This window comes from Cygnus atratus, chromosome 1 (genome assembly GCF_013377495.2).
Source record: "Cygnus atratus isolate AKBS03 ecotype Queensland, Australia chromosome 1, CAtr_DNAZoo_HiC_assembly, whole genome shotgun sequence".
Taxonomy (NCBI): Eukaryota; Metazoa; Chordata; class Aves; order Anseriformes; family Anatidae; genus Cygnus; species Cygnus atratus.
Window position 1 is genome coordinate 30,470,615 of NC_066362.1, and position 72,089 is coordinate 30,542,703.

The 72,089-nt window shown below is 39.9% G+C and overlaps 2 protein-coding genes across 3 annotated transcripts; one reads left to right on the forward strand and one right to left on the reverse strand.

Annotated features, from left to right (window-relative positions):
* Positions 1-23,945: 23,945 nt before the first annotated feature.
* DNAJB9 (DnaJ heat shock protein family (Hsp40) member B9) lies at positions 23,946-32,493 on the reverse strand. Its single transcript, XM_035544009.1, has 3 exons — positions 32,392-32,493; positions 29,012-29,239; positions 23,946-27,617 (listed from the first exon to the last, which is right to left on the reverse strand). The coding sequence occupies exons 2-3, from the start codon at positions 29,226-29,228 to the stop codon at positions 27,187-27,189; spliced, it is 648 nt and encodes a 215-aa protein (XP_035399902.1). The 5' UTR covers positions 29,229-29,239; positions 32,392-32,493; the 3' UTR covers positions 23,946-27,186.
* Positions 32,494-32,520: 27 nt separating this feature from the next.
* Positions 32,521-38,832, forward strand: THAP5 (THAP domain containing 5). Of its 2 annotated transcripts, none has more exons than XM_035544230.2 (3): positions 32,521-32,744; positions 35,778-35,967; positions 37,328-38,832. In XM_035544230.2, exons 1-3 carry the CDS (start codon positions 32,662-32,664, stop codon positions 38,294-38,296), a joined length of 1,242 nt encoding a protein of 413 aa, XP_035400123.1. In that variant the 5' UTR covers positions 32,521-32,661; the 3' UTR covers positions 38,297-38,832. The 2 variants fall into 2 exon arrangements, with proteins under 2 accessions (XP_035400123.1, XP_035400124.1); XM_035544231.2 differs by lacking the exon at positions 32,521-32,744 and adding an exon at positions 33,723-33,857.
* Positions 38,833-72,089: the final 33,257 nt, after the last annotated feature.

Sequence of the window (72,089 nt, forward strand, 5' to 3'; positions counted from 1 at the left end):
TCAACACTTATGTGTCTTCCAGAAGTTTCATTGGCCCTGAACTGGAATGAAATTACAATTTGATAATAACTAATGATTGCTCTCTAATGCAAAATAGATGTGGGGATATTGTTTGGTGCATGCCCTGGCAAGATTAGTAATACCCAAAGATCTAACTCATGTTTGCATAAAAAGGTTGTGCTGTCCAGTGTCTTCTTAGTACACAGGCTCATTGCTTAACAGTGTTTATTACAGACCTTTTTTCCTGCTATACAGCTAGAAGCCCCCTTGACACCATTTAAAAATCACCACCTCTCTTCTTCATACTAACAGACATGAAGACAGTTCCTTTTTTTCTTTGAAGGTTCCTTTGCACATCTGTAGAGTTACCATGACACCAGTTCTACTCAGTTTCCCAAATCTTCCCTCATGGGCCACGTTTTCTGTTCCTATTGCTCTCTGCTGGACTTGTATTTGTCCACATCACGACACACCTTTTGTATTTTTCAGACCATGTATCCAATTTGCCAGTTATTCTGAATTGCAAATACCATCCACCATAGTTCTTCCAGGTGCTTCCAGTTTACCATCTGTATATGAAGTAAATACACTTTTTAATAATGTCATTAATGGAAGTAGTGACTGATACTTGAAACCCATTTAGGAAATAATTTGAAATATTTTCTTAGTTTGACCGTGAACCATTTCTCCAGTCCTTTTTTCTCACATAATTGTAGTTTCATCAAGACAGATTTTGCCTAGGGCTTTTTTAAGAGAACAGGATATGAAGTAGAGCCAACCACCTTAGTAAAGTCAGTTGATTTTTTTCTCCATCTGAAAAGCCTACTATTCTCTGTGGAAAGAAATTTAGTTGATGTGATGTGATTTTTTTCCCCAAATTTATTCTGGCTGTTATTTGTTGTTTAGCTATGTCCCTAGCTTTTTGACTGTTTCTTCTGTGACCATTCCAGACATTCAAGTTGAGCTGTCTGGTCTGTAATTTTCTTTTTCTTCTTTACTGCATTTAAAGATAGGTAAATATGTTTGCCCTTTCTAGAATGTCACCCTTTCTGAATAATTTTCCAGAATAACAGCTAATGACTTTGACATTGTTCGTGTTTGTTCTCCAGGTACTCTTGAAGAAGTTTCAAGTCCATTCAGTGTGAAGGCTCTAACCCACCCAAACATTCAAACACATTCTTTTTAATAATATCTTGGTCTTCCCCTTACTATTAGTGTACTCATAAAAGGTTTTCTTATTACATTTTACATCCTTGCTCCCTATGTCTCAGTTCTTGCACTCCTGGTGCTATGCACAAAATGTCTTCTTATCCTCAATACCAGGCTGTCAGCTCAAGATTTTGTTCAGTTCCAGCATGTATACATGATTTAGTGAAGTTGTTTCCTTATCCATCCTTTGCACAAACACAGTACACATTTCTTTCTTTTCCAAAGCTGCTAGCTCCTAGCTCTCTAGAAATCTTTTTGCTTGACCTACCTTCTGTAGGAAGGTTATGACCCAACTTTTTAAAGCCTGTTCATTTTCTTTATTCTTTTGTCTTCTGTCCTTCCTTTAAAAAAAAAAAAAAAAAAAAAAAAAAAAAGAAGCTTTTCATCTTTACATTCTCATTTATTTTTTCCCTCATTCATAAGCAAGAATAACTGGTTTAATGGTTTTAATTACTTTCTTTTAAGTTCCCGTGTTAAGAAATTGCTCCCAGCATAGTGCAAGAGCTTTCCTTATGGTTTGGTAACGTCTACAGCTCAGTTGATAGCCTCTGACACTCCTACAACCTTCCATCTCATTACACTTTTCCTTGGAGGCAGCCAGGAATGCCATTCTAACTGTTGCTTGGAGGCCCTCCTAGGGCCCAGGACAGCCCGTCTGATGATATCTGTCACCTGATACCATGGTGAGAACATGTGCAGAGTAAGAAGTTCCTATACGTGGAAAGAAAGACCAAAGATACTCCAGGTTTTCTGCCAGGAGTAAATGCTGTCATCTGCCAACTTCAAATAATTTATAGCGAATTTGGCCTGGAAGCCTCTCCTGCCTAGCAGAGTAGAAACAACCTGCATATCCAGTGCACTCCTTCATCCAGAGAAGTACAACTCTTACTCTATCTGCTTTACCTCTTTAAAATGATCACCACAGCTGACCCTTGTACAGACTCTTGTCTGGTTCTTTCCTCTTTTTATTGTTAGCAGAGACTTCCATTAGAGTGTGTTTATGTCTCTGTCTCCTCTTTCTCTATATATTTGCAGTCACAGTCACATTTTCCTTCTTTTATCAATCCAACTTTCCTGGGCCAGCTATACCCCCGTATATCAATATTACAGACATGTGAGTTGTCCCCTAGAGCCTCTGCTATGCCAATTAAGTAATAATTTTAATTATGTGCTGAGATTTCTATGTCTGCTCTTCCTAGAGACACAATATTTAACACATGCATCTATAATAAAGCCTTCTGTTCAGTTTTTCAATATTTTAACTTCTCTATTTTTCATCACGTTTTTGCATTGCCCTTGCCTGGATACCAACTTCTACACTATGCACTCATTGGTCTTTCCTAGCCCTCTAAGTGTCCTTGAATGAGAAAACCACATTGTAATTTCTTATGAATTACTATTTACATTGAAGGTGACAGTTACCATACATTTTAAAGGTATGTCAACCCAATACACTATTTAGTATTTACTAAAAAAAAAAAAAAAAAAAAAAAACAGACTCAGAAATATCAGAGAATTTTGTTTCTGCAAAATGAGTGGCTGCATGCCTAGTTTAATATAACAGTCACACAAAGTGTTAAATACCATTTCCTGAACAGGAAGCCATACTTTTGAGATACTGTGAAGATGCTCAGTTTGTTGTATTTTTTACTGACTTCCACAGTGCTATATCAATTTACACCAGTTCACTTGCTCTTTCTAGGTTGCCATTGCCTTCTTTGCATCCAATTTCCAGGCAGACAGACATAAGTGTTTTAAGGCATATGTTCTTTAGTCTATAATGTCTTCTATGTCCACTAGTGCCTGAATACAATATGATGTTGCACGATAGATAGCACACTGGTATATTTCCATTTTGCTTAATTTTGTTTAATTTTTGAATACCCAAGCAAAATTCCTGACAAAGGCATCTTCTGAACACATTTTGTCTTGAGATTTTAGCATAAGATTTTCACTTGAAAAAGCCAGAATTATATCAAGAAAAATCTTGTAAGTAGTAGTTCCAAATGAAACACAGAAAAGACAGTAAATGAACAGAAGACCTAAAGCTAAATTCTGCTATCATTTCATTTCAGTGAAGTTGGATCAGTACACCGAAAAAAAAAAAAAAAAAAAAAGTTACCTCAGGACATGTACCAAGAGAAGGGTTGTGTTAAATTGAAAAAGCTAAACAAAAAGATGAAGGGCAAGTTTGATGTTTCTGACATCATACCTGAAGTGTTATTGAAGCCATTGGGGTTATAAGGATACTACTATGAGAAGTGCAAGTTAGTAGTAGTGTACTAGTACAGACTGCACTGCCAATATTTATTACATTAAAATAAACATTCAAGTTATTTTTACTTGTGTGTCTTCTACACTTATTCCAACCATATAAGAGGTCTTCTGTGATGCAAACTAACATCTTTACCCTGCTCTTCTAATTATTTGTCTTAAGACATCGTGCAAATTATGATAACTGAGATTTTCATACAGCAAAATAATCTTCTTAATTGATTCTCCACAGGGATTATTTTTTCAGCCTTCTTTTTCAGGTCTTGAAACTGTAACCTTTTTTCCACTTTACTTCCACTGGAAAAAATGGTATTTTTCATCAAAAGACACTGAAATCTGTGTTGATCACAGAAAAATCCTTTTAAAGAACACTTGTTATTTATTCAATTTTCAGATTCAGCATACACGTAAGGTATTCATATTGTGTTACTTAATACCGATCAGTCCCTTTTGGAAGTCTCTCTAATCTGTACAGTTATTAAGCATAATGGGATTTACCCCAATAAAGTTTAACACTAGAAAGGAAAGTACGTGGTAAATCCTATTATACCTAAAGAGATGGGTTGCCTTTCCATGCTTTCCTTGTTTATTTTTTTAATCTTCCTTTGCCAGAAACAACAATTTTGCAGTGTTTGTTTGTTGGTTGGTTTTGTTTTGTTTTTGTTTGTTTTTTTGGGGGGTGTTTGTTTGGTTTGGTTTGGTTTTTTGTTTGTTTGTTTGGGTCTTTTGTTTTTCTTGAATGTCATTTTTGCCGCTTGAAAGCAGGGTGAAGGTTGAACATTTCCCTTTGAGGTAGGCAAACAGGACTCATGAAGTTCAATAAATGTAAACGCTAAGCCCTGCATTTGGGAAGGAAAAAACCCATGTATCAATAAGGGTGATAGGGTGAGGGAAGCACGCAGTGGGAAAGGCACCTGGGGGTCCTGGTGGGCACCAAGCTCCCCAGGGTTGAATATCAACCAGTAACGTGCCTTTGCAACAAAGAGGGCCAACTGCATCCAGGGTTGCATTAGCAGAAGCATTGCCAGCAGGCGAAGGAAGGTCATCCTTCCCTTCTGCACGGCACTGGTGAGACGCAGCTGGAGCGTTGGGTCCACCTCTGGGCTCCCCCTCCATATCCGCAAAAGAGGCATGGACATATGGGTGTGAGTTCAAAAACAGGCCATGAAGATGGTAAAAAGAGAAAAGCATCTGACGCGGAGGGAGATGCTGAGACAGGTGGGCTGTTAAGCCCAGAGAAGGCTTGGGGAGATCATATCTGTGTGTATAAATATCTGAGGGGAGAAGTAAAGAACATGGAGTCCAGACACCTCGCAGTGGTGCTGTCCAGTGACAGGACAAAGGGTCATGGGCATAAACTGAAGCAGAGTCAACACTACTCTGGTACTGATCACGTCACCTTGCCCAACTCTCAAATTTCAGAAAAGACATAGCTTAACTTTAACATAAAAGCCTAATGTTATTTCCATGGCAGTAGGCACTCTACAGAGGTTTAAAAAGGGAGAAGTTGCTCTGCTCTTAGCATATAAGAGAAAGAAGTGAATAGAGCAAAGGAGGTAAGAGAAAGCAAAAATAAAATAAATGTAATTAGTACAAAGAACAGAAATAAACTGTGCTGAACTGTGACTTCCTCTTCAGACAACTCTTCCACCCTGCATTATTAAATCCTGCACAGATATGTTAAAACCAAATAATCCTGTCAGCATCCTCATGTGGGAAACAATTCCGGTAGGCTCTAAGATATCAGCTTAATAGCATCCACATTCTCCACCAAGGACTATAACCTCCTGTTGCAAAGGGAATGAACTCTCTCTAATTGTTTTTTTTCCATGCCTAATTATTACATTCTATGTGTCTGTGACCCATTAAAGTATAACAGCCCTTGAGAGAAAGCTGCTGTATATGCATGAGAGAATGTGTAGTTATACATATGTATATATATTTGCATATAGCTTAGACACTTGCATGTATAAACACACATTATTTTTTACGGTAAATATTATACAATGGGATCCCAATACCACCTGTAGGAAGACTAGTGTTTTGCAAATTTGATGTATTTGCTTTTCAAATTAGAACAAGAGCGACCATGAGAATTTATTGATACCATTTATATTGCAAGCCTCAAGGAAGTACATATGTTTTCCAGAATTAGCCCTAAGACCTACAGATTGGAATCTTAATTCCTGCTTTGTAAGGAAAAATCACTGAATTTAAGGCTGTGCTACTTTCATTATATAGGAATTAATTTCACAGGATAATGCATGGAAAATACAATGTAAAAGAGAGCAGGGTGAGGTGAAAAGCAGCAGCCTTCCCTAAGGCACTATTCTGTTCTACTTCTGTTGTTAGTATGGCACATTAGAAAGCTTTTCCTGCATTTGTATTCCCCGTCTGTAGATCTCCACTGATTATCTATGTGGCTCTGGTTAATTGCAACATTAGCAGAGTGGAGCACTTAACTTTGTGTATGGCAGTTGAGGATTACTTAAAAATAGTTTTCAAGCAATGACTCATTTCTGAGTGGGCTTCACGATGAGGGGGCTCTGTCAGGAAACGATAGGGTGTCACCATCTCTGAAAAGATCATCTTAGCATCTTAGCATCTTTGAATACGTACCAATATGCTGGGGCAGAGGCAGAAAGACTTTGTGTGCATGGTGGTTTAACTCCTCTTCCTGCGTCAGAAATACGAGTTGCTAATGCAGCAGGAACTTCTCTTTTGCAATAATACTGCCGTGATTTTGAGTGACAAGTGGAAATGGTAATACTGCTACGAGTCCTTCTCATTATTTAACTGCACTAATCAGAAAACAACATTCAATAGCTGTTGTGTTCCTGAAGTACCCTTCACTGTTTTCCCTAGGAGAAGCTGCCATTATCTCCTGTTAGCAGAAATCCTACGCAAAGAGGAGGGTCTTTCAGGCAGACAAGGTCGTGCTCAGTCTGATTTTTCACAAATGTTCACAAGTGTTCAGACTGGGGTTCTTGCATTTGGCCATGCCATCAATGGGCCAAGAGTTTCCTTCAGTCTTCACTCCCCAGAGGCCAGGCATCTTCATGTCAAATAGCTGCACATCCCTCACCTGGGGGGCACTGAGCTACCAAGACCTAAATCTTGCTAGTATTGAAGGAATGCAACCCAAATAAGGACATGTTTTTAGGGAAAAAAAAAAAAAAAGAAAGAAAGAAAAAAAAAAGGAAAAAAAAAAGAAAAAAAAAAAGCAGAGGTAGAATTATGTTCCAGGCCAAATGGATGAGAGAAGGGTACTTCCTTATAATAATGAAAAGTAGCAGAAAGCAAGTAAATAGGGCATCTGTAGAAATACAGCATTGCACAAGATAATGAGACAATGTACTTACATTTTTACTTTGCATAGCTTTAGATATAATAGAAGAAATACCCTATGTGATCAACATTTTACATACGAGTAGAAGCATATTTAACAAATGAAATAATTTAATAGATTCATAAAAATCATGGAAATTTGCTATGAACAAGGCAAAAACACTTTACCATCATCTTCATGCATTTTTAAATATATGTCTTTTTCTATGTACAGTTCAAGATTTATCTCTATTTTAATCTTAAATCTTTTATTTTAAGGGAGGCAAATGACCACCCCAGGAAAAAAAAAAAAAAAAAAAAAAAGCTGCTGCTGCTTTGGATTACAGCTCCTCAACACTGCAACTATTTTTCTTACAAAATAATTAAATAAAAATTAGAATGTATTTGTGTTCATAATTTGACATTAACTTTTTTTAAGATGAAATTGTCATGCAAAATTCCAATAAAATTGTAATGATATTTTCTTGCCAAGCTTCGAAGTCAGAGAAAATGTGGGTTTAGGGTAAACACTGCTAGTTTTATACTCCTCAGATCTAGGTCCAATTCAAGGGACATTGTGCTCATATCTCACTTTGAAGGTTCATGGCCAACCCAAAGTTTTTTACTTCAGCTTTGGGTTGGTTCTAAAACTCAACCAGGAGAGTAAGTTTGACAAGTGTGTGCATCAAAACTACATTTCTGATTCCAATTGAAACAAAAATAAGTATTCACACCTTGTGTAGTAAAAGAAGATATTTAGGGATATTCAGATAGTACCTTACTCTTTGGACATCCAGATTTACTATTGCTGTCTCATGTAGGTTCTCAAGAACCTTGTACTGCATCTATGATGTCACACAGGCCACTAAGCACAGTAAGGATTATGTTTTCATCATACATCATGCAGAACAGTGTTGAAGTGATAACATTGCCTGATAAATGACCTGAAGATCCAGTGCAAGGCAAAGGAGGAGGCTTTTAAATAAAATAAAATCCCTGGATGCCATCAGTAGGACCTACCCTACCATTTAAGAATGCTTTAAGCAAATAATTATTAAATATTACAGTGTCTCCATCTCTCTCTTTCCATTACTGAGAGTAAAATTGAGTTTAAGTAGCTAGCCCCTCAACAGAGCATACAAACCGAAAAAGCAATTGAAAGTAAGTGTCTAGATTCATGTTAGTATGACTGTTCTGGCAGATGTCCATATGCTATGGTATTGTCTGTGAATTCATTATATTCTATCTGTCCATACATGCAGATGCATCCTAGGTGCTAAGAAAATCTGTGGTTTAGCTTTCTAGCACTAAAATCAGAGGTATTCCTGTTTGCCATAATAAGCATCTTTATCAGGCTGGCATGCTGCCTGGTTAAGACTGTTTGCAAGGTATGGAACCAGCATGGATCTGGCAGACCTCTTTACGGCTGTGTCCAGAGCGATTAATCATGTGGAGTGATTGCTTGGTGAAGACTGGGAAGCTTTTCCAGGTTGATGGAGTTGGGCCAGGCTGGCGAAAGCAGAGGCTGAGGAGGAAATAGATGTGACTGATTTGAAAATCCACGTTAGGATTTGCAGATTATGATTATGTTTGTGACAAATTCCTCCTTCTCCTCAGGGATTCACTGGCATTTCCACATGAGGAGACAGGGCACTGAATAGCAAGCTACCACTGCTTTATAGACCCAGCCCCAGATCTTCCTTATGAGGATGTAAACTTTCATAAACCTATCTGCGTTGCCTGTGCCATGATTACAGCACAGGGAGACCAACAAAGAAATCATACCTGTACATGCCCTCCTCTACACGGTTTGGTTAGTCCAGGGTATTACTTGGCTCTGGCTAACCAGTTGCAAAGCTGGTTGCCAGAGTGAAGGTTTCTGATGCTTCTCTGGCAATGAGGGCCCACCAACAGCAGAGAAGTGTGAAGATATTCAGTCCTGCCTTTGGCAGTTGGAGAGCAATGTTGGAGTGCATGCCCAGAGAGATGCAGGACATTGCCTGCAGTCACCTGGAAGCCCAAGAAGCAAAACCAGCATGATTGATCACTCTGTGGCACCTTACAAGGTGCCTGTGGAGCTGCAAATTGCTACCCACACCACAAAGAGTGGAAGTGGGCACTGATGGATCAGTTGGTCAGTTCACACATACCCAGGAAATAACCATAGAGGTAATATGGGAGCACTGAAGAGGGATTAGGAAAATGAGGCGTATCAAACACATTCAAGTCCCTGCCAATTGCGGCTAATCACCCACAAGCTCCTACACTTGCAGGTCATGTCTCACCATCACCAAGGGCTGAACCTGCGCACCTCACCATTTACAGACCTGGCCTTGGCATTACCTCCACCAACCCTGCACATATTTTTTCCAGTGCACCTACAGCACATCTGTGCTTATCAGCACTATAAATTCATATTGCTGAAGTTTCTAGCCCACCTCTTCTTCCATTTCTCATGTCTAAATCTAGCCTCTTAATCCCATCCAGTAAATCTTCCTGCTTCCATACCAAGGACCTAGAGCAGATTTGGGTTTTTGACATAATTCTTTCCTCAGAGGGCTTCTCTTCTGAAAAAAAAAAAAAAAAAAAAAAAAAAAAAGTCTATCACTCCTGACCAAAGCTGCAGTCCGTAATTTCACACTGACTGATCATGTAGTAGTAGCGTATCCCCTCCCTGACCAGCTCCCACATCAGGGCCTTACTCTCAAACAGTAAAAAAGATGGTGGGCTGGAAAAATTAACCTGGTTCCCTTTACCTTAAACCTCTGCAAGTCAGAGCATTCCCACAGCACAGCAAGGGGAAGTTTGTTTTCCAGACTTTCTGTATTCACCTCTTTCTACAAACAGCAGCATATGAGATGAATAACGGATGAAGTGGGTACGTATTCAATAGCAGAGCAGTCAAACAAGTAAATAACAAGGCACATGCTTACAGACATCTGTCTGTCACTGCAAACAAATCCTACCCGCGGAAGGTCAGCTCCCCCTCATGCCTAAGCACTGTCTATGCCTTTCTTTGTTGTAGTTTAGGACTCTGCTCATCCAGCTGACCAATTTTCTTACTCCAGCACCAGATTTCTCCCTTTGTTCCCTACAGATCCTGGCTGTTGAACTTGGGCAGAGAATTTCACTCCCTATAAGGATCTAGCCTTGAAGATCTACATATAACTTTGCTGTAGGTAAAGGAATTACACTGGTAAACCTCGATTTAAGAGAAAATTAAGAAAATTTCCTGTAAATCAGCATATAGTTGATGCAATGGAAATTGTATTTGGAGAACAAAAGTGTCAGACGTACAACAGCAGCTGTCACACACCTACTTTCAACCTTCCTTCCCCATTCCCTTTCCCCAAAGAGCTCCACTCCATTAACCACTACACAATGTCAGAGCTGTCTGAAAGTACATCTCTTGTATATAACAAGCAGAACCATGAAAAAATCAGCTACAGTGGATACTATTTTCTTTGAGACTGTTTTTACTTGTGAAAATTCTCAGCTTTTATATTCCGTGTGGACTCTGTGACCTGAAGAGAGAAGAGAGATGATAGTGGAGCAGGTCAGCTTTGTTGCTTCATAAAAAAAGTGTTCTACTGTTTATTGAACTAATGAAGTATGTCTGCCATTTTTTATCTTTTTTTTTTTTTCCTTGTGGTTGATTTCAGACTCTGGTTAAAGCTTCTCCCAGGGCAGGGGCACTTATCAGAGCTCTCTCCAGAGTGGGTTCTCTAGTATATGAACTCACATTGCAGCCTTTCCTTCAGTCAAGGCACTTCAAGACTATCTGGCTGCCTGAATTCATTTAATTTCACTTTAATTCATCCAACAAATTCAAAAGTTATTGCTGGCAACAGAGAAGCACAGTGGAATTACATAAGAGACTGAGCTAAAAATCACCGCAGGCCTTCCCTCCTTGCTTCTCTACATGCCGGCATGCAAAGAGAGAATAAAATGTGCAAAAATACCTTAAAATATCCGAGGAGAGAAATGAACCTCAATAGGACAGGTTCTCCCACATCTGTATTTTCACCCCAGACCTGCAGTGATTTCTGCTGAAGATGTTCCTGCCCTGACCTGCAGAGGCTGGCTGGTGGGAATGGCTCCTGCTGCTGCCTCCCACCCAGTGACTTCCTCCCCATGTCCCTGCCCTAGGGAAGTATCTGTACTGCAGGCATCCATTGCTGGAGCAACCTCAGCTGCTACCAGCAGCACCAAGCCCTCAAGGCCAGACCTACAAGGCTGAAGGATTCCACTGCCAATGAACCTGTCAGCGAAAAATATACTGTGACCTGGGAAAAAATAAAGAGGGCCCTATAAAGCCTCACTTTATCTTCCCTTGTTTCTTGCTGGTCTGTGTCATCACAGCTCTGTGCATGTATAGAAAGAGAAGCAGAATTAATTTTTTAAAAAAGCTAAATCTCTTCTTACTGTAAAAATAGGTCAAACACAAATCTAAAGGATGTGCCTTCAATACATTTTCTGCCATAAATCTTGCTAGTGTTCCACTGTTTGTTGCTGCGGTGTCTGCTAATCCATTCAATCTCTTTATCACAAGGGATTTCATTACAGACCCACTCGTAATTACTCACAAGTCTTAGAGTGTTGTCTCCATCCAGTGGTGAAACTTTAAAAATGCTGCTTTCCTGGAGCTTCAGTGTTTCAGACTTCTTGTTAAGCATGAAATACATTAAGTGCTGATCATAAATTGCAATAACTATTAACTGGATAACTACACTGAAACATCACATATGAAACCTAAAAATGCACACTCCTATAATAAAATGAGAGATATTTTGTTACAAAAATCTCAACAGCAACTGCTGTGTGTTTTAATTCTTATCCTCCCTCAGTTCTCAACATTCACTTTGAAAGCTGATACTCTTCTGCCAATATAACAGTGTCTGGAGACAAGAAGGGAGGGACTCACCCACCTCCCTCTTCTGTTCCTCCTCCGGTTTCATACAGCTACATCAATAACCTCCTCTTGCCTAATGTAAAAGAGGAGCGCTTCTGGCAGTTCACATTTCTTAGGTGTGGCAGTAGGAGGACTCCACTACAGAGTGTGCTGGGTTAAATGAACAAACGCAGCTTCACCAGCAGAGACTCAGTAATTAAGATCCTGCTTCATTGCCGTGTTGATTTTAGCTGCCATGGATAGAAAAGAACAAAATTCAGACAGAGTCAGCTGTCACTACCCAAAGGAATGCTAGGTTTATTCCTCACTGTAGCAGCTTATGCTTTAAGTATTTTACAGCCAGGATGCCCCAGCTTGACTCTTACCTTGCTCTTCAGGAATTCATTATTTTTTTCCCTTCTCTTCATTTTTGGCATGGCCTCAGCAAACATTTGGTCCCAGATTCTCCTCACAAAGAAGAGAAAAAATGATGCTGTCTGAATAAGGCAAGAGCAACTTTATCAAAAAACGGTGTGAAAGGTTAACTCAGACGATAAATGGTCTGTGCCAGACTCTCAGCGATGTTACATTGACCTGCTTTTTGTTTTGTTTTGTCTTCCCTAATTGCTTTCAAGTATGCCAAGGTCTGGCCGATCTCCAGAAACCAGGAGCAGAAAAACAGTGCAACTCCATTTTTAACCCATCTCCTTGGACTACCCTCAAGGCAGCACTGGCACAGCTCAGACTGGAGGTCTTTGTATTCTGAGGATGTTGCTGAAGTCTGTACAGATGCACCCTACCTCCTGTGCATGTGTGAAGCTGTAGGATGGGATTAGGAAGTAACCAATTTATTCAATATTACATTTCAGCATTTTAAATCCATGCATGGTCCCTTCCCTTTTGAAGGCATCATAGCTCTGAAGTCGATAAAAAGAGTTGGCAGCAGAGCTGTGCCTGGAACATTTGGAGAAAGATTTTGCTACTGAATGCTCAGTTGCCATTCCCATCGGCTGCCAGGTCGTACCCTTGATTCCAGAAAGTTTTGAAATTAGTCTTGCCAGAAAGTTCAGGACTGTTTGGACCACCTCCTTGTTCCTAGGTTACAGCCTCAGCAAACAGCTTGGTTCATTCAAATGGCCCTTCTAGACTGAACAGCGCTGACAAGACACTAAGAGCACATGAAGTTATGTGTGAACATATGCTCATAATCTAGTTTTAAACCCTCATTAAACTAGACTGCAAACCTGGAAGTACTGAGGTTATTTCTTCTTTCATTGTTGAAGTGCTGAAGAAAGCTATGAATTTATATAGAAGAAAATCTCTCTCTCTCAGGAAAAGCATTAGGAAGACTAAAAATTAAACAATCTTCCTTTTATTCCACTCAGGTTTCTTTAAAATAAATGATTCAATTCTTCAAAAAGACACGACATTTTGGAAAAAAAAAAAAAAAAAAAAAAAAAGTTCTCCAGATCTCCACGACCTGTTTGTATCTTTTCTTGGCCATGTCTTTACCAGCACACACCTCCACTCTCAGGCTCCATTTTCAAGGAAAGCATTCAGGCAAGAATTGGCCTGTTTTGTTGGCTTGGAGGAAGAGAGAAGAGGCTGAAAGACATCTGCACACCTGAAACAGGAGACAGAGAGCAGTCTCCTCTGCTCAGGAGGAGTTCTGAAAGTCCAGCAACAGCGCTACTGGAGCAAACTTGCATCTAGACAGGGGCTCCTGCCCCTGCTTCTTTTTAGATGTTTGCCACATGATCTCTACTGCCTAAAAAGTATGTTATTTTTTCCACTTAAAGACAATCAGAAAGGAAACAAATTTACTAACCTTGTCATACAGGGAGAAAAGTACAATGCCAAGGACGTGGTCTAATTATCAATTGAAGTGGGATCTACCAGCAAGTGTATTTTACCAGTAAGTACAGGTAAAGTACAGATTCCTTCCTAAACAGATTATATCCATTGGGTAAGGATATCAGGCTCAGCACCCCACCCCATCACATCACATCTATTGTCCTCCCTCTCTCCTCCATTTTTCATGTTCTTTAACAGATGCATTCTCTTAAACCTTTGCCATATAGAGATACAAGTAATCACCTAACTACCTTTCCAGACAATCCCACAGATGAGACAGAGGCTGACTATGATGTCCAGCTGATTTATCACTTCCTAACATTGCTCCCTGAAACTCACAAATCTTCTGGCCCCATCAGCCTGCAATGACCCAAGAGTTCTCCACCATCTTTTACACAGAAGTAATTCTGGTCAATTTACAATGCCTTTGAGAAAAGGCCTCGAACTGCCCAAACTCTTAGTCATTCACCGCGGTCATTCACTGCATTTAAATCCTCTGATACGTGGAATTATGCGTGTACCCTTTGTCCAAGGAAAGAAAACTTCAGAACATAGAAGTCCTTTCATGGAAAGTTTCTTCTGTCTGTTAAACAAGCCAAGGCAGCCATCACCCATTTCTTGGCTGGACACTGCACAGATCTGACTGAAGAGTTTCCAGACTCCCACAGTAACTTATAGATGTATGATCAGCCAGCCTTGCAGGGCTTTGCATCCACACCAGAAGTCAGCATCAGATGACTCCCTTATGCTGCATATCCTTTCATGTCACAGTCCCACTGAAGTCCCATTAGGTCTGATCAGCCTTATTCACCTGACCAGGCTCTAAAGTGGTGCCGCTGATGTGGAGTCACATAAATCACTTTATATGCTCCTGAATGTGCACAGTTGTTCATGGCTTTATATGTGTGCAGGTGGTCAGAAAGCAATGTTTCAGAGCTTAACCCAGGTTAATAGCTTAACCCTAGCTGGTTGGTAGCACCAACTCTTAAATCATAACAGTCTTCTTGTGAGTAACAAAACTGGCAGCCACCACGTATCACTGGATCCCTACCTAGTTCTCTTTCTCAGTCATCTCTCTTGTTATTACAAGTAGCTCCAGGCTCAAGGGTCAGTAGAGTTGGAGAGTTTACATACCTACCCCCAGCGTGCAGAGACTGGTGGCCATCATTCTCTCCAGTCAACCTCCTAGTCCCTGCTAGGGAAAACCCCCAAGTCCTTCCTGGGTCTCTCCATCCCCCCCACCCAGTCCAGGTGATGACCTTGACACTGAGTCTCTTAAAATGACAGTAAAGAACAGGCAACAGCAACCATGAGTGAGCTGCCAAAGAATCCCTCCCTTGCAGCTGGCTGCAATACTAAACCAAAGCTTGTGGCCTGTCTTCCACATCTGTGCTGGTATCACTGTGCTATCCTGTGCTAGGTAAAAATATTCTGAGCCCTTCATTAGCTACAGGAGTTGGTCAACATTGACTTCCTTGCTATGCCTAGGAGACTAACTTCTTACAATTACAGCTTGTGATAAATAATGGGTACTTGAAGAAAAAAAAAATAATAATAATAATCATCATCTGAAATCCTTCCTGACATATCATTATTGCACTGGGAGCTGGGATTTCTCCACTTTTATTCCAACTTTCCCAAGTTAGGACGTGTTTATTTTTCTGGGAACTCAGTTCACCATTGCTCCTCCTCCATTCTCCCAGAACAAACACTAATTCTGGACATGCACAGATTTATTTAGGGCAGGGAGGGAGGCTGCAAGGAGGACAGGGCATGCTGACAGGCACTCCCCATATCTCACTGCTTTGCCTGGCTTATACTTATACTTACGGGTTCTGCATCACAGCAGTACAGAGTCTGAGTACACGGTTTTGCACAGTAACTAGAAGACCTGACAGGCATGTGTGACAGTTGCATCCCCCCTCTATTTTGTGCTAGCAGCGCTCTGGCTCAGGTGCTGCTGATAAGCAGGCCTAATTGGACACAGACATTGTAAAATTGTACAGAGTCACACCTTATCAGGAACTAAGCTGCCTGTCCAAGGACATGAATTCCTATGCAGAGCTGGTGTAGTTGAGAAACTACTAATAAGAAAAAAGAAAAAAGAAAAAAAAAGAAAAAAAAAAGGCCTGTATTGGATGACTGTTGAAGGAAGGAATTTGACTACAAGTCAACAACTTTACACTATAAATACTTGCAGCCACTAGAGCCCACTGAGCAGGGACACCTCTCAGGGTTGTTCCTCAAAGCTTAGAGATCCCTTACCTGGCATCTGATGTTTACAGCAGGGTAAGTGGCACTGCTATATACTTGCAACGTTCACATTTACCAAGTTTAAGTGACATTTTGTATACATCAAGCTAGCTTAATTATTAGGCTTGTAGTAGGTAGTAGAAGGTTTGACCTCCAATCAACCATAATAGAATACTTGACTGCCATCTATGTTTGATCATTAATTCTGCTTAATCATTGATTAATAAATCCTTTTGGTTAACCTCAAGATAAAAATATTTTCAATAGTTCACCTGCAACACCAGGCAGCAGCACAAGGTACTATGTGTGCACATACGTGTGTGTAAAAAAAAGAGAGGACTATCATCTTAGATGTTCCTGAACAATCCATAGGCTTTATAAACCTAACAAATTTGAACAGACATTTATTTACAAAAGGGGATCTAATACCCAGATGTCTTTTCTGAGAAGCTTTTTATCTGTTTGGTTATTCAGAGAGAAAGAAATATGCATGTAATTCTAACAGATACATATGATAAAGGCTTCAGAAAATATATTGCTAATATACTAACTGGGGAAGCTGCAATTCATCTTAAAAGTTTGCCCTGGCAAATTAGCTGAAGTCATTTTAGGTAAGCAATAGTTCATTGACCCAACCTTCCTAATAACACTTCTAACTTCACAAGCAAGGACTGGGTGTGAAATTGGAACATGGTACGTAACCTTTTCTGATTTTCTATGCTCATGCATATGCCATTTCATAGCAAACTGTAAAAAAAAAAAAAAAAAAGATGACGAATATAAATAAGACTCAATTTCTTATGCTGTTCCTTTAGATATGTCCATCTTAAAGCTGTATAATTTAGATTGTATAATTTATAGTCAGACGTTTATTTTGTAATCTCTCTCTCTCAGAAGAGGGGGCCTAGAAGTCTAAATCATAAGCGATGATGAGTATGGGTGAAAAAGAGAACAAGACTGAAGTTATTTCTTCTAATGAAAAATAAAATTTAGGGTGCAGAGACAGGATTTGCCCTGAAAAAGTGCAGAAAGAAGTAGGAGTGACAGAAGACAGAACTGAAACCCGAATGCATACAATGAGGCTGTAAGAAATTACTATTAGAGACTTGTATCTGCATAGAGAGCATCACATCAAGCTGAGCAGGAATGCATCTGCAAGTCTATTCTTACTAGAAAAAGTCATACTAACAAGCTGTAAGTTGATTGCAGAAAACAACAGGATGTTTAATGAACTTTAGTACAGCCTGTGATTTTAAGTCTTAGAACACCAGAATGGTTGTACTAGCTCAAACCTAGGGTCCTTCAAGTCTAGTACTCTGTCTCCAGCAACTCCAATAAGGGAATACCAAGGAATGTTAGCACAGAGTAAGCACATTTCATGCTTTTCCCTTCAACTCCCCCAGTTCCAAATATTTTCTGTTCAGGAAATTCCTGAGTTTGAAGAGGTTTATCTATTTATTTATCCCCAACAGAAATCTCTTCCAAGATTTGCCCATTTTCACCTTGAATTTGTCTAATATTCTTGTCTCCACCCTATTTTTTGGCTAGTTCTGTGTATCTACTATCTCTTCCATGAAACATTGCTGATTTTCTTTGTTTTCCTGGAACTGGCTGGTCCTTGTAACACCAAAAGACAGTCAACAGTTGATCTCTATACACAATCTCATTATCACTGATGACTGGGCTTCTGCTCATCCCCGTTATAGCCATCTCTTCAAGGCTGAAGAATGCCTCTTAGTCATTCATCACATGGAAGCCCTTACCATTTAATTACCCTTGCTGCCATTTTCCAAAATCTTTCTAATTCTACTATAGCATCTTGAAAGTAAGGGGATCAGAACTGACCATAGTACTGTACAGGTCAGTGTCAGTTATATTTTTCTTGTTGTCTGCTCCTTCCTAACATCTGTTTTGCTTTCTCATTGCTCCTAAGCACAGAGCTGATGCTTTCCTAAACCTATTCTCTACACGATCTTGTTAACAGTAATCATCACGGGCCCATTATTTTACTTTTTACCCCTTGAACACCACTTTATTTACTTTGAATTCCATTTTACTATTCAGTTATCCAGGCTTCTCAGAAGTTTCTCAAAAACACTCATAAGAAATGAAGCATCAGAATGACTTTCCAAGTAATATGTACAAAATAAATCTGACATGGCATCAGCAAAGCTATTAATTTCAATGAGTGCTATAGAAGATACACTTGAGAATCCTGTACAGGCGAAATAGTTGTTCTCATACAATTTATCCACAGTTATATGTGCCTCAAATGGCAAATCTTTCTCTTTACTCTTTCAAGATTTTAATATTGGTTTATGTACACTATTGCTTCATAGACTTCTACAGATCAGCTGAGCAAATATGAAAGATTTTACACCCTAAGACACTGCTCTATTCACAGGAAGCTAATTTTTGCTGGTCAAAATATTTACTAATTTACTTATATAATAAATAACTGTGAAGAGACCATTATTATAGCCATCCCTTCAAATTTTCAATGCAGTCAAAATGGGGGGGAGGGGGATGGTATTAATTTTTTACAAATGTTCAGTAGAATGGTTCCAGCAAGAAGAAACATAATCTCTGCACAAAGACCAGCATGTCAATGGATTTCTGAAGAAAAATAAGCTTTCCTTGGGCACAAGAATCTCTAAGTCACTGTTTTGGAGACATGGTTGCTGGTTAACTTTTAAGATTTGAAATGGAGTAAAACCTACAAGCATGTTCATAAGAAACAAGCCTGTATTTCTAGAACATGATAGGTAACTAACGTACTTTCTGAACCTAATTTATGTAATTTATTTGCCTTGAAAAGCACCGTATGGCGTACAAAAATGCACAAAATGATAGCTTGTTTTTTATTTCATAGGGAAGTACTGCTGTGTGATGCAGCACTTCTTTGGTCCTCAGACTTCATGGATGGCAAATAAGCAGATTTATGGCATTGTTAGAATAGACTGTGGCTCTCATGAGGTGTGACAGCTGTTATTTCATACTATTTAAGTCAGAGTGAAGTGACAGTCAGCCACACACTGTAAATGATACCTACAGGCATAAATAATGTGTATCCACATGATTCCTCCAGCATGTAAACACAATAATGTAGTTACACTCCCTCTTTCAGATGTACTCACCTTGGCACATCAAGACTGCTCACTGGGTAGCTGTGATGTTCCATGACAAATCACCCATTCTTCACGCTTCGCTATTCTTTATGGCAGGACCCACGCCTTCTCAAATGTACAGTCTTGTTGCATTTGCCATTTTTCCAACCTGAATCCTTTTTAAAACACAGACCAACTGAATTACCAGTAAAACCACAGATATGAAAATAACTGCTTATGTCTTCTCTATAAAAGATGTGTATTGGAAAAAAAAATAAAATAATACACATATCAACATAAAACAAGGATAATTCCTGATCCAACATATTGGGCTTCTGGGGCAAGGTTTTGGTAGCTTGGGAGGAGGAGGGGGGGAAGGCTGCAGGGGTGACCTCTGTGAGCAAAGCCCAGCAGCTGCCCCATGTCAGATCAGAGCCAGCTCTAGACGGCTCCAAAAGGAACCCACTACTGGCCGGAGCCAAGGCAGGGAGCAATGCTGGTTGGGCCTCTGGGAGAACAGACTGAAGAAAAAAAAAAAAAACTGCTGTGCTACAGCAGCTGGGAGAGTGAGGAGTGAGAAAATGTGAGAGAAGCAGCCCTGCAGACCCCAAGGTCAGTGCAGAAGGAGGACAGGAGGTGCTCCAGTTGCTTGAGCAGCAGTTCCCCTGCGGCCTGTGGAGAGGCCCCTGGTGGAGCAGGCTGTCCCCCTGCAGCCCATGGGTCCCACATGGAGCAGATCTCCACGCTGCAGCCCCCCCGTGGAGGAGCCCCCGGTGGAGCAGGTGGATGTGGCCTGGAGGAGGCTGCGGCCCATGGAGAGCCCCCGCAGGAGCAGGCCCCGGGCCGGAGCTGCAGCCCGTGGAGAGGAGCCCACGCAGGAGCAGGGCGTCTGGGGGGAGCTGCTGCCCGTGGGGGACCCGTGCTGGGGCAGTTTGCTCCTGGGGATGGACCCCATGGTACGGAGCCTTGTGGGAGCAGTTCTTGAAGAGCTGCTGCCTGTGGGCAGCCCCCGCAGGCTCATTTCGGGAAGGATGGCATCCCATGGGAGGGACCCCCAGAGTGAGCACAGAGTGAGCATGAAGGAGCGGCGGAGACAAAGCATCAGGGACTGACCGCAGCCCCCATTCCCTGTTCCCCTGTGCTGCTGGGGGAGGTGGCAGAGGATGGTGGATGGGTGGAAGGTGTTTTTAACTTTCCTTTAGTTCTCGCTGCTCTACTCTGTTAGTAATGGGCAATAAATTATACATGTGTTTTGCCCATGACAGTAATTGGTGAGTGATCTCGGTGTCCTTATCTCAACCCCATGAGCCTTTCTTCTCATCACACTTTCTCCTCTTGTTCTTTTGAGGAAGGGGACAGAGAGTGGTGTTGAGAGAGCTGCCCATCACTGTGAAACCACCACATCCACCTTTGCCACAACAGAAGAAAAATGTTTCAACAGAAGCACCATATAAACAGGACATGTTTTGTAACACAGCCAACAGTTATTATCTGATGCAGTATGTTAATTTGACTCTGATCCAGGCGGTACCTTACCAAAGTAAAAAACACGCTGAGTAAAGCCAGAAGTAACTCATGATAAGACTACAGCGTCAGGAGACAAAAAACCTTGCCATTCCTTGCAGCTGTATCTCAGATTATTTACGTAACCAGGGGTGACTCAGGTCAGGGCTCAAATGCACGGCTGAATTATGAGTATCTAATAAGTGACTGTGTGTCTCAGCAGCGATAACTCACAATAACAACTTGCATTGCCAGTGAAGGACACGTAAGCTGATCCCAGTGCCTTGGAACTGGGCATAAGACAGCACTTGGTTAACAAAATTCCTATGACAGGGATAATTTCATAAAGTGCCACATGCTATTTTTCTTATGTGCCTGTAAGTTGAAATAAATCATTGTTTTTAAAGAGCACAAAAGTTAACTATAGAGGTCTAAGTGTTAAAGTCTCTTATTTCCAGTATCTCATACAGAATCCTGTTTTGTTTTTGTTTTAATCAAGTATTAAATGTCCTGATTCCCTCAATACTAAAGGAATTTTATAAGAAAAAAGTTACCCTACTCACATTAGTCTACACTCACCAAAGTTTTTCGTTTCTTTGTTTGACTTCAAGGTTATCATGCAAAGTACTGCTTTAGTGTAAACTTGCTCTGCCAGGTCTTTTTTTTTTTCTTTTTGAAATGTTGATAGGTTAAATTTATACCAGCAGATTTCATGTGAGAGATCCTCTGTCAGCACCTGTCTAGCTTTATGCGAGATTGGGTATCATTTGTCCTGCAACTGACAGGATAAAAGCAGAAAGCCAGTATAAAAGCCCATGCTGTGCACTTGGCTAACTCAGTAGAATATGGGGAAAGACAGGAGGAAATCAGGTTGCACCGAAGTGGTTTGTACTATTTCAAAAAAACTTCCTTGGATTGCAAAATATTTTTCATATGCACAGAATAAAACACAAGTAGAAACATAATAACTACAGCAATTGCCAAATGGGAAAAGTAGAAGGAGTGGAGGCCAAGACATCAAAAGGAAAAGAAAAAAAAAAAAGGAGGGGGCAGGGGGAGGGGTATTACCCAAGGAACAGAGAATGTGTCTCTTGATTTTAATCAAGAATCTGGATGCCTACCTGTGCAATTTGCTGTAGGGATCCTGCTTTGGCAGGGGTTTTGGACCCGATGATCTCTCAAGGTCCCTTCCAATCACTACAATTCTGTGATTAACAACATTTTTAACAACAAACCATGAGTTCTGCATTCAGTTCCTAGCAGGAGCATGTTGTATATATGCTTTACCTGCACAGGCAGCTACTTCATTTATTTGTACACAAGTGTTAACATCTGAACTGACCCCAGCAACACAGCCAGCGCTCCCTCCATACTGCCCTGTCCCCAGGCTTTAGCTACCAAGAGGTGGCAGAATCATCAACCCCCAAGCAGGTGGGTTAGCTGCCTAGCAGGCCAAAGACCCGTTATTTTAAAAGACTTCAAATTTACATATTAAAGCAGAATGACTGAATCAAAGCCTTTGTTTGGACTCATTAAGGAATTTGGGTGGAGGATAGAGTATCTTCCCTCTCTGCTGGAACTCTGCATGCTCAGCATTATGATCATGGCATTACAATGGGTTCTTGTTCTTCAGCCAGGTGGAGTCTGGAGAACGCTGCCCCAGGACAGGCATTTCAGATTTGCTTTATAATTTAATTGAGTTCTCTAAAGTGCCTATTGCTGCATGACAAGAGAAACGTATGTTACCCCTGCCCCGTGGGCATAATATACAACTTTTCATCAAAACACTAACCAAAACCCTGCATATTCAAAGCTAAAAGTCTTGCCTGTGCCAGGTGTTGAAGCAAAATGGTGTGAAGTCAAGTGGGACCCCTCAGACAAGGCTCACTTCATCTTTCTCATTTCCCATTTAGCATATTCACCTCTGTGCCAGTGGGAGATGAGGAACAGATGATAGCGGTATCAGCAACAAGCAACCACCTAAAATGTATTTTCTCTCCTCCTCGTGTTTAGATAAAATTCTGGTAACAAGTGGTGCCTAACAAGAGGTTTGTTGTGAAACAAAACCACAGCTTCAGGAAACAGCAATACAGTTACATTGCCCAGGTCAGCTGATGTGGACTACTTAATGTTCTGTATCTCTTGACCTAATCCACCCCAAACAGCAGATGTCCTGGACTCTGGAAAAAAAAAAATTCCTTCCACACCCCATCTGAGGGTACCATCCTGTAGCTCAATATCCTGCAACACATCCATAACATCCCTGAAGTCACATGAAGATTCATCTCCATATGTTGTCCCCCACACCGTCCACTTTATTAAAACAACATTATTAACATTGCATTGGAGGAGATTCCTGTTTTGGAAGATGAGCTGCACTACTAGTGCATGTCCCCTGGGTCTTCCACAATTCCCAGTCTCTCCCTGGAGCCAGGCCAGTATCCCCAGTAGACCTCAGTCTCCATCGATTCAGACCAACTGCATGCATAACAGGAGACACCACACACTCCCTAGTCAGGCAGCCATATCAGGAGAAAGCAGAGTCCTTTATTCATGTTTCATCTGGGACCTGATTAGCAACTGAAACACAAATACGCATTTTCAGCCTGACTACTTCCTAGAAAGGTTCCAGGGTAGAGGTTGCCATCCCTGTGCAGGGAGGAGTGTTGTGATTCATAAGGAGCTGGGTGAACAGTAACACTAGAACAACCACTACAAACATTTCCTTCCCTTACATCCAGCCTGAAACTGTCTCTGCGTGTGGTTCTGGCTTCCAGAAGTAATGCTATCCACAGTTCTTCAGCTGAGGACTTTGGACAATCAAGTCCCAGAAAAGCTCTTAAGAGGCACTCTCAATACGAGTTAAGCACAACCAACCATCCCTCAGCATAAAACAGATCTTCCATCATCTCCAATACATTTAGACCTAAAAATTTGGTTTTGCACTGTTAAGATGGAAGACTTGCTCAGGTTCCAGGAAAGCCAGTTCTAATGATAGATGGCCCAATGAGACGTTGAGTTCTGAAACTTCCACATCCCCCACCTTTGAATTGGGCCTGAAAAACCAAGAACTTTCGAACCAACATGGCACCATCCTAACCTGTCCCTCAGAATTCAGTGGAGGACCATTAGTGTTGATCATACTGCTCTCATGCAGCTCAGCAGGGTAGACAATTCAGACGGCAGGGAAAGACCACAGTTCAAGGCAGAAGCTTTCTGCTGATACACCTACTACCTCTAGGAAGAAAGACGACCCTTTTACACAGGCTTTTTTTGTCTGCTTAGTTTACTGGCGTAATCCCTAAATTACAACTGATTCCCAACAACTCTAGGAAAAACAGACCAGGGAAAATCACATCTATTTCTTTCAATTCCATTTCCTTTTCCCTGTCAATCCCATTGATGTCTTCACAGAAAATGTAGCACTCGAGATGCTCTATAATACACAAGTTCTATACAATGCCCTTTAATCTGGCTTCAATCTACAAACTACTGTGAGAAGAGAAAAAAGATTTTCCACACACAAACAATTTTCACACATTTAATGTAATGGCACCCTAATCACGTTTACAGTACTTTCATCTCCATTAGATATTGTGTTTCGAAAGCATAACGGGAAAAAACAGATGTGAGTAGAACACTAGTCTTTTATAAAGTATTAGAAACTCAACCATTTGGAGTTACATATGCATAAATGCCTTCTTAAAAACTAAGAGTTGTATTTTTCACCCTTACATAACAAAAAAATAACCTTCGCTGGGTCTTTTCACGAGATATGGAGATCAAAGATGACAAGACTCAAGCACTTGAGAAACTCCTGAAGTCAGGGGTGTCATAAGGTTATATCAGGACTTCCGTTAGCAAGCCTGCCGTGAAGCAGACCCTATAAATAGGAAAAGAATGTGCAAGGGCTCCGAATAAGTGAGAGGCACTGCATGTTTTGCAAGCTTGTGCTCTGACAGCCGTGAACTGCGGACTGCTGACTGAGGAAAGCCTGCCTGAATTTCTTCAGCTGAGTCCTCTTAAAATATACCCATCATAGAAAGCCATTGGGATAGCAATACACTACTCCTCTATCCTGACAAGCTCTCCTTTGGATTTTACCTTTGATCGACAACCAAAGCAAGCAAAAAGGTCACTCTGAGAAGCCACAGGAATTATGGGATGTATTTGTAGGTTTTCCTATGACATGTAATTTAAGAGAACTAATATGGAAGCAGATAAAAATAGACTAGGCAAAAGTCTTTTTAAGGTACTATCAGCAAGAAAACTAGTGATCCAATCATTTTATTACATAGACAGCTCTATACTTTGGCTTTCAAGAGACAAGGAAAACAAGTACACTTTTTATTAATAAAGCCTGGAGCATCCTTGAAGAGGGGGAGCTAACACAGAAGCAACCGAGGACTCATTAATTTTCACTTAAAAAAAAAAAACACCTTTGCCTGAAAGAGGAACTCATGTAGCCACTTAAGATATTTACATTTTGGCAGTAGCTGTGCTTCCTACAATTTACAGAGTTCATTTTAGGGAACAGACCCAAGTTCATAACCAGAGAAAACTACCTTTGGAGAAGTCAGTAGTTTGCTTCTAGTAGGAACTCTAAGTATTCCTTCTACAACACTTAAAAACTGCTCATTCTGCTGTTTCCAAATTATTTTTAAGCAATTAAGAAACTGTTCACTAGGCTAAGAAATACATTAATATTTTACCTTTACAGCCTGCTTCTAGAGTTGTTTCCCACCTGCAAATTCCAGCAAATTCTCATCCCTAGAGAACATTACTTAGTATTTAAATACAACAGCATTACTGAAAGGATGTAGCTTTTATCAGTGTGAACAATTCTCCCCAAATGCATACAGAAATGTTCTCTCTCAAAAAAAAAATAAACTGGTATTTGTGAGAAAATAATTCATAACTGTAAGTTAGTAATTTGTTCACTTGGATGCCCACACGGTATGAATCAGACAATTTGATTCATGCTTGGGACTGATGGAGTCAGTTAGAACAGCTGCAGAAATCTACATGAATTACAACTTTCAGTTCACTCATATTACTTATACAGAAGAAACTAATATCTACTTACACAGAAAGAGGGTGGAAGTAACAGACATACACGCTCACCCCAGCACTTTTCCTACTATAAGAATATTGCACATTCCGATAATGTTGCACAAATTACTGGCTTTTTATAAAGACCATATATGAGGTATTAGTCCATTAATAAATAAAGAAAAAAATGGAAACGGAAAAGCACTTAATACAATGCAATAATCCAAGTAATTAGTGAATGAGAACTGAATAAGCAATAACATGCACCCTTACAGGAAAGGCTAAAGCTACTTAGCAAACAGTCAGCTTTCAGTATCAGTTCAAGAAACATATGGTTAGATCTCTTTAAAGATTTTAAGAATTCAAAACCTATTTGCAATATTGCTGTTCAAAATGCTCATTTTGCTCATGCAATCAATTTGAAAGGTAAATTCTTCACTCACACGTTTAAAAAGATAGCAATCTTACTAAGGTGAATCGATTTAATATACTGGACTTATACTACCGGTTAAGAAATAAAACAGAACTTTTGGGTTGACATCAGTTATATTAAGAGGTTTGTTATGTTTTGAATAGTTTATACTGGTTATGGATTTCCACGGCACTGAAACTGTTACCCATTAGTACTGCTTTTATTATCAGATTCCAGCACCACAAGGCATTAGGTGAAAACGTGGATTGTAATTTTCAGTTTTACTCTTTCTTTATGCCAAGAGTTTACCTTTCAAATCACAAAGCCAAAAGCTCCCTGCTGACAAGCAGTAAATCTAAACAATCTACCTTTTTTTATTATTATTATTTAGGCCCTTCCAGATACACTAGGAATCTGTAGGTAAGCTTATCTTGTTTAAGTTTGCCAAAGCACAGAGGAGTATTAAAGTTCAAAAAACTGAGCTATGGAAACTACATTGCACACATGACAATATAATAAGCATAAAGCAAGAGTGTACTCAATATGCTCTTCCAAACCTTTTTAAGGGATATTTTTGTTTTGGAGGGGAGAGACACACTAACCTCGTGCAGACAGAACTGTATACATGAACAGCCCTTAAGAAAGTCAAGGGTTATTCACATCCTAAAAATACTTTCAGACCAATGAAAAGTTACTTGGAAATAGAAGTCATTCCTGCATCACTCTCCTAGGTGAAACACATTTTTAAGTTGGAAAATAACAAGTGTTTTATTTTTAATAGATTTGCAGTGCTGGACAGTAACAAATAAAGACCCAGGCAAGTTATATTTCTGCTGCCATTTTGTGCAAGTTGTCTAATTTGTGCAGTAAGTCCACATCAAGTAAAAACTGCTAGTGAAAACTCAGAAACTCATGATAAAAAAAGCAGCACTTCAGAATAAAGTATCTCCTCTGCTGAAATCCATGCACCAGTAACTCAAACATTCTTAAATTGGCATAGGAGAATTATATTACCTATCTAAAATTAAAAAAAATATATCGTGTTAAAGTTCAAATTTACGGAAAGTGTTTACTAAACTGAAATACACAACTTCTTCTGTCACATGGGATTATTTCTCTCCCATTTTAAGTAGTTACTGAGGCATTTAGCTCCCAATTGCATGTTACTTCTATTCTGAGTATTAGTTTCATCTATAATTTCTTTATAGCAGTTAAGTGTTGTTTAGAACACAAAGATTTTTTTTCCATATTAGCACAAAACCAAGGAAAATTATGAAGATGTTGAAAGAAGAGGAACGGAAACATTATTGTCCAGAACAGTCCGTGTATGTAGTGACCATGTTTCCTCGTCTCTGAGTGACAGTTCTACAGTGCTTGCTGGATCCATGAAACCTGCTATCAGTTCGCACTGCATGTCGGTGTGCATTTTCAAAGTCACTAAAAGAAAACATTTTTTCCATATTTTCAAACACATCATCAAACAGTCCACCTCCAAAGGAGAACTCTTGGAAAGAACGTCTTTGCCGATTGTGAGCTTCCCGATGACTTCGGAAGTGATTTTCAAAGTGCTTTTTCGACCGTGAGTTTTGACTGAAGAGGTCAAAGTCTTTGAACAGATCATCAAAGTTGAAGTTAAATGACTGATGGAACGGGCTTCCATTATTTCCTTGTCCTCCATGACGGCCAAATTGATCGTATTCTCTTCGTTTATTCTCATCTGATAATGTTTCATACGCTATTTCAGTTTAAGAAGAAAAAAGAAAAACTTCAGTTGCGTGCCCATTATAAAAAGACAAACACATACACAGAACAACAGTACAGTAAGCTCTAGCCACGCTGCAGTTACAGCTAAGTGGCAAGCTAAACAGCATGGAGATAAAATAAAGGAAATTAATTACCGTATGACCAAATTTTCAACTTTGCAGAAGTTTAACAATAAACCTAGATTTTGTGATTGGGGATAACTGAAATGGAATTAGGTTTCCATCTGATCTTGGTCCAAAACTACATCTACTGGTGCTCCAAGGCAGCAATTGACAGATAACATACATACTGTTACTAGAACGGGTATTTTAAACTCTTCCATTTTCTTACCTGTCATTGGCTTCCCAACTATTCTAAATAGCTCAACATTTCTTTAGAACTCCTGCTTCCTCCTTTAGTAGGTGCTAACAGCTGCAGTATCTAAAGAGATACACTACATTAATCACCACCTTTCTTTCAAAAGAACAGTTCTGTAGACATGAAGATAAAACCCAGAAGTCTTGTTAGCTTTGTCAGACAAAATGGACACCTATGTTATAATAGTCTATGGGGAGCAGAAATGGGAACACTTTATTCTTCAGCAAGCCTTTCCATGTTCTTGATCATTCATTTCTGTCAATATATTTTAATCCCAATACACTTATGAATGGTGTATTCCTAGGATCACAGGATAGTTCAGGCTGGAAGTGCCCTCAGGTTTCTAGTCTAATGTTTTGCTCAAAGCAAGGTCAGCTATGAGATCAGACCAGCTACTCAGGGCTTTATCCTCTCATACCCAAAAACTCCCCAAGGATGGAAAGTGCACAGCCTCTCCAGTCAACCTGTTCAAACACTTGCCTGTCCTCATGGTGAAGAAAGTTTCAAAGTTTTTCCTTACAGCCACATTGCATCTCTTATAACTGCTGTCGCTTGTATTCCTACCAAGAACCACTGAAGAGCCCTGCTGCAGGTTGTTTTTATTAAAAACACACAAAAACTCCCCATAAGTACTGTAAGGTTTCCATTAGGTCCCCCTGAAGCCCTAGTAACCCTGAGCTGGATCTTACTAGACAGACCAGAATATAAGAACAGTATTTGAAATACTCTTCTAGTGCCAAAGTTGTCCTCCTGCCAAGAATTTTTTGTGAGAAGAGGCATGAGCCTAGAAGTCTAATAGGCAGGAATGCATAAACTGTGCAAAAGGCCTGCCTATGCACAAGAAAATGGAAACCAGTCAGAAACTGATACAGGGCATTTGACACCACAGAAGTAGAACAAAAAAAATAAATCTCTTATTCAGTAAAAACAGTACACTTAAGTTACTGCATTTGTTCACAGATATAAGCCACGTATCCAGTTATTAAGGCTGAGGTTAGCGTATATTACCTTCAGCAATTTCTCTAAATTTTGCTTCAGCACCAGGACTCTTATTTTTGTCTGGGTGGTATTTCATAGCCAGTTTGTGAAACGCCTTCTTGATTTGGCGGTCAGATGCATTTTTTGGAACTCCTAAGATATCGTAATAGCTCTCCGTAGCCAGTATTAACTCAGTTATCATTAAAATGCAGAGGGCAAACGTGAAGACAGATTGTGTAGTTGCCATTTCTCTGGTTCCTAGAAAGAAAGAGAAATATACTTGAACAGGTTATTTCAGGTTCCACAGCAGCTTAAAAAGGCACAACCAAGAGGAAGACGTGTATTTTTTAGGAGTCACTCTGTGACTGACACATCAGCAAGTTCTTTCACCTGTGCTGTTAGTTAACAAACCCCACCTCCCTAGGTTCATAATCACAGAAAACACGAATGGAAATGCTGCAAATTCACATTTCACATCCATCACAAGTGCTCTTTGGTGTTCACCTCTGGTCTACAGCTATCCTTACCCATACATTTCCCCCCAGTCCTGTTTCCAGCTGTTGAATTAAAACATACAATACCTTTCACTGCACCAAACAGTTCATGCTGGCATACCTGGACTAGCTTTTAACTAAGCCCTAAGTTCTAGGATCATAAACACAGCAGCTCTAAATTAGAGCGCAGGTTTCAAAACCTACTGAATATGCTGGTAGAGTAACTCATTGATTAGCTTGTGCGATAATAAGAACCTGAAAACACAACAGGCCTGAAAATCAACTTTGGGCTGCAGGAAATCAACGCTGTTAGATGCTCACAGTCGGCTTCAGAAGGTCATCTAACTGACCTAAGGTGAGCATGATACAAGGAAACATTCATCTAGAGTACAGAGGTCGGTCAAACAGAACACTATTTTATAACGGGCTAGGCTTAATTTATGTTTAGAATACAATCTAAAATGAAAGTAAACACCTACCATACCTCTGATATCAGAGAGTTTATCTAATAAATGCCACTGCATATAAAGATTTACACACGCGATTCTCAATGTCTGAACGGAGCTCAAAAAAAACCTTCTATACAAACAGCTTCAACTATAACTAAAAGTTTAACTATTTTTTAACAAATTTACTTGTCAAAAACTTATATTTAAGAACAGATTGAAACTAAAACTCAGGGAAAAAGCAGTGGCATAGATAAGAAACAGAAAAAGTCAGCTCCACAGAGCCGTATCATCTTTCATGATTTTTTTTTTTTTTAAATAAACGACGAGTGTGGGCTCTTCCTACCAGAAGACAAGCTTAAATGATACGTGGAGGACTTACGTATATAAAGAGGTACATAAAACACACAGTACAGAAACGTGAACATTCAAAGACAGAGTGCCGGTTGTCCCCTAACCAGTATGATGTATGGCAATGCCTTGAACATGCCAGAAATAACATGCTCCCCCCAGCCCCCATCATATTGCACTGATGTGACAGTATCACAATCACAACTCAAGGAGAGGAATTCTATAGCTAAGAGTAGCACCGTTTTCCTGAAAGCTGAATAAGCTAACATTATTCTAGCTTTAATGGTACTCTGACTGTACTTTTAGACTGTACGTGGCCTAAACATTTGTCATTCAAAGGTTTTGAACTCTGTGTATAAGGCACATGAGACAACTCTGCCTTTAATAGGAAGTCCACACCCTCTAAAGAAAATTAACACCTAAGCATCAAAACTTGGAAAAACACCATTTCCAATAGGTAAGGCAGGGGGCTAAAACGAATGTTGTGAGGTCAGAGCAAAAAGCTCATGTACGATTAACACTCCCATACCCTCTTAAGCATTTATTTGGCAAGCAGCCCGCGTGATATCAAGTGGTAAGGAGTAGCAGTTAAAACAAACTGTATTTTGAGCACTGTATCTAGATACCAAATGGACTGTTCTTTTCCATATTCCCCTTGCATGACACCGGACATATTTTTAGTACAAGAAGCTTTCCAAGCCTTTTCCACATATTTTCTCCCACCAGTTCACTAACTTAAAACTTTGCCACCTGGATGCCAAGACACACGTATATCCCTCCAAACTTTGTGTGCTTTCTTTCTGTTTCTGCTTTGCAGATACAGACTCATGCCTTCCTGTCATGCCAAAGATTACATAAGCATGATGTAGGTGTGAGGAAATGAAATAAAAACCAATCTGTTCCACTTTCTGAAGGCTTAACTCCATGCTTCTACGAGTGAACACCAAAAGCTGCTAAAAAGAGTTGTTTAACTCCTTCATTAAGGGCCAAACCCTCTATTATAACTTCCACATTTATCAGAGCCTGAGAACATCAGCCACTCAAGTCTTCTGCTCTGCTTACACCCCTCAACTTCTACGACTTTTGATAATGAATTATACATAGGTTTTCCTTTCCCTATAGTTTTACACTGAGATTTTGGTAATGCAGTTCCATGCTCTACTGCCCCTAGTTTTACTTGGATTTCTAGGCTTTTTAAATTTGTACTGAAAATTAACTGAATTTAAAAAAAAATAATAAAAAAAAGGATGCATTTCTTTGCATTTAAAAAACTCCCCCAAACCTCTATCAAACCTGTTAAGCTTTACAGAAACAAGACTTCAGAACACTGGGTGACTTAACGCTGTCCTTGAAGAACTCCGTGAAACTTGAACATAATTATAAAACTCAAATGAAAAGCAAATATAAAGGAAACCCAAAGCTAAACAGCATTTTAACCTGATAACAAGTCTCACGTTTACACGATATATTTTGAATTATTGATTTTTTTCCCCAGAAGACGTGTTTGATATGGTGTCAGCATCTTACTAATGGCATCTTAGCTAACAATAAAGGCCAGGCCTGACCTCCTCCCCCACCCCAAGTATCTTTGCTATCACTTTCGCTACAAAACCTCTCTTACATGCTTACTCTGCATATGCCTCTCCTCCCTCACCTCCCCATTAAGTAAGTTTCACTTTGCAGGCTTTGCACTGCGATTACCTAGAATTTAAACTTGTTTGGGGATTGGTAAGCTCTGTATGCTTCCTGATATCAAGCTTCAGCAACAGAACAGCCCCTGTAACTCTTACGAAGGGCACTGAAGAACCTCATTTTAGCTAGGCACATCCAACATCGGTCAGAGACTTATATCAATAAGTAATTACCCTCAGGCTGCCGGCCGAGCAGCCCCCACCCCAACCACCACCCAGCCGGGCACCACCACCGACGCTGCCACCGGCAGGTGCCCGACCCTCGCCCCTTCACGCTGCGGGCCTCCCTCTTGCCCCGGCCGCTGCTGCTGCGGGCCTGGCGGCGGGCGAGTGCCCGGGACAGAAGCCGAGCCGAGCCGAGCCGAGCCGCCCCGCCATGCTCCCCGCTCCCCCTCAGGGGGTCCCGCTCCCCTCTGCCCCCAACTCACCTCAGCGCCGCCGTCCCCGCGCGCCGCTCCCGCCCAACAGCCGCCAGCGCGCGCGCAGCCCCTTCCCCTCCCCTCCGCACCCCGCCCTCCCGCCGCTGCTACACGAAGCGCTGCGCCATTGGCCCCTCCGCCCCCACGTGACGCCGCGGCGGCGCTCCCCCTCCCTTCCCTTGCCCTCCCCTCCCCGCTGTCCCCGTGACTGCCCCCCCCCTCCCGTCCCCCCCAGCCCCCGCTGCCCGTGGTTCCGGCGGCGGTCCGGGCCGCGCCGCCATGCCGCGGTACTGCGCCGCCGCCTGCTGCAAGAACCGCGGCGGGCAGAGCGCCAGGGACCGCCGCAAGCTCAGCTTCTACCCGTGAGTGGGCGGCCTTGGGGGGCTTGGGGGACTGGGGCTGGGGCTGGGGCTGGGGCTGGAAGGGTGTGGGGAGAGGAGGGAAGGGAAGGGAAGGGAAGGGAAGGGCAGCGCTGCTGTGGGGGCTCAGAGCCGAGCTGCTCGGCCCTGTGAGGAGCACGGTGCCAATATCGGCGGGTTGCTGTCGAGTTAAGGCGCAGTAAGTGCGGGTGTGTGGAGATAATCGTCTAACATTGAGGAGAAAATCGAGGGGTCGGCTCCGCAGGCAGCCCGAGACTTCGTTTTGGTGAGACCTGAGCTGAGTCGTGAGTTTGTTTCACTGCACAGTCAGCGTTGTTCAACAGTCGTTGTTGTTCCAACATCCGGAAAGCTCACAGGGAAACACCTTCAAAAGGGCTTTAGTTTAGATCAAATTAAACTACTTCACCTACAACATATACCATGCATGATTCAGCTGAAGTACGTTATCATCATAAAACAATCATGAAAACGAGTGGAAATACATTTTCTAGAGTGATATGGATAATCTGAGTGCCACACGAATGATCAAAGCAAGTTGGAGTGCTGGTACATATTTATATTCAAGTGTACGGCATCAATGTAAATATGACCCGGTGCTTAGGGACATGGTTTAGTGGGTGACTTTGGTAGTAGGGCGATGGTTGGACCAGATGATCTTGGAGGTCTTTTCCAACCCTTATGATTCTATGATTTCAAAATCCCTGCCATTTTATCTGGCCATTGAACTGTTTTGTGTTAAAACTATCACAGTCTGGCAGAAGAGGTGCTGAGACTTGTTTATACCAGAAAACAGATGCTGAATATGATTTGGGGGGTATTTGAGAGCAGGAGCAGGTTACTCTGTAGCCCAAATAATACATTTCGCAACCAGACTTGGTCTCTTACTGCAGATTTTTTTTTTTGCTTCCCAGTCTGAAGCTGGCTGGTGGTGGGAAAGGCAGTGAGTGCTGTCTTGCAAGGGTAATGGCAGTGGAAGCAAACGCTCTCAAGGCCTTCTTGGAGAGGGTGTGTTTGGTGGTGTGATCTTCTACTGAAAGAACCTTGTCCTCTTGCTGAGAACCTTGTCCTCTTACTGAGAACCTTCTTTGGACCTAGGTAGTAACATCCCTGGCTGAGCTCTGTAACGTGCTGTATAACATGTGTAATGCTGCTATTGGGTGTACATAGTCTAAGCAGGCAGCAATTGAAAAGGCTGAACCCCTGACCTGTCCTTGAGAGGTTATCTTCTTTTTACTAGCATTATTCTTTGCATTCCTGCAAAGAGCTAGGTGGATCAACAGTTTGCACCGTTTCCTTGGTAACTTGAAAACTTAAATGGCAGCAAATTCAAAAGGTGGGATAAAGGTTGAAAAAGTGCAGCTACTTGCAGTTTTAGGACATTGTGGGCCTGTAGAGGAGAGTCATTGCCGTGTGTGGCAGTTGAGAAGAAACTTGTAGTTTCAGGGGTGGGATCTAGGGTTTGCCAAGAAGTAACAAGCCTTTCATAGAATTTGGGTGACACACAGCCCCTCGGCACACCGGGCTGTCTCCACAGCTTCTGTTTTGTGGGAATACCTCACTGCTGAGCCATTTCTTTTGTGCATTGAAATTCAGTTAATGTTATTCTGGTCTATTAACGTACAGTAATAAACATCATAGAAAGAATTGGTTGTTAATTAAAAGGAAAAAATCAGCTATTTAGGGAGAGAGACAAAACTGGTTTGTAGCAAGGCTGTAGGCACTTGTCACATCTGAATGGTTGTTGTCCCTCTTACTGCCAACATCTAATAAATACTCTTTACATCCTATGCTTATGATCAGGTCAGGTTTGATGACCAAATGAATCTGTCTCTTACTCAAAAGTGTAGGGTTTTTTTAAAGTTATTGTTGTTCATGATTCTAAGGAATATTAGAGTATTGCTTTCTTAACAGGAGTCATTTCTCAGTGTTCAGAAATCAAGTTACATTCTATGTATCATATGTGATTATAGGCCAGAGTAGAAAGAAACTTAGCACTCCCAGAGAAATCTGTAAGCACATTTCAAGTACTTTGATGTCTGTCTAGTAAGAGCTGAGAGTTCAGGGTGGTCTCCATGTTTGTGTTGCCATTACCTTAACTGCATGACTGGACATGCATCATAATGAGCCTTTAATTTCCCTTTAATTTTTGTGTATCGTGATTCATTGGGTAGATTACATACGTTTGCTCACTTTCTTTTAACTTAGCTCTCTTTCCCATGTAATATGACTTTGTATATACTTTCAAAATCAATTTCATGTATTTTGCAAGTAAGTTAGAGGGTTGAAAAGTTAGTTCTGGGTTACGTGACATCGTTGGGATACTCAACACTGTAAGACAGCTTAATTTCTGAAACAAAAAGTAAATGCACACCAACACAAAACATTTTTACTTTTTGAACAAAATTTAGATCCTGCACTGGAAATACTATTCACATTTATAAGTTATCAGACACTCCTGAATATGGTGTATGCTAAGAGACACTTAGTCAAAGAAAAATAATAACAAAAGGGTTGGGTACTAATTTTGTCTAGTAAGGCAAAAAAAAATACTATTTCTAAAACGAGGGCCGGATCTAACATTTTTTTAATGAAGTATTTCCTCTGGCTTCAGGAGAACTACTTTTTGAGCAAGTATTGCAGAATCAAGACTTTTTAAATGCCTTGGCCTAGGGTTTTGAAGCCCTTCACCAGCAGAAATCAATAGAAATTCTGCTGCTGAACTCTGGAGCAAATAGCCAAATAGGAACCATTTCGATGATTGTTAGATTAACATGTAATTGACATCCTGATTAGTTTTTCATATTTAGGAAAAAAAAAAAAGAAAAAAAAAAAGAAAGAAATTAAAATCATTGCTTTCTTTTTATTCCTTTCAAGAGAATCAAGTAAGGAAGGACAGCCTGGTAAGGAACAACAGAATGTTCTTTGTTTAAAAAGAAAACAGAAAGAAAGGAAAAAAAATAACAATTCTTTGCTTTTCTGTTTCTTTTTATTTTTTTCCCAACTGTTTTAAAAAAGATTTCCACTTCATGATAAAGAGAGACTTGAGAAATGGTTGCGGAATATGAAGCGAGATGCATGGACTCCAAGTAAACACCAGCTTCTATGCAGTGATCATTTTACCCCCGATTCCCTTGATGTGCGATGGGGTATACGATACTTGAAACATACAGCTGTACCAACAATTTTCTCTTCCCCAGATGATGAGGTAACGTGTTCCTATCTTTTTATTATAATAGAAGGCTAACCAACTATTTATGTAATAAAAATGTGCTGTCTATGATATAGCTTATTTTAAAAATACCCGTCCATCAAAATGTTTTGCCAACAGAACTGACGCAAAACTAGTATGTGATTCCATAGTATAAAGGAAAAACAACTACCCATACTTTGAGTGGAGGTTCAGTATTATTTTTAATTGGAAATTCCAAAAGCATGTTCTTTAGAAAATTCCCCATAGAAAAATTCGTTTACTGTGTGATTACTATTATTAGTTTTTGGGTTTTTTTTAAGGTCGTCTCTTAACTAACTGTACATAAATACTGACTTTAGAATGTTTTTGTTTCAAACTCAGCATTTCTCTTTCCTGGCCCTAGTCTCAAACACCTAAGAGCTCAGGAGTGTAGGCTGTTAAAGTTTTGCCACAAAGGCTATTCCATCTTGTCTTTCACAGAGTTATGGAATTGTTGTATTGGGTTTATGTGGCAAGGGCTTGGTAGCAGGGTGGTGCTGCAGGGGTGGCCTCTGTGAGCAGAGCCCAGCAGCTGCCCCATGTCAGATCAGAGCCAGCTCCAGATGGCTCCAAAAAGGACGCGCCACTGGCCGGAGCTGAGCCAGTGAGCGACGCTGGTTGGGCCTCTGGGAGAGAAGATTTAAGAAAGGGGGAAAAAGTAAATTAAAAATAAAATGCTGTGCAACAGCATCTGGGAGAGAAGAGTGAGAAAATGTGAGAGAAGCAGCCCTGCAGACCCCCAGGTCAGTGCAGCAGGAGGGCAGGAGGGCAGGAGGTGCTCCAGGCACGCAGCACAAGTTCCCCTGCGGCCTGTGGAGAGGCCCCTGGTGGAGCAGGCTGTCCCCCTGCAGCCCATGGGTCCCACATGGAGCAGATCTCCACGCTGCAGTCCCCCGTGGAGGAGCCCCCGGTGGAGCAGGTGGATGTGGCCTGGAGGAGGCTGCGGCCCGTGGAGAGCCCCCGCAGGAGCAGGCCCCGGGCCAGAGCTGCAGCCCGTGGAGAGGAGCCCCCGCAGGAGCAGGGCGTCTGGGGGGAGCTGCCGCCCGTGGGGGACCCGTGCTGGAGCAGTTTGCTCCTGGGGGATGGACCCCGTGGTACGGAGCCTTGTGGGAGCAGTTCTTGAAGAGCTGCTGCCCGTGGGAATCTCCGGTTGCTGAAATTAATTCAGAAGTGAATTAATTCATTCTTTCAAAATCCCTAGGATTGCTGAGATGTTAAGTATCACATTTGAAATGATAGAATTCATTTGGTTTTCTTTAATTTTATCTTTGCATACATTTTTCAGTCACTTAAGACTGAAGTTTGGTGGGTCTTTTTGTTTTTTTTTGTTCTCCAGGAAAAAGACTCTTCTCAGGACAGCCCACAAGAGATAAAGAGAGAAGATCTGGAAGAAACAACTAAAAATGTAGAGTCCAAGAAAGCACCTGTATCACTTGAACTTTGTAGACCAAAGAGAAGTCCTGCAATGGCAGAAAATCTAGATGAAAAAGCAGAAGTAGTTTGCTCAACTGCATTGAGTAAACCTTTACAAATGCAAAAACTACAACTTCAAAACAGAGAAGACTTTCAGGCAGACAGTGTTATTCTTGATAATTCATCTCAGCAGCATATACATCAACCTGAGCCTGTTTTATTGGCAACAGCAGTCCAGAACATGGAAACTGTCAATGTTCATACTTCTGTAGAGGATTCAGTAAGTTGTACAGCTACAGTCTTGCAATTTTCAGACCCTGATTACTTGAATTCGTCTCTGAAATTGAACAGCGCTTTAGGTTCAATAACTGACTATGCACTTGAAAACCCAAACTCTCATGTTTTAGGCTGTTCTGTTGAAGTACAGCCTACAAGTGAAAACACAGTTTTAGTCAGTACAGTTACACAAACTATTGAACAATTCAGTGGAGGTGAAGAATCTGTCATTGCCATCATCCTACCAGCTGAGAGTCCAAAAGAGTCTGAAATAATAGATAGTTCTTTCCCACCTATTAAGCAAGAATTTCTCGACACGGAAGAAGCAGAAACAGATAAATCTGTGTATATGAATGCATATAGTGGAAGTGAAGTGTTACAAACTGAGCATTCATACTGCAAACAAGACATAGACAGAGAGCACCTCTGGCAAAAAATTTCAAAGCTCCACTCTAAGATAACTCTACTTGAAATGCAGGAGATAAAGACTTTGGGGAGACTCAGGTCCTTGGAAGCTCTTATTGGACAACTGAAGCAAGAAAACCTTCTTTCTGAGGAAAAGCTCAAGATGGTAGAAAACTGCTTCACAACACTGGAAGTGACTATGATACAGTAAAGGCTTTCAGTTATTGTTCTACAGTATCTTTTCAGCCTCTTGACTGTCCTTTTGAACAAAATAAGTTTTGATTCAATCATGGTATTTTAGATATCTAATGCAAATTGTGTGAATAGCAAATACCCTGAATGTTACATCAACTCCTATCGATGCTAGATGGTAGACTATTGCCCATAAAATATGACTTGCAAGTGAGCTTTAAAAGGAAAGCTAAACCTGTTAGTCTTGTTAAAGTATGTAAAGCGAATCAATAAAAATAAGTTTAACTTTTCCAGGTGCAGGCTTCCCTGAAACATGCAAATCTTGCTTTTGGGGGAGCAGTAGAATGGACAGTGTAACTGGGTAGAATGGAAAATTATAAAACAGCTGTCTAAAAGGAAAAAAAAGTCTCCTGGTTCTCTTTCAAACCAGTAAGGAAGTATGTAATACGCATTGTCCAGTGAGGCCACAATTACTCTTTGGTCTTCTGTTCATCTAGCATTAATTCTGATAGCTTTTTGTACAATTTGACCTTATTAAATTTTTCTGCAATAAAAGGTGTGTCTGTTCATTTAGTTTTTCTTTTTTTTTTTTCTGAGAATATTGCTACAATGAACAAGTCCCTCTCCTCTTTTTGTGCTGATGGAATATTCCACTCAAATGAAAAGAAACAAATAGTGATTTTTTGTGGTTAGTAAAAAGGAAAATTGTAAATATTCAGTGAGTGCTATCTGCTCAGCTTTGATCATGATGCAATCTATGTCTGCATAAATTCATGTACACTTAATAGTACACTGAAGAAAGTAATGCTTTATGGAGCAAAGTGACAGAATCTGTCACACTATTTTTCTATAGCTAATTCTTCAAGAAGTGGGATATAGAGATTAGAAATTTGCTCCCCTGTATTAACTGTTTCTAGTGTGCAGGACGTGAGTGCATTGGAAATATAATCCATTTTGAGGGCATGAATTTGCTTAAACACTTTCTGCTTATTCTCTCAGCATGCTACAAGTTAGAGCTAGAGTTCAGTGTGTAGTGACTGGAATTCTTGAGGGGCTTCCATGTATTTTCCGATATTTGAGCATCTTACCCCACCACCAGTTCAGTATAGGACTGGACCTAATGTGTTTCTTTGCAGTGAATTACCTGTGCTCTCTGTTGGATTCATTCTGAAATTTTCTGGGGAATTTTTTGATTATTAAATTGAGGATCCAAGCAACAGTGATTATAAAGTTGACCTGCAACTAGAGAAGTTATAAACTAGTAAAATTTCAGAAAAATTCCTGATAGTAATACTGAAAATGCTTTTTGTGGCATAGATATCTTTAAACTTGGGAGAAAAAAAAAAAAAAGATCCTTAATTTTCCTTTTTTTTTTTAATGGACTATCTTGGGAATATAACAGAAAAAACTCACCTCAGTAAGCATGTCACCAAGTTTATGAATTTTTCTCCTACAGGATGATTTGAGCCAATGAGGCTTGGGTGGGCTTAAATGGTCCTCTGCCTTTCTACGTCACACACAACTTTTTATGCCAGATAGGTCATTGTTAAGGCTTACAATTAGCTCTTCTCAGCCGAGCCTATTACCTTAACTGCTGCCCAAAGTAACCTCTACTCTTATCAAGCAGGATATTACAGCTTTATTTTTCTAATTTTTTAATTTTCTCGTGTCTAACAATAGATGTTAAATAACATGCCAGCCTATTAACCTTGAGTGTTCAAGTAGAGCTGTGTAAATTTACCAGTTTTCCTTAATTCTGAATTTTACGTTTGATTGCTCTCTGCTAGATCATAGTCCCTCTCATCCAGATTCATGAATTTTGCAGTAGCAGCCAGCATCACCAACTTAACTTTAAAAAAGGCCAGAGATGGAAAATGAGATGATTTTGTATGTAGCCTTTCTCAGGGCCAGTCTTGTAGTGATGAAGAGGCTGAACCACCACAAAACAGTCTGCAGTTTGACCAGAATCAGTGCTGTGTTTTGTAAATCGTTGCAAATTGATTCCAATAAATTATTTGGGCAGAGAAGTTTTGTATTCATTTAAAAACATTTAGAATTATAGCTGACTATGTTTGCTTACAGAAAAATATGACTAAGTTCTTAGCTTCAACAATATGCTGACACATGCTTACTTAAGCTAATCCGTATAAATACAGGAAAAACTGCGCTGGAAATTGCCACACTCCACTGATTAGGTGCTACGTGTGTCTTGTTCTTAGTATTTCCTGATCATAAAAATGTGTAACCTTTTCCACTAAACGTAAGGACTTTAATAGATGCTATGTTATTCTTTCAGATCCAATGGAAACTGCTCTTGAGCAGCTGCAGCTCACTATGGTAATAGTACATTAAATCATTAAACATTTTGTAATGTATCCAACTTATAGTGATCAAAATTAAATGATCTTATGTGTCTTTTCAATATTTTTGCATCTTTTTTTTTAACTTTTGACTGCTTTTTTCCAGTGATTCAATTAATTATTTCAACATTTTACAGATTTAAGAGGTGTCAGCAGTTTAATACACATATTGAATTGTTAAGCAGTTTATCTTTTCTACTACTATGGAAATATGGCATTTGGCTTTCTCCTAGATCTTCATTTAAATTCTACCAACTTTATTAAAGTTATGGATGAGCAGTGTCGCTCCACATGGAATAAACTGTTACCCATTTCTTCTAGTTCTCTGCAGTTTCCCTAGTTTTTCATTTTCTTTACAAGGTGGAGTGAGATGTTTTATTTAACACAATGTGGATGCAGTAGAGGATGCAGCAGAGGATGTTTTCTTTCTGTCAGTATCCGGGAGTTCTCTCCTGTACTTTCTTGCATCAGTGCCACCAGTCGTGACAGCATTCCTACATACTTCAAGGGCATTCATTAGGAGTCTGCCAAGACCTGTCATTAGCTGTCTAAAGTATCTCATTACTCTCCTTTACCTTAGTGAGGTTGTAGTTATTCTTCCTTTCTACTTAAATCCTGTCCTGCTCTGAAATGTGGGTCTCAGAGTAGGACGTTAGAAAACCTGGATACTGTTTCACTAGGTGCTGTCCTGTTATTAAGTTCAAAGCTACATGTTGCATCTTAAAAATTACACGTACCTCCAACTCCGGACTCCTTCTCCAATAGCCTGATTGCCTCAATACCTGGCTGCACATTGGTGAAAATGCCTTGCATACTACTTGATGCTTCATCTCACTAGATAATGCTGCTTATCTGCAAGCCAGTGTCTCACACACACAATGCGTCACTCCGGCACCTCAGCCTGTATCCAGTGCTGGCTTAGTAAAGCACCAGGCACAGCCTGCACAGCCCTTCTGTGTCACAGCGACGTGGTGTAACACCCATGGACCCCATCACGTAGCTAGGTGAGGGCTTGTCCAGACAGGGGTTGCCTGCATGCCCTGGATTGCTACAGCCCTAATTATTTATTTGTGTCAGTGACGGTGGAGCGCTTTGCTTGCCAGGATGCATTATTTCCAGACTTACTGAGGGGAGTGTTGAAATTGCGTCACTCTTACATGTTTAAAAGTTCATCAGTGCAGTAAGTCAATGAAACTGAGATGCTGCTTCTGTGAGAAAACATACCAAGAGGTAGTGGGAAAGCCCCACGTGGTTTTGGGGCACACTCAGGAGACACTGTGGGCAGCAGCCCAACAATTTTCTATCTTCCCAGGCAGAACTAGAAAAAGTCCACATCCAGCCATGCAAGACGCAGGTGATGCTGAGCAACTCTGTCCTCTTCCCTTTTGTAAAATCCTTTAGCAGGAAGCCCTGCACCATACTGCAAGGCTGGAGGGAAGTGTGAGACCTCGTGAGAGATGCTCAGCACCATGCATGGGACAGGGAGGAAAGTGCAGGCTTTGGCATTTAGGGTTCCTGCCTGGGGAAAGTTCTGTCTTCAGGATCCCACAGGACACATGAGCTACCAGCACCAAGGCAAGGCGGGGGGGGGGGGGGGGGGGGGGCGGGGGGCGTAATTATATGCTATTGTGACTTAAAATTGGACTTAAATTTAGATACAGAATATATTTTCTTTTGCTCAATTACCCAAGAATTTTATGACTTACTGACACAAGCTGGAAATTTTAGAATATTATTCACACTAAATTAAATAAAAATATCACCACTCTATTTTCTCCTTCACTGAAATCAGTGTGATGACTTTCTAATTTACCAGGCCATTTACTCCTGCAGTAAAGACATGAATTTCTCCCAAAATATTTTCTAAATCAAACTTCATTTTTTTTTCCAGTAAATGTAACTCTTGGCATTATTAAATGTCATGGGGCATATTGCTGAAAGCCTGTCACTGTTTTAATATCTGTCTTTCCTGCAGAAGACATTTAGAAGACCATTTCTGAAAGCATAAACACAATTTTGAAGCATGTGCCACATTCTTTCTAAGACATTAAACTATATAGATTATTGCAGAATACATAATATTATATGTATTTATATGTGTATATATATTGCATATATAAAAAAGCAGCGCTCCATATAAACAGTAGGTGGTGCTACTGGATTGCTCTGTAGAATCAGCCTAAAGCATTTTATTTTTACTCAGAAACAAGCAAATGAATTAACTATTCAGGGATTTTTCCTTATGATTTATATGTGTCTTTAATAAAGTAAGGTAGTATCTGAGTAAAACATTATGGCTAATTTTCCTCAATTTTACAGAAGTAAAGCTTCAGAGAAGAAACTCATTTATATTCTGAGCATAAAACGTGAAATTTGAGAGCTTTCTGCTCAAGAGAGTAGTAAAAGACGATCTATTCATTGTCCTTTTGTGGAGCATGATTGCATTCATCATATGTTGAAGTGGGTCAGTGATTAAAGTTTGAATCCCATAAAGAGTTTAGCATCGCACATTTGCATATTAATCAGGGTAATGGTGTGAGTGTTTAATCACAGCCTTCAGCAAGAATGTCTGTTTTGCTACACAAGCACTGTGGCCATGTTTTTCTAACTGGAAAGATGCATGCACATCAGCTTTATGCATGGCCTAGTCCCCTCTTAAAATATTGTGGAACAGACGTTGTACAGAGAATATACAACTTCGGATGATACAAACTGCATTGGTACAGGGGAACATTGGTCCTGCAGACTCAAATGATTTTTTTCCTGCTTATTCCAGTGTAACTTTCAAAATATAATAGGTAATAAGGTATTACAGAGCAGGTTAGAAGCATCTGTGTGTTGTGGTTCAACCCTGGCAGGCAGCATTAGCTCTATCCCAGCCAAAACAATGACACCCTGTGAATTTCTGAATGTATGGAACAGATCTTAAAACAGGAATTGCAAAAACAGACAGTGAAGAAAGCCATGCCTAGGTAAACTAGGGTTTGGAGGCATCCATTTGCCTCAAGGCTGGTTGCATCTTCTCTGGGTGTACAGCCTGCGGTACTCAGCCTGTTGTTCACTGATCAGATCCAGCCACCTAACAGAACCAGAGAGACACAACTCCTCCACAGCCTCCTGAAAGAAGGCATCTCACCTGTCTCTATCATGAGGTGTTCTTCCATTAACCAATATCTAATATCTTCATTAAGAAAAGAAATGAGGAAATGCCCGTTTATCTACTGATTATGGCCAATGGGATGTTCTAGACAAATATGTTAGATTTAGATTTTTTTGTTGTTGTTGTTATAAATATCTGGAGTTAGCTAAAATGAATGTGACCTTATGTTTTGATAGTCACATAGTTTTTAGATGGGCAGGTTAAGAAAATCAAGTCCTAATTTAAAAGCTCTTGGCAAGGCAGTCCTTCCAAATTGTGCTTCAATTTCCTGTACAGCCAGTGACAAGAGGAAGGTCCTTCAAAGCTTCTAGAGGAGATTCTGTTCAGATATATCATTTATGCAGTTGCAGCATTTTTTTCTGAAGATTTTGAAAGAAATTTTTTTCTGTATAGAAAATTTGGACAAGTTGGAAAACTGATTCAACAGATGCCTACCTTAGTCAGAGTATCCAAGGCACATTTCTCAGTGCTGCAGAACATCCTCACAAGGTGCACATCAGACCTAAGAGCTCTGCATTGCTTCATGGATAACATAAGGTGATAATCATCAGAAACCTTATACCCCCTTGGGATGGAAAACAACCTTGTGCCCTCTGTAGGCTCCTGCCAAAGTAGTATAAAACACCATGTTGAGCTCTTATTCAGCCATGCCTGCTTGGGTAAGGACATTATAGATTGTAAATGTAGATAGTTTGACCTTCACTCTGAGTCAATAGACTATGAGGACAAACAAGAACAGGTTTGGGAGCTCTCAACAACCAGAATAGTTACTGTTTAGAGATGAGGGATAATAAAGATACAAGGCCTGTAGTTTCACAGCATGCAAAATATATCAAACCTTTTGGATCTCATACTTGCAAGCAGATGTTATTAAATTTACATCAAAGCCCTTTATTGAGCGTTTTACATGATGAGAAATCCTGTACTGTGTAAAGCTGGCTTTGGCTAAAGGACAGTTACAGAGCACTAAGCCCATACCGCCTCGGTGCCTATTGACCAGCCATGGATACTCTCACAGCACTGCGTTATCTGGCCTTGCTGACTGACCATTAGTTCTCAGGAAATGCCCAATATTCTGCTGTCACTAGATAAGGGTGTACAACAACTCATGCTCTCTCCAGGTCACAGCCCCAGCAGACTCCTGCAGAAAGCCTTTCACACCTCGCTAGCAATGCAGCAGCTCCTCTCCACCTCTCTGTTATCTGTGCAGTCCCTTAAAAAGGGAGAAATTGGCTTTTCGTGTCCCTAGCCCGAAAGTAGATTAAATCAGGCAGTTCCTACTTTGGGTCTGACCTTCAGGAAGTCCAGGGGTGGAATTAGAGCCTTGTCTGGCTGATGTTAGAGAGATTATCTGATGCCTTATGAAATTACTGGCCCTGAAAGTTTGCTGTGAAGTTTCCTGCTCAGGACCACATCAGGGCACTGCACCACAGCCCCAGGTGCCAGGGGCTCACCCCAGCACAGCTCTGCAAGTCCTCTGGTGCAGAAGGACAAAATTTGCCCCAAATATTCAAGGTTTGGCTGGCACAGAGGACGTGGCTTTGAACTGAAACAGGCCTCCAGCAGGGACTCTATGAGGATGCAAAACGTGGATGGATGCTGGCTTTTATCCCCCTGTCCCTTTGGTTTGCTTTATGTAGGGACCAAGAAGCCAAGCTCCTGGGATTTGCTGGGGTACGAAATGCTGCGCGGAGAATAACAGGCAGATAATGAGCAGAAAACTATGTTTCATTTATGGAGATTAATTAGAAGCAGTAACAAATCCCAATTAGATTTTTAATTAAAATTATATTAGAAACTGACACTTATCGAAGAATTGCTACAGAAATACGCACTCAGCCACAGCTGCACTTGCGTTGACTAATTTCACAACTTTTAAATGTATAATTCACCATAATGATATCACAGCCATAAATCCAAATTAAATTGTATTTTACAGCTTTGACGTTAAAGCCATCAACTCTTCTCTTTAGGGATTCATTTTACGAGACTTCAGTAAAAGTATTTACACATTTGTGATTTGCAAGGATTCAGTGGTGTGGTTTTTTTGTTGTTTGTTTGTTTGTTTTTTCTTTCCTGCACTTAGCATCTGAAATGGATTTATAGCTTTATCCACAGGTTTTGATGTGTAACAGTGTCCTAGCTCCCAACAGTACAAGAAAGCTTCAGGCTCACAAATTAGATGAATTCTTCATTCAGAGAGACTCCGCGCTGGGGGACTGCAGACACTCTTTGCTTACCTTCATTTACAAAGCACAGTCACTGCAAGAAGGCAGAGCCCTGGTTTTCCTGTTGTTTCTGTTCACCTTTTGCACTAATCTCTTTTCAGGACTCCTGGAATATGGCTTCCTATTGCAAAATCCCTAGCCAAGCTTCTGGGTGACTGCAGCTTTTAACAGGCACTGCTTTCAGCCTGCATCTCTTTGTCTTACTCCAAGCTCACACTAAAATCAGGTTAAGGGCAAGCACATGGCTTATTATGTCGAAATCCTCATCTTCCTTTGACTATGCCTTGGCTGGTAAGGTGAATTACTTTCCACCAGTTAATGTAAATAAGTTCTGTATTGATCTTTCTAATGAATAGTGTATCTTTTAACCCACTTTGTTTAAAAGAAACAACCTATTATGTCTGAAATGATTTTGCTGTTAATAAACTCTCAACTGCGGTGTCTGCAGCTCCAGCTCCCTCATCATTTATACCAGAAAATACATGGGAATGGAGGAATAAAATGCAAAGAAAAAAAAAAATTAGGGATCTTTTTGGTTTATTTGATCTGATTCTTTGACAAATACAGAGTTCAAAAATTGGTATACTTTCCCCTCTCCATTAACAGCTGTAGAAATAATATAATAGAAATTACTGGTTTACTTCCCATCATAGGAGACATAAAAGCTAGAAAACTTTTGGAAGCTGCTTTAAGAATTCCTTGTTCTAAAAACACCTGCAGGTTTTTTTTAATATTCTAGTTACATACTCCAGAAAAAAAAAAAAAAACAGCAGACTGATAGTTAAAGAAATGCTGTAAGCTTGCCAAATAATAACCCAGCTAGCCATGAAAGTTTTTTCTTTGGGTTTTAAATAAACATGTTTAATAACAATTAAAAAATTGAGCACACAGTGTAGGATTCATTGCATATGAAGTGATGCAATGAGTGTCATGCATTGATATGAACACAATGCAGAACTGGTGTGAAGTGATAGAGTGCCCTGCCTCACCATCTCACATACATGCACACTCACAAAACAGAGTACCACATTTGCGGAAAGAGAGAGAGAAAGAGAGAAAGAGAGAAAGAGAGAAAGAAAGAAAGAGAGAGAGAGAGAGAAAGAGAGAGAGAAAGAAAGAAAGAAAGAAAGAAAGAAAGAAAGAAAGAAAGAAAGAAAGAAAGAAAGAAAGAAGAAAGAAAGAAGAAAGAAAGAAAGAAAGAAGAAAGAAAGAAGAAAGAAAAGAAAGAAAGAAGAAAGAAAGAAGGAAGGAAGGAAGGAAGGGAGAGAGAAAGGGAGAGAGAGAGAAAGAGAGAGAGAAAGAGAGAGAAAGAGAGAGAGAAAGAAAGAAAGAAAGAGAGAGAGAGAAAGAGAGAAAGAAAGAAAGAAAGAGAGAGAGAGAAAGAGAGAAAGAAAGAGAGAAAGAAAGAAAGAGAAAGAAAGAGAGAGAGAGAGAAAGAGAGAAAGAAAAAGGAAGAGAGGAAGAGAGAAAGAGGGAAAGAGAGAAAGAGAGAAAGAGAAAGAGAGAGAGAGAAAGAAAGAAAGAAAGAAAGAAAGAAAGAAAGAAAAAGAACGAGCTTTGCCAGAACAAGTCCTAGTTATATCAATACCTTCTCCCTCTAAGCATACAAAAAAAAAAGTGCTCCTGTTTCTCAGCATCTATGGCAAACACATTTTATTCTTTCTATGACACTTTCTAGCAAAGGAACATGAAGCTGTAATAAAAAGGCATGTGACAGAACAACATACCCTGTCTTTTCTTGCAGGACTTCTCTAACACTGTGAAATGTTGGAAATCACTGTTTCATGATACCTCAAACCTTGACAGGATCAATAGCCTTCTGGGAAACTCCCTTTACTGCATTCTAATCAGCAAAACTGATGGCTGTTCAAACAGAAACAAGTTATCTTTCAGATTTGTTGTAGCTGTGGATGTCCAATTTGAAATTAATATTGACACATGCACAACAGTCCAGGTTTCTGCAGCAAGAAGCAGAAGCCGGTAATACTTAAGAACTGCAGGAATATTAACAACACTAAGTGCTTATTCATTTTGTTTTTCTCCCCAGGAGATTTGTGATTTTCAAGGGATCTGAGTGAAGACTGTAAACAAAAACAGAGTCATGATTTTTTTGAAGTTTAAACCAACCTTGCTACTCTTTATTTGTTACACTAGTAATTTCCTGTTCTCTACAGCAAAAGCACATTTCTGTTATGAAAGAAACTCCATGAGTAACTCTCAGGAAGGCAGCAGTACGTTGGATCCAGCAAGCAGTGGGATGACGCACTGGGGACCTCATTGCCTGTATGAAATTTACTGCTGCTGTTTCTAATGCAAAGTACGGACTGCAAATTTCTGCTGTCCTTTTCCCCAGCCTCCTCACACAGAATAAGATGGAGGTGAAGCTGAATTTTCAACGTACAGTTTTTCATACTGTTTCTAGCCCATGCATGTTCCCCCTCACACAACCTGCCCCAAAGGGAGAGCAATAGCTGGTAGGAGCAGGTAGCATGCTTTATACAGTCTAGGGGCTGGGAGGACTCTACAAATGCTAGAAGAGAGGGCTGGTACCTTTGTCACCTGACACAATTTAGTATCAAAACACTCCAGCTCTATACTAAGGAAAAGCTTATGCAGATCTGAGATAGCAAGAGAGCAGAAAACTGTTCATATTCAGACAACATTCCCAGTGCTTCCTCTGAAAAATGCTGCCCCCTCTTCTCCCTGCAGATAATGCATCTCCCTGAATCCCCCCTTGAAACACAATCCCCCATGAGGGCACTATGCACCAGCAGCTTCCCCCGAGCCGCCTGCCATCAGTGCTTGCTCCAAAGAGCACTGGAGCAACCCCAGCAAAGGACAAATATTTGCACGCCGCTGAATTCAGTGTCACGTCCTCTCTTGGGAAGAAGTCACTGTGAAGTAGCTCCTAAAGGAAGAAATGCAAACCTTCCCCCCCACAGTGAAGACGTTTTATTAATTTGAAAAGTGAGAACAGTAACTCTTGAAATACTACATTCAAAACACAGCTCTGTAAGCCATTGAAGATAATCTGCCAGTTTCACACAGTTTACAAAATGCATTATTCCTCTACTGCCAACTCTTTGCTTTTAGAGCAGCTTCACAAGAACACATCATGCACATTTCCATTTTACTTTTTTTTTAACTCCTAAATAGGTAATATTTTCTTTAGACTTGTAATTGTTAATAAATATTCAGATGATTTAATTTCATGTATAACACAGCTCTGTTCTGAACGTTTGATCCTGAGGGAAACTATACTCTTAAAACTGATAGAAAGCATTGTAACTGAAAACATTTATTTAAAACTTGAGCCAAAACATATATCTAAAATGAAAAACACAAAAGAAGAAAAGGAATTAACTCGTGATCCTGAAGAGACTATAAAACGTTGCAAAATAGTTTGAAAGTAGTTAAAGAGAGGGTGGGGGCCAAAGTAACATAAAATATTCAACTTTTATCCAAATTCCATCTCCCATGACCCATCACAACCACAGCACAACTGCCCAGGGGGGTTAGCAGTAATTTGCATTACTATTACAAAAGGAACTTGTCTCAGGGACTATGGCCCGCAAAAACATATCCAGTAATGAATCCAATCAGCTAGCAAGTAACAGAAAGATGTTTTTAGCACCCCTAATTTACAGAGCTGGAGACATTCAGGGAGATGGAAGCCCTTGGGAGAGGTGCAAAAAGACCCCAGAGCTTCCAAATGCCAGTCTAATATCTTAGCCTCAAACCACAAAACCAAAAAAATCCCAGAAATGTTGGTTCCACCAGAACTGTGGAGGGCACATAATGTGACCCTTCTCAAAGCAGCCCTACCACCCTACAGTTGCAGCCCTGATGCAACAGGCTCTGGGCTGGGCTGCTCGCCGCCAGCATCAGAGAGAGGAAAGGGCCCTGGTGCTGGCCTGGCCCGCAGCCCCACACCAAGATGCTCTCTGCTTTATGGGCAAGAACTGCATAAAATAAAAGGAACAAGTTCCTCTCTATCATTTCTGAATATAATATTGGCACGATGTGCTCATGTTCACAAGAGTGTATAGACCAAGCAACCAATATTTTTCAGCTGAAGACTTTTAAATGTCTTTTTATGTCTTTTTTTTTTTTTTAATGTTCTCTGGTTTTACCATTAGTGAGAACATGTCATCAATGAAAAATAAAATGACATGGAGCAAGAATAGCAATGGCATCCAGTCATGTCCCAGCCCTACTACTTAAAGGCTGAGCAAAGTCATTCTGATTTTAGGATGGCATGCAGAGCTCCAATTCTGCTGGGTGAGGAGGGCATCATGATGATGCAAAACACACCATAATCAACAGAAAGGCTGCCAAGCACTGTTCTGTACCTGCTCCAGTTAGCAGGAAAGGAAAAGAAAATAAAAAAATTTCCATTATTTGACACAGTTTCTCAGAATTAGTACAAATACTTAAGCACTAGCAGTTTATTTTTGTGGTCATAAATATGCTTACTGCTTTATTATTATTTTTTATGATTCTTTTGTAAATATTCCATTGCCATATTTAGCTAGGAAAAAAAAAAAAAAGAATGAAAACTAGGTCAAAGGATGGAGGACAAGGGGGCAGTAGAGCCTCTTGTTTGCCATTTCTTATAATATGCAGGCTTTGAAGTTTTGGTGGCATTAGAGACATCCCTGTGTGATTAACAGAGAACTAGGAACATCCATTCGTAACAGTGGCAGTGGCAGTGGAACAGCATAATCCTCCCATACTAAGTCCTGCTTTGTTTTCAGATTGTGATTTTCATTCTGAAAGAGAAATATCAATGGGAGAATAAAAAGGGGCCTGAGTATCAGCTGATGTTCTTTGGGGTAAGCAGCACCACTTCTCCTTCTGATAGCATCCCCCAGGGCTGCAAAATGACTCCAAATCCTGCCTTTGTCTGCCAGTTCCCTAATTCAGTCTAAGAAGTCAATCATGAAAATCTCCACAAATGATACTTAAATATATCTGGATATATGTTTATGAACAGGCTGAAGTTGTTTCCTAAAAAGTAAAAATATGAAGAGTTATAAAAAGAAAAAGCCAACTTGCCACTACAACTTTCCAGGTTTTATTGTGTATTTTGACAGACTCCTCTGACTTGAGGCATATTCTGATTAAAAGTGAGAAAACATGTTCTCAGGGGAAGGGAAAAAAAAGGTCAGATACTTTCCCCAGGGAAACTGAAACCAATTAGCACAGTATTTGCCCAGAAAAGGCTGAAACATACCAGAGAACTTAAATGATGGAAAGAGAGAGAAAGATTTTGTCATTGATAAATCCTCTTATTTCCCATATGCCATCCTAATTATTTCATTGGAGCACACACCCACAGACATTAATACCTCTGAACACTTGATTTTAAACGAAACCTGTGCTTTTAGCAGCACGGATGTTATAATATGCAAGCTGTCTTGTTTAACAGACTGAGCTACCCTCACCGAGTCTGGTAGGCTGCAAATAGATGCTGTTTTCCACACAAAGAGCCTTTCTGCTTGAGCAGCTCTGCTCAGACATCACCACCAGCAGCACAACATGATTTCCAAGTCAGCAGCTGCCAAGCTCATCAATAAGACATGGCAATACTCAAACACAAGGAGCAGGCAGTAGCTTGCCACCTAGAGGTCTGCACCATGAGATCTGCACCGGGATGATGTAGTTAGAGTTTAGGTTCTGGCAATCTGCAAGCCCATAGGAAATTATGTTTTGATGGGTACTAATTTTATGATGTCTTTTGGTTTTAGTTTTCTCTGAGAACAAATTGCCTTGCAGACACACTTTCCCCTTAACTGAAAATAATCTTTCCCTTATTTTCTAGTGTTTTTTTCTTTGCCATTAGTATTTAAGTGTAAATCAGTTTTATGCCATGATGGAGGGTGCCTAGGAAATATCCTCGAGTTGTTATTTTCCCCACCATCTCAAAAATGCTTTCCAGGATCAAATAGAGGGTTGCCGACTTGCTAAATCTTATGACTACTACATTTTTCAACTAATCTTCTTATTTGGTTTCCCCAGCTGTCATCATACTCAATGGGATTTAATTTTCGTAGCAACTTGCTTATCTTTGAAGTCAGTGTTATTCCTTCATGAATTCCTTTGTGTGTCACAGCTTAGAGGAGCCTCTCTTCAGCATGCTCAGCTTTTGTGGCTCCTTTGGGCAACCTAGATACTCCTGGCTAACCACTGCAGCTAGGATCATGTTAATTCTGCTCTGGGGATCAAACATGCTGTTTAACAGCTCAGCTTAGCTAAGAAGGCTGAAATGAAAACAGTTTTGGACACTGCTGACGGCCAGCAGTATTTTTCAGAACAGATTGGGAGTGAAGATCCCTTTTGACTAACTGGACTGAGGTCATTCTGATCTCATTCCACAGTCTGAAGTAATTTACTTATTTATCTCAGAGTTCCTTTAAAAAGTCCATTAAATTTAGATAGCACATTTCAGCATTATAGAGCCTTACTCTTGTTTTAGGTGACTCTCTTGTAAGTAGGGCTAGAAAATAAAGTGGAACAGTTAATTTGATACATTTCCATTCTAACATCTAAGGGCAGATTTGGTATTGAAAGAGTTACTTTATTTATCAGTCTGGCCTGCACCCAAGCAGTTTCACAGCTGCTAATCAGCCCAGAGCAGCTGCCATCTTCAGAAGAACATGAGTATGTATGCCAGGACAACTGCTGTGCTCTCTGTAACTTCCCAGTACAGCTCCACAGGCTACCAAGTTTTTCCTCTTGCATTTGAATTTCATGGCCAATGAAGAACAACTGTTTTTATACTTTCTAAAATGAGAGTTTGTACATCTGCAGTATTATCTGCCTGGAAAGAGTTTGTTTGAGTTTTTCTTTTAATTCCGACACCCAAGCTTTCTTCACCCATGAAGAGCCACAGCAGCCACTGGCCGCAACACAGAGGGGTCCAGCCCTTGTCACCTGCACAAGGAGGGGAGAAGACCACCAGTGGAGAACTGCTGTGGAGGTGGTGCAGTAAGCCATATGGGTTATTTCCAAGTGTGTCAAGCCTTGCTCTTGAGTTTAACCTGGCCAATTGTTTCTCCTTCTAAAACGCAGGAGCTACTCAGATGTTATGTTGTCCATGGAGATACATATTGGATTGTTTGTCAAGTCTGTAGTGCATGGCAGGTTTCAATCTTACGGGTGTCATGACATAAAGATTACAGCAAAATACACATACTACATGTACACATGTGATGGAAAATAGGAGACTACCCATATTTTTTATTACATATTCGTTAGAACAGGCATTCTTTCCCATCTCTTGCAAATGTCTGAAATGTCCAGCAGCAGGCAGTGCTTTGTGCAATGGATGGAACCTGTTTTAGAACAAGTACTTTCATGGAACTTGGCCAGAGGACATGGGATGCAAATAGTCTGCTCAGGCTCAAGAGGACACTGACAATGAATTGGAAAGACACCTACTGGGCACCTGGCTACTATTTAGATCCTCTAAGTAAGCAAATTACATCCAGGAGAATAGGAAGGAAGTGTCACACACATTTATCCTGTTCTTGCACTTATGGCCATTCCTGGACACAGAATACCAGATTAAGTGGACCTTCAACCTTAGCTGCTACAAATATTCCAATGCTCTGACATTAATTTATGATAATTATTATGGTAAATGTTAATTACTATTCAAATGGAATGCATTTGAAAGGACTTTGTATACATCGAAAAAACAATGCTTCATTAATGACATTTAAGAACAGCTTCAGTGGGATCATTAGTGACAATACATACAACTACCGAAGGAATATTTGCAGATAAAACCCCTACTTTGGGCATTTGCCATATCTTCCATGCTTTTTAATAAAAATAAACAAGCAAACAAATTTATTTTATAGCTGTCATATAATAGTGATAATTCCAGAGCTGTTTTGTTAAGGAACTATAAAACATACTTTTATTTTCTACAGAAATCAAAATTCAGTCTTCATCTAATATGCTTTAGAATATGGAAAAATATGCTGGCATGCACAGAACTGAAAACCTTGTATTGTCTTAAAGTCTCTTCAAACTGTCAAAACAAGTATCTCTGGAAACTTGAGTCAAACTAGAGGCAGAGGAAAAAAAAAAAAAAAGACACCATGAAATAGAACATCAATAAGCCCATATCTGTGTAGTCTGCTTCAGCACTTCCCGTGTAATTTTAACCAATGCACATCCACTTGGATTAAGATTTTTTCTCTACCATAAGGCACACTCTTGTCAATTTTCCATTTATATTTTGCTTACCAGGAACAAACTTAGTAACCTGAAGAGTAACTTGAAGTCATTACTAAATTCCAGGTTGTGCTTTTACTTCACTTTGCTGATGCCTTCTATCGTGACATTGGAAGATATTAAAGACTGTTAGCTAATCAAAACTATTTCTGTTACAAAATTTAAGTTCCCCAGGACAAAAGCTTACTCTTTCTTCCAAAACCTGCAACAGCACTAATACACTCCATGAATTAGTAATTCTCAGTGAAGAAGGCAGCCCCTAAAATCTGCTTTAGCTGATTCCTCTTCCTAATTTTCATCTTATACTGACAATATCATTGAAGCTATCAGTACAGACATACTGAAAGTGAGTTCACAGAATCACAGAATGCCATGGTTGGAAGGGACCTCTGGAGATCACCTGGTCCATCCCCCTTCCAAGCAGGGTCACTTAGCACATTGTTCCTCGTAAGAATGGTAGAGTCTCCTTCTTCTAACCTGCAACCCAAGCCCCCCAACAAACAATCAGACAGGTCTACAGCATCACCACTGAACACAGCTTGAACATCCACCTCGCACCATAGCCAGCTGCAGTGGGCATGAAATCAAGTGGCAGTGTGCTGGATTCCCCCCAACCCTTTTCTGTTCCTGAATGGCTTCATCACCTACACACGTTCTTCACTGTCTTTCAGCAGCAAATCACCCTGCTCCCTCATGCCTGTGGGTCCCTTAGTGCACGTCAGCTCCAGGACTTGGTACAGTGATGCAGTGGAGCTGCAGGTAATACTGGGCAAAGGCAGCAGCACTTCTGTGCCACCTGAACTTAAACTTGCATGGATTCTCAGCTGCAGCTGCCTCTCTTGCATACTTGGGTAAGCTTCTTTTCTTCATTCTTCATTTTAAATACAGCGTTTTCAAGGGTCTTAAAGAATTTGACAAAAAAAAAAAAAAAAGCAGTAACTTTTTTTCTCTTTTACTGTCTTCATTTCTTCCTGCCTGATTACTCACTAGCACTTTCTACCATTTACAGGCAAAGGTTGGGTTTCTGCTTTGCATCTTAATGTGTCAACTTAAAACTTTTAGCCATTGACTTTACAACAGAAAACTATCCTGGAGAAAATTTCCAAAGGATTTAATTTAGCCATAAAATGCAATCTTTTAATAAAATGTCCTGTGTTCTCACATTTAGAAGTCTGGATGAGTGTTCTTCAGTTTCAAAGTGAGCAGCTTCATTTCAAGCTGTGGAAATGATATTGTACCTTAAAGAGATGTGGCCAAAGGTTTCTGTGAACAATTACTTGATGCTCTGAAGTGATGATAGGTGCTAAGAAGGTGCTGCCTTTGTTCTGCCATTCTGGAAAGGGTGGCACAGCAGCCACTTCTTATTCAAGCTAAAAGAAGAAAGCTGCTCTTTAGTCAGCAGTTAAGCAGGAGCAACTAGCACCCAAGTGATTGGCAAACTAGCTTTATTTGGCAAAATAGAAGGTGAGTCAAGCAGGTAAAGATGTTTCTTAGGCAAAAAAAAAAAAAGAAAAAAAAAGTAGTGGAACATTTTACTGCATTCATTCTTGGCACAGAGCCAGTGGTGGATGCATGGTTCCACCACGGGAAAGGCAACAGAGATCTGTTCTGGGCTTGGCAGGGATGATTCCTGGGCTTCTGAAAGAGAAGACTACCTACCTCCTGCTGCTCATCCTGTCTGTGTTGCGGGAAATGCACTGCTGACTGCATTTCTGTAGATAAAGAGAGCCGTGCCAAAGAAATACTTGAATGTTTCAAGAATTTGTCTTCCAATGAAAACCTTGCTAGCAAGGCCCTGAATCCTGGCTAAGAATCGAGCCAAGTGGCAGTACTTTCATCACTCATGCAGAGCTGACTGCGTTTTACCAGAAAGGAGACCACTGGGGCCATGTTTCTAAACATCACCCCACCCCACCCCACCCCACCCCCACCCCCAAAAAAAAAGAAAAGTATTTTTTTCCAAGAGAAAGCAAAGAAATGATTTTTATATGGCTGTACTGATTTTTATGGTATAGTCTTTTTCCTTATCAGAACGGCCTAGCGGAATAAGAGTGTATTTCAAAGAATGACATATTAATTTGACTTGCCGGCAATGGTGTTATACATATATCCGCAAATACTAACAGGAAAATGAGATATCAAAATTCAATTGAGAACTCAAAGGATTGGGAGCACAAAATATGCACAGCCTACATTTTAGTTAGTCCTACTTCCATGCAGCTATGGCCAAAGTGACTTGGTAGTGACTTTTAAAACTGTCACCATCTGGATCTTTTAAACCTAGGAAATGTATGCCAATGAGACAAAGGCTGAAGGTGACAGAGGGAAGCAGCGTAATATAGTGGATAAAAAATATTTTATTCTATGCATTCACTTGCTTTTTTGTTTAAAGTTTGTGAAAATGTTAAGTAGAATTTTAAAAAGGAAAATCTTGATTATTAGAAACTTCTAAAACAAACAACAAAATATTATAAACTCTATTGTTTCTGTCATATATTGTCTTCACATAAAGTAATGTGCAGAAGATTTCAGGCATGGGAACCCACTTGTTCTACCCAGTCTGCCCACATTCTGCATGGGAAGGTGCCAGGGAAGGGGAACCTGAGGAATATCACAAACTGCCAAAAGTAAGTTCCTCTCCTGTCGGCCCAAGCTCCCAAAGGACATGCTGGTGTTCTTTCTTTAATGAAGTTCAAAAATAAAGGGAATAAATTCAGAAGGGAAAATGCAGCAGAAGCTTCACTGCTGTCCCCAGTGCTACTTTCTTCTTTCTTTTGTTTTCCACTTCTCTTTCTTTTCCTGCCAAATCGAACAGATCTTCTAGCTCATAACCAGGTATGTCACAGTTATATCAAACCGCTCATTCTACCAAAATCAGGGTGTGGGTCTAATCTGAGTGAACAGCAAATCTCTGAAAAGGAGGTTTCCTTGTTTCCTACCACAGCCTTGTGTTTCTGGGACTCAGTTCAGCTGCTGGACATGTGGATGCAGCTCGGCGTTCACCTTGGGAATTCCAGTATTTTATTTGCACGTATCTGTACAGAGGCTGACTTTGGCAATGCAAATACGCATTAGAATGAGAAGAAAAGCTGGTTGAAAACACCTCTCCAGACTGTACACTTATACATTTCACGTTTACATGTGCTTTTTTGTTCCTACTCACTAAATTTTTAACATCCTTGCAATCAGTTCTGACAGTTCAGCTCCTAAGAGTACCCTTTATTAACCCACTGTATTTCATTTTTTTTAGTTTTCTCCAGCATTTTAGTGTGCCAAATAACAGCAGCTAATAAATGTAGAGAGCTGATTAAACTGAAAGTCTGCTGTTTGTGCTTTCACCTTCCTAAGCCTCCAGAGGCAAATCAAGCACCACATTCAGAGGCTGCAAGGGCTGTGCCACCAGACAGTACCCAACAGCCGGCAGCTCCTCATTGTGCCTATTCAGTGGTGGCGTAAGGACAGCACTTTGAGCCATACAGGAGGCTAAAGGCACTGTGTTGTGTGCCCTAGCTTTCTGTACGACAATTTGTCATCAATCCAAATTGCTGCAAATACCCTGAAAGCATTTTATATATAAACACATTTGAACAGATTTGTATCCAGGCAACAGTTGTAAGCTTCTAGATAAATTGCTTATTACTCATTGCTTGTAAATTAGTTGCAGCTAATTTCTCTTGGCAAACGAGGTCTGCATGGTCCTGATAAAGGGAATTGATTAAGCGTGTTTTAGGACAGCTGACAGAACAAGTATTATTTTACCAGTCTCCTGCCCCTGCTTTTTTTGTGGTTTACAAATCTGAGTCAGCCCCCGGTGTGATCCCTAGCAGTGTTGCACACATATGCAAACACTGACCACGGAAGACTTACTGACAAGGCTATGTGTTTCTTTTCTCTAGCTGGAAACGATGCCTGTTATTTGCTTATTTGCACTCCTAAGAATTTTAATGATAATATATAAAAAAAAAAAAAAGCCACCTGAAAAAGCATCACAATAGAAAAGAAGCCAGCCTCGGGCCGGTGACTCCCAGCCATGCTGCTGGCAACAGGCAGATAGCAGCAGGGTTCATGTTTTTGTCATAAAGTGACCACAGGTATTTCTAGCTTCAGCATCTGTGTTGTGGTAGATGCTTTCAGAAGTTAACGTAACCTTCAGCAGTTCAGAAGTCACTGGTCTGCCTATAGACAGGTTGCTGGGATTTGTGGTCGCATCCTCGTGGGTAAGTGAAATGGAGAGGGAGGCGCTACCTGGTCCTGTGACAAGCAATATGGCACAGCCCAGGCTCCCCCCAGACAGAGCACTTACATTAGCATCACATATACTAATATTGGTAGATAATGTTAATATTATAGTCATATTAATAAAATGTTTGTTATATTAATGTGTACTATATTAAATACTGATGTCAACAATATTAATATATGGCTGTTTGGGAATGGTGTCCAGCTTGTGCCAGCTGCCGCAAGCCCAGATACTGCTGGGGAAGCCCTGGATGACTGAGGCCAGAACTGGGCCAAAATCTGTGCAAATATTTTAGCAGATGGCAAGCACATACCAGAGCTCAGCATGTGAATTGTACTAATGCATACAAAGCCTTTAATGCCTTCAGCCTCAGACAAACGCCTCATGAAAGGCAGATCCTGAATTTAATGCTGCTGGAGAACAGTTTTCAGCTTTCAGAGACCAGTGGCTGAAGGAGGAGGAGGCATTTCCTGGAGTTGTGGGTCTGGAAAGGGAGGCAAAGAGGAGGCTGTTCCAAGTCATCCTGTGCAGCGCTGCTGTTGGAGGTTGTGAACAGCCCAGCAGTGAGGTGTGGTGGATCCCTCGTACCTCCTGCCTAGGGAAAGCAAGGGTGAGGATGCTCAACCTGAGGCTGAGTTTGAAATGCAATCACTGCCGTACTTGTGGAGACCAGACCAGCCCACTCAGAATCACAGCCCACCTCAAAGACCTGCCATGATGAGCCTTCTCTAAAGGAACCATGTAGCAGGCTGACAACAGCTTGAAATTGGGATCTTTTTCTCTGGAGCTACTGAATGTGTATTTGACATAATTAGAATTTCCAAATAACCAAGGAGGAGCCACATAGTGCTTTTACATTTTTGCAGCCCTTTTTGTCTCTTGTGCTTAGGTACTTTGAGCTATAAGCTCCCCAGGAAATGTTTTTTATATTGAAAAATACAATTTTGCAGGAACTTTTGATAAAAACTTCCTTGACAACAAATCCACTTCAATTCATATTAAAATACAATCATAAGGAATGGCAAGAATAAATGTCTTTAAAGCACTGGGAATTTATCTCTTTGCTTGCCCCTTGAATTAATATGCATTAATATTCACAATGCAATCTAACAGTGAATACTCTTTCTATTTGCAAACATTCAACCATTGCAATTATTCAGGTATTATTCATTTAGATATAATCAAGGCCTGGAACCCCAGCTAATAGTTGTAACACAGGAACTAAAAAGTTTATAGTAAGCTGTTCAAATACAGAAAAAATGTTCATTCACATACACACATACACACACGCTATTGTCCCACAGAGGATCTTATTACAATTAAGGCCTTTTAGGATTGTATTAAAGCAATCTGATTTTTAAAAGTTTTATTCTCCCGCAGTTCTTCAGGTGTTACACATTACTTTGACATATCTTCCTAGTTTTGTACAGGAGCAGGAGTATAATAGAAAAAAAAAAAACATATTATTTTCATAATGACATTTTTCAGTATACCTCAGATCTTGTTCCTGAATGTGTGTTGATTTCTACATTCTCTTCTAGGCCAATCTTCTCAGTTATGCAATGGATGTTTGCATATAAGTCCTCCATTCATTTTCATTGCTTTTAGCAGAATTTGGATCAAGAAATAAGATTTCTTTATAAATTGTCTCTTCACCCTTCTGCTGTGACCTAATGAACGTATGCATAACAGAACCAATTCACCTGCCTCCTTTCTTGTTACCACTGATAGATAATATGTAAAGAATTTAATCTAGCTATTGATCAATGGGAAAGTGTGTTCTAAAAGGGGGGAATATCGATACAAGCCGGCACAGAGATCTAGATTCAAAAAAAAAAAAAAGTTCATAATTCACCTTAACAGGTGACACAGCAGTGCCATGTTTTCTGAAATTACCAAGAGCAAAAGCTAAATCCTCTTTCTGATTTTTTTCCATTGGTTTTAATTGGACAGAAATCCCTTCCCATGCATAGGAAACAGCACATGGAAAAACTACTTTGGATATTTTTCCAAATAGAAATGATAGACCAGAAATACCACTTCTAATTTTCACTTGCTACTTCTCCCAGCTAGTGAAACTTGGATGCCTGTAATGAATATTTATAGATAGCTAATGCATATGTAGAGGAACATCTTTACTAGAAACATTGACTCAGTTGATTAGCTTACCAGCTGTTACTGCTTGCCGTGAAAGTTCAGCCCCCTTACTTGGATATCTGCCCTGAAATCTCGTTTTGCCAAACAAGAGAGAGAAAGTAAAAATAATTGCTTAGTTAAATAAGCTACGCTAGTTATTTAACTAAATAAGATCTATTGTGCTTCGCAAGAAAAACATTTCCTTCTGACATATTCCACTGTTTCAGTTCTTTCCAGTCTGCTTAGATACATATTTATCAGCTGTGTTTTCTTCCTTTGAAATAGATTGTCCCTGTTGATATCCTTAGTTTGCCCTTCTTATTTAGCAGTGTGTCTGTAGAGTTTCTGTGGCAGTTATTAAGCTTCTTTCAAAAATCCCTTCCCTTAAACCTCTTCAAAAACATAAGAGATGTGACTTATATGAATGCCATTTTCCCCCTCAAATTTTCTTTGGGAGACAAAAAGACACTTTTATCATTATTCCAATAGCCAAGGCAGGAAAAAAAAAAGAGGATAATTATACGTGTGAGCTCCAGGCATCAAACATCTTGTCAGGGAATACTCAGGGCTATTCATTTCACTTGCCCCCCAAAAAACATTTTTGCTAGTAATGGTGTATCACTAAATGTGTGAGTATATTTCCAAGGAGCATATTATTTTCTTTTGAAACAAATTAAAAATGGCAGGATTTGAGGAGGAGGTGAGGAAGCAGTGGAGGAAGGTTAGGATATCTGAACTTAAAAATCACATTTTGGGGTTTTCACCCTCCACTCTGCAATGCATCAAGAGAGAAGTTCTGACCTCCCTTTGGCATTCTTTTTTTTTTTCCTGATTTCAGCATACACTCACATAAACACCTCTACAACAAAATTATTTTTAGTCACTGCAACTTTCTTGAAAGTCTAGCAATAAATAACATATTAAAGACCAAGTTTCTGTATTTAAGTCATTGCATGAAAGCCTCTGGTAAGTTTCTAGTTCTCATAGTTTCAGCAAAGGGATGATAAAATATCCCTAGCATGAACTAAAAATAATAATTAAAAAAAAAGCCAAGCAAATCTCCAGACCCCAATATATATTTGTTTGTCAATGTTGTGGCTTAAAATCATGCTTAATTACTTTAGAATGACCTGCGATCTTGTCATGTTTAACCGGCAGCTTTATGTTTGCAACAAAGAGTGAAGTAAATCAGTCACAAAAGGAGACTAAAGGAGCCTTCTTCAACAGTACACTGCTCTATGTTTTTTTGTAGTCAGTTGCAAGTCCTGAGTACACCTAGCACCCTCCACAGGCATCCATTGTGGGCTAGAAGGAAACATCAAGTCTGATGTTTGGATATGAAGATACGAAGAAAATCTAGGAAGATTTTCAGTCTTATCATGCCTTTGAGACATGGTTATGGTGTGTGCAAGCAGATGTACTACCAAAGCAAGCATGGGCTTAAAGGTGTCAGTGGTTAGGATGTGAGGAAGAAGTGAAGGAAGGAAGTGAGGAAGCTGGCTTCAGGAGGCTTCATTTCATCCTTTCAGCAAGTCTTTTCATTTATCTTTTTAACAAGACTTTCCCAAGATCCCTAAAACATCTTTCTCTTTAAGGCTGATAGGAAAAATGCCTCTAGAATGGGTAGTCCTGATCTTCCTGATCTTCTGTTTGTGTTGTCAACCTTTTTACTATGGCTATGAATGGGGGGTAAACAGAATCTGAAGTGTAGGCAGGAAGGAACTATTGAAGCTATTAGTTAGAGAGAGGGGCTTTTGTGCATTTGTAGATGGAGTGTTTCAGCAAACTGAAGCCCTTCCAGGTGCTCTGTCTGCCCAATTAAATGTTCTGTCCAACCAACAGAAGAAATTCTTAAACATCTGAACAAACATGAAACTAAATTTATTAAAACTGCTCTTGACTGCATTCTCTTGAAATAATTAAAATTTCCCAAGCTAACAACTTGGCCTGGAATAAATGAATGATTGTTAAATGGTATTATTTCTGTTGATTAAGCAGCAGCTATGGAAAGTTCATTTTCCCTAAACAAAACTGGTCTCACTCAGAAGACATCTCAGTAAATCAGTTGTCTTGTCTATGCCAATAACAATTAAATGGAGAAATGGCACCTCCAAATAAAAAAAAAAAAGAAAAAAGAAAAAAGAAAATAAATTAAGTATAGAATCAATGGGCACCTGCAATTTTAAGACTCTTGTTGAGGGTATTCAGGTGAGTTAAGAACATGGAATGAGGTATACTTCTGTTGGACCTTTGGCTCTTTGCAATCACTGAACATGGGATCAGGAGTGTCAGACGTGACATAACAGGAATAAAACCAAGATAATTCTCCTAGTGGAAGGCTGGAAAAAGTAAAAGCCTCTGTAGAAGTGAAGCTTTATAGTATACTGAAGACTTTTAAAGAAGGCTTCAAGACAAATACAAAAAGAAAAAAGGACAGCAAAATGCTTGAGAAGCTGATGAAGTTTTATCCATTTTTCATTTCATCAGACAGAAGAGAATAATCTCTTATCTTCTGTACATGGGTAGTCTGACACTACTTGATGTGGCATTGTATGCAACAGTCTCTGGGCCTAGTAGGCTGGGATGGAGGTTAGGGGTTGTAATGTCATCAATATTCATGTTAAACACAATATTTCAGTAAAAACAAAAGGCAGAGAACCCAAAAGAACAAGACTAAGGATGTCTCTCAAAGAACATGAGTTCTTCAGCAGGAGTTGAGGCATTCTAGTCCACAGTAAATCTGAAAGTCTGTAGTTAGCTCTGAGCTGTTTCATTCCACTTGCCCTAAAAAAAAAAAAAAAAAAAAAAAAAAAAAAAAAAAAAAGTTAGAAGAGAATATGAATAGGTTAATCACTCATTAAGATGCAGACTAAATATTTTTTTTTTTTTTTACTTTTTTCTTTGGTGGGAAAGTCTTGTATCTTTGAGTTAAATTACATAGTTCTTCCCTTTACAAGTCTAATACTGTTAATGGTATTGGTACCTAGCAACATTTCTATTATCTTACTTCTCTATTCAAATAATATCAGCACATACACACATGCAAGCATTAGAAAAGGTCCTTTGTGGACCTGTTACTTAGACCACTGAACACTGCAGGACAGCTTTGAGTAAATTCACTAAAACTTCCAGCAGGAATAAATGAACTCAACTGTCCATAGGGTCACTCTTCTATGCTGTGCCATTTGAATTTGAAGTCCCACGATCTGAGCAGAAAACTGAACTTAAGTATCCTACTTTGCGGACAAGTATTCTTATCTCTAGACTATAATTTGAGAACTAGAAACACTAAATGCCCACCTCATGGGCCCACCAATACAAGCAAACAAGTATCACATATGAAAGTTTTGTCAGTGAAGAGAGTGAGAAAAAAAAAAAAGATTAAAAAAAAAAAAGAAGATGAAGATGAAGAAGAAGAAGGTGACAAGCATCGCCAATAGAAGACAGCTTTGGAGACAAATTTATGGAACAGAAGAATCTCATGTCCACCTCTTTCTGCAGTGTTTGCTTGTTGGCTTGTATGGGCATTGACACCAATGTTTTGCACTGCATTGAGTATGTATGCACCCCAAACTAGTGCTCTAGGATCCATGTTTCTCCCAGCCACCTAACTTGGTCCACAAGGTCCCTCAGCAGATCTTGCTTTTACTTCCTAATTTCACTTGTTAAAATAAGTGCTCTTTTTGTATATTCAGCTCACTAAACCCAGTGCATTTGTAAAGCCACAAAAAAAAATTAAAAAAAAAAAAAAGACAATGAAATTGCAGTAATTTCTGCTGACATAAAGTACAGAAATGACATATCTGATCTTCCTGGAACCATTTAGTTATATATGACTTCTTCCAGCCATCCTTCTGTATATTTGTCATGTCTTTATTTTATAATGTCCACATTAAAAAGCATTCATTACAGAAATGAATTATACCATCTGGTCTAGATGACAAAAGCCTTTTTAGATAAGAGCATTTGCCATCTAATGGATACTAAAAGACCGTACTATGAGACAGTTGTTGTCAGAATGGCACCAAAGTTTGCAGAGTTGAAACAAATGTGAAAACAAAATGATGTATATTGTGCAGTTCAACTCCTTTGGTACCTGTGAATGAAGTCACATCTTTTTATCCATCCTGAGCAACTAGAGAAACAGAATAATTCAAGTGAATTATTGCTCCTAGCGTGCACTTCAACACAGGGCAGGATCTCCACTGCATTTCTAGAGCTGGTTTGAGCTTGTTCCCAAGTCCAAACTTACCTCTCCTCATATTTTTTGCCAGTAAGAGAGTGATCAGAGGCATGCTCGTACTCACCAGCAGGGTGGTGAGTACAGATATCACCATCTTCTGAAACACAAGAAAACACGTCATCTCCTAAGGAGCACAGCTGAACATATGCATTATCTGCAAGAGCAGTCTGCAGGTCTGTAATGTATCTAATCAGATCATCCCAATGGAAATCACTAGCTTACCACCTTGTATGCCATCTGTCTTGTAAAAATATCATCTAATGATACCACTATATCCTTTCAAGATGGACTCAATATTTTTGCAAGGATTGTACATGGGATTCCTCAGCAAAGAAGATATACAGAGGTTAGATTTGTTGTAAACAAAGCTATAAACTAATAAAAGATTATGCTTGTGATGACAAGTAGGATTTTTTTTCTAGTGAACTATATGGCAGGGACTGAGATGATTTTTTAGTCTATGTAATGGAGGGAAGGTATACCTCAGAAATAAAATCTGAAATGGCTCAGGAGTTAAATATGACACTGTGTCAGTTCATTTCCTTGTTTCCACTAGCACATGCATTATAAAGCTGATGTGCATCACTGGAAAATCTGTGCTGCCTGCAGCTGCCAAACTACTGATCTCCCTCTGCTCCTTGGGCTTGTGTGAAAAGACAAACGAAGACTAATGTCTTATCTCCAAGGCATGCCAGAGTTGTCAGTCTCTCTTGCATTTTCCTGTTGGACCCATGAACAATTTCCTATAAATAACCCTGACCCAGACTGAATGTGGAGTATAACATAGTTTTATTGTTGTCAGACAGATTTTCTGGTATGTCATTTACATGTATATATAGCAGAAGCTGTGAAGAAAAGTAGTTGAAAATAAAACCAAGCTGTAGTATAGTTTACTTGTATTCATGTAAGCAGTTTTTTTCTTGTATGTCTTTAACTACTCTGAAGGACATACATCCTTGACTGTATTATTTTATATATCACTTGGACTATATACTTGTTCCTAAAGCAGTATATTTAACCCCACCTCCAAAAAAATAAAATAATAAAAAAGCAGCTTCACTGACCCCAAACAAATGGACAGTCAGCAATTTCTTCCTAAAACCACTTTTACTGAAGCAGCAAAAGATTCTGACAGTAACTACCCTTTCACTGTGAGTATTAGTCAGGTGTTATAATAATTGAAGGACAAATTTCTGTTTTCTATGTTCCTTTAAACCACCTCCTTCTGGCTTTTTAAGATCAGTTTCTGTTATCCCAGTTCATTTAGCAAGAGGGAGCTAAACACATAATTGATTAATTCTGTCTTGAATTAAAAGGGTTCTGGCACTAATTTCACTGCACTTTCAAAACTAATGCTGTATGGAGAGTTTTGCCAGCTTGGGATCACTAGCTGCCATTATACAATAGATTGTTGCTAAGGAGGCTTCCAGCTAATGTTGTAGTCAAGCAATGTATTGATATATTGTAAAATGAGATGGGTGTAAAACCTGTAGCAGTGTTATCCTCAGTGCTTAAAAATGCAACCCCCTTTGAAGTACAGTGCAATGGCTCCCTACCAGTCCTGCCTCCTGGCATTCTTCTTGAAGCCTGCTTTGTAAATGCAGCAGGCCATGTGTTGAATATGGATGGACGTACACTGCACAGTCACCGAAGGGAGGAACGTTATACCTTCTGTTCAGCATCTGTATCTCCTCCTTTCTCTGGCTAGAAAGGCTTGTCATTAATCTGATGCTTGCCTGTATTTTAGTTTCCTCCATCTCAGGAGAAGTTATCTTGCACTTGTCACAAATATCTCAAAAATGTTCTTTTATTTTCCTTAACTGCATATTAGAATAAAAGGCAAAGAAGTGTCTATTTATTTATTGATCCACCTCCTCTAGACAAAGCCTTTCAAAATCCTTCAGATATCCACCAAACTCATAAGACTACTTTCTTTCCCTTCATTCACCCCTAACTTATTAACGTCTCAATGATATGTTTTATTTTCTTTGAAGGATGGTATAAAAATTATACACCTGCTATATAGCTTTGTTCAGAGCCATTGCTGTAGTCCTCCACAGAAAAACAAGCTTGTCCTTATTCCTGCTCTTATTTATTGCACACTGGACACAGCTATCTGAAGACAATCTGAACTCTACTGTATTTTTCATTTTATTAACAACAAAATGGCTTATTCATGCCTAGAGTCTGTCAGAGTGCCTTTCTCTTCTCTTCTCTTCTCTTCTCTTCTCTTCTCTTCTCTTCTCTTCTCTTCTCTTCTCTTCTCTTCTCTTCTCTTCTCTTCTCTTCTCTTCTCTTCTCTTCTCTTCTCTTTTCTCTTCTCTTCTCTTCTCTCTTCCCTTCCCTTCCCTTCCCTTCCCTTCCCTTCCCTTCCCTTCCCTTCCCTTCCCTTCCCTTCCCTTCCCTTCCCTTCCCTTCCCTTCCCTTCCCTTCCCTTTTTCTCTTCCCTTCCCTTCTCTTTTTCTTTCCTTCTTTCCTTCCTTCTTTCTTCTTTCCTTCCTTCTTTCCTTCTTTCCTTCTTTTCTTCATTCTTTCCTTCTTTCCTTCTTTCCTTCCTTCTTTCCTTCTTTCTTTCCTTCCTTTCTTTCCTTCTTTCCTTCTTTCCTTCTCTCTTTCTTTCTCTTTCTCTCTCTCTTTCTCTCTCTTTCTCTCTTTTTCTCTCTCTCTCACTCTCTCTTTCTTTCTCTCTTTTTCTCTCTCTCTCACTCTTTCTTTCTCTCTTTTTCTCTTTATCTTTCTCTTACACTTTCTTTCTCTCTTTCTTTCTCCTTCTCTTTTTCTCTCACTTTCTCTTTCTCTCTTTCTTTTTCTCTTTCTCTCTTTCTCTCCTTCTCTCTTCCTTTCTCTTTCTCTCTCATTCTTTCTCTCTTTTTCTCTCTCTCACTCTTTCTCTCTTTCTCTCTTTCTTTTTCTCTCTCTCTCACTCTATCTCTCACTCTCTTTCTCTCTTTCTCCCTTTTTCTTCCTTCCTTTGTTCCTTCCTTTCCCTTCTTTCTTCCTTTCCTCTCTTTTTTTTTTCTTTTTTTTTCCCCCTCTTTTTTTAACATCAAAAATCGGAGCTTCAGAAATGCAAAAAAAAAAAAGATATTTGCTTTGTGCTGACCACTTGGGAAAACCAGGCTACTCAGTTAAGGAGCTAAATGAATCCTTGTGGGCTTTAGCTGCAGTATCTCATTTACCAGAGCTCTGTTTTTCAGTTACTTCACAGTATCCTCATTAATGACATTATCCTGCCCCATCTGAGTGCACTGTTGGAAATCAGCAAGGCTCTCTGGCTGACATGAAGAAAAAAAAATACCTTACAGAAACTTTTTGCAGTTGATGCTGTTGACGGAGATGAGTAAGCAAGAGAGCATCCAGCTTATTTTTACTTTTTCTATCTTTATTCATTCAAGCACATCTGTGCACCTCTAAATGCACTACAATATTGGATGACGAGCCTGTTGCTAGGCTACTAACAATGTGTCCTTTTATACATCTAAAATAAATTTAACTTTTTTATCTAATAATGATACTTCATCTGTATTCTAAAGCACACATGATTATTTCAGAGCACCTTGGGGCTTCAGGAAGATGAGTGTTTTAATCCCTGTTACACAGCCCTACTGTTATAGTACCTAGGATGGGGCATGAGTGCTCACATTCCATGTATTCTGTTCCTTTCTTAGCAATCATAGGAAATAGAGCTAGAGAGGACTTTAAAGGTCATCTTACTTATCGGTCTATATAAGGCAGGATCAACTAAATAACCGCTGGCAGACATTTGTCAAACAAGATTTTGAAAGTTTCTACCGATGGAGATTCTTTGACCTCCCCAGACGACCTAATCCAGTGCCCAAATATCCCCGCTAGAAGGTATTTCCCCAATATCCAACCTAAATCTCCCTCACTGCATTTTAAATCCATTGCTGCTTTTATGAAATGCAGTTCATGGGTACTGCCTAACTAGACAGATTGAAAAAGCATAGCCAAAACCAGCAAAATTAGGTACCAGGCTTTTTTCTGACTACAAAAAGACAGTTATTTCCAATAAAATTATTACATAAGTCTGCTGCTGCTCCTCTTCCAGACTGAGATGAAAATTTCTAAAACATTTTAAAAGGGGAAACTTCCATGTATTTAGAATTCTGTATCTGTTTTCTTTTATGCCTGAGTGAAAGAAACACCAGAGAAGATATCTGGTATAAGTTTGAGGGACTGCCGAAGGAGGTCAACATGGAGGTTGTACTGGAACGCCATGTGCAGCCTTATGTACCCACTTGTCAGATTGCTCCACATGTCTCCCTGAGTACAAGTGAGCATATGTTTAATTCCCGACAAAGTCAAGGCCTTGGCTATTATAGGCTGGAGGGTCAAGTCTGCTGATGGAAGTAGATAGTGGATACATTCCTACAGTCCTGTGTGAGTAAAAGAAAAGTTTTTCCCTGCAGCGAAGATGAGGAATACCACAAATGCCTACTTCAAAAGGATACCTGCACAAAACCCAGTTACGGGGTCTGGTAAGGCATTTCTAATACTGTCACTCTGAATTATTTTGAGTAAATGAGTATTTTGGTCTAGCTGCTGAACCAGAAGAGAACAGAAAATAAAGCCAAAAATACACAAGTGGTGGTATCAATGAAGCCTGGTTCCTTATAGATTGGTATCTTAAGAGTGATCGTGGGCATGGATTCTCCTGCCTCTCCATCAGGCCACCAGAAGGATCTCCCTCTGTCAAGCTACCAACTTTGAAGAAACCTGTAAGCCCTTATCCTGCTTTCAGATCTGGCCAACCAAAATTTATTTCCATGACAGACACAGATAGCTCACATGCTTTGATCAGGCAGGCCTCCAAAATTAGGTCAGTGTTAAATAAAATTATTGCTCTGAAGTAAACAATAATCTGTATTTTGAAAATGTCACAATGAAATGGTATGACATTTTCAAAATGAGAATAACAATCACAGCCTCAGGACACACAAAAAAAAAGCCCTTTTAAAAATAATATCAAAGGGAAAGGAAGAAGAAGGAAAAAAACTAACTAATAAGAGAATGGCACTGCCCAGCTCTTGACAGAATGTCTGTCCTACCCTGGAAAGTGAAAAAAAATAAAAATAAAAATAAAAATTGCACAGTGCTAGAAAACCTGAGAGAGGGAAAAAAAAAAAAAAAAAGCCATAAAAGAAACCAATGTTTTGGAGGATTTGGAGAGATGACCAATCCTTTGAAGTGACTTACTGTAGTTTTTTTTCCTTTCATTAGGGGCTGTATGGAATCTATGACAGAAATGGTTCAGGATTAATTGGGGTTTCTGCTCAGAAAAGACAGCTCTTCCCAGGAACAAGATATAAAAAACTCGAGGCACTGACCTTTTCACTCTCAGCATAGTACAGATCTCATCAGCTTCTCAACACTCACACTCCCCCACAGCTACGCTTCCCAGGCAGAAAGCACTATGATCCCTAAGTAAAGCACCTCCTGCTTGTTAACTAATTGCCCTTCATATAGCTATTTGAGCTAGAAATCTGCCTGTATTTCCCTACAAAAGCAGAACCCTCCTACAAGATAGTGATCACCAGAGGTGTCAAAAACAAGAGCACTGAAAAGAAATGTATCTGTGTTTTTCTGTGTATTCTCCAAGGTGCTCATGTCAAAATCCCCTTCCAGGACAACTGATAGAGTAATTAATTCAGTAATAACAACTTAGTAACTCTAAAATATAAGTTTACAGTAGAATTCCTCCTGTTACTTGGGTTGAAGACACTAGATATCAGTTGCAGCCTTTAGCTGTACATTTGCCAACAAAGAGGGCAGCGTCACATGTGAGGTCTCATTTGACCATGATTAGGTCTGGCTAAATGAAGTGACTGCAGTTTCTTTCCTTTAGTCCTACAGGGATAGTCCAACACTAAATTAGGAACAGTGCTGAAGAAGAACATGTGTGTTCTCTGGGCTGCCATGCCCTCAGTCAGACAGTGTACTTCAGTTTTCTTAGAAACACGTTCCCCAGCTCCCTTGGTGGATTGCAGATAGTGACCAAAGAGTGGAGGCAGCAGGATGACATCTTCACATGTTTTTGACTTACTCAGGAAATTTTTTGTCCCATGACCTGTTGATGTTGCTGTTGTCACAGAAAGATACTTTTATTTATAACAGGAAAGTTTAATGTGTCACATTCAACTGCTTTCATGGTTTATTGATTGTAAGCATGTTCCTTGAAACAAATCAAAACTGAAACTGAGCAGCAAAGCCAATGTTTCCAATTTTATGATGCATTCATTACCCAGATGATGTGATATGGCAAAATATTGCTGCAAAAACAGTTGTTGGTACCAACTAAAATTCTTTCCAATGAGAAGAATATCATATATATGAGAGATATTCTTCACATGCTGAGCAGCTCGATATGTCCACAAAGGCACACTCACAGTAACTTTGATGTCTAAATATTTTTATTAGTCCCTTATACTCAGTGTGATGAAATCATTTTTTCTTTTGAATAAGCAAATTTCCTCCTAATGTAATTCCTTATCTGAGTTGTCATAATAACATAGATGTTAGAAAAACATGGCAATCAATCGTAATACACCAAGATTGTCAGAGCTGTAAATAAAGCAAAAACCTAACCTTTTAAACAACCACCATCATCACATGAATTTGCTAATTAAATAATTCTATAATTCCCTCAATGCTTCTTTGCTTTACAGAAATTAAGTTACGATGAGAGGTATTCAGGATATGATGTGGACTTGGAATGCAGTAGAAAGCACTTACCAAAGGCTTATGGCATTGTAAGTTAGTGGTAGCCCAGAGCAAAAGTCTTGGCTAAACCACCTAATCTTTGGGGAGCTAAAATCCTAATATTAACTTTTCTACTTCTGGTTTTGGGGAGCTAAAATTGAAATGCCTCAGAGCCTGGACATCAGGAACGCTTGGTGTAAATAATAATAATAATAAATAAATAAATAATAATAATAATAACTGTTTTTCCTTTTGAATATGTATATTAACGGCGGCCTGGCTCACTGGAGCCTGTGCTTCTAAAAATCACGTACCTGTGCAGAGCACTACAGCAATCATTTACCTGAAGACAATGGGAGATACAAATCTCTAAGGACCAACCTCTCATTACCCTTTAATTTTCGTTGACTGCTGTTTTACACAGATCATGGTCAATGCCGGCATATCTTGTGATATCTACTCAGAAGTAAGTTCAAAG

Bases quoted from the DNA above. Each gene is read 5' to 3' on its own strand.
- DNAJB9 (XM_035544009.1), bottom strand. From the start codon at position 29,228: ATGGCAACTACACAATCTGTCTTCACGTTTGCCCTCTGCATTTTAATG. The intron at 27,618-29,011 runs GTAATATACGCT...AAACTGAAATAG, and splicing joins ATTTAGAGAAATTGCTGAAG to CGTATGAAACATTATCAGAT.
- THAP5 (XM_035544230.2), top strand. From the start codon at position 32,662: ATGCCGCGGTACTGCGCCGCCGCCTGCTGCAAGAACCGCGGCGGGCAG. The intron at 32,745-35,777 runs GTGAGTGGGCGG...GTTTTAAAAAAG, and splicing joins CGCAAGCTCAGCTTCTACCC to ATTTCCACTTCATGATAAAG. The intron at 35,968-37,327 runs GTAACGTGTTCC...TTTGTTCTCCAG, and splicing joins TCTCTTCCCCAGATGATGAG to GAAAAAGACTCTTCTCAGGA.